Source organism: Castor canadensis, chromosome 6 (assembly GCF_047511655.1).
Source record: "Castor canadensis chromosome 6, mCasCan1.hap1v2, whole genome shotgun sequence".
In the NCBI taxonomy this organism is placed as follows: domain Eukaryota; kingdom Metazoa; phylum Chordata; class Mammalia; order Rodentia; family Castoridae; genus Castor; species Castor canadensis.
Window position 1 is genome coordinate 91,813,139 of NC_133391.1, and position 72,089 is coordinate 91,885,227.

Here is a 72,089-nt window from a genome sequence, read left to right on the forward strand (position 1 = left end):
TAGGTTTGTAAGAAACTGCATTTTGCATTTCCAGCAGCAATAAATGAGAATTACTCTTGTTCTATATAATTATAAGCATTTGGTATTGTCAATTATTTGAGCTTTTGCTATTCTAATAGATGTGCAGTACTCTCAAACTGGTTCTTAGTTTGAAATTTCAAAATGAAAAAACATATTAAAAATTATATACTTATGTACTATCTGCAGACCTTCCTTGAGCATGCATCTGTTTGAGTGTTTTGCCCAATTTTTAATTGAGCTATTTGTTTTCTTATTGTTGAGTCTCAAATGTTTTTGCATATTTTGGATACAGTTCCTAAACAGATATGTGTTTCCAAATATTTTATCCTACTTTGCTCCTTTTTGATTCTCTTAGCAGTCTTTTCCAGAGCAGATTCTAAATTTATGAGAGTACATTTTGCCAATTCTTTCATTGATTATCCTTATCATCATTTTTGTGTTTCTTATGCTATCTTTTTATTCTTCATATTTAGTGCCTCCAAAAAGGTTTGTGTTACATTAAATTTATATATTTCAATTTTTCTGATTGCTAAGTGAAATATTTTCTCAATGATATGCATATTTTGTCTGGAGTACAACTAAGAGTTTGCAAAAATTGTGCAAGTCATAATAAGTTCTATAAGTATTTAAGCCTTCCAACATTATATATTTATATACTACATATGACGACACATAAATTATAAATTAAAATGCATAAATAAACTGTAGGGAGATAAAAACTATGCATAAATATTACATATAATGAGTTTTTATAAATTTAATTTCTATAATGTGACATTTGGAGTGAGATACTTATACTAATAACTAATCAAATTTATTTGCACTACAAATAAATTTAACAATTTTACATTTAAACATTAAAATGTAAATTTAGAACTTAATTTGAGTGGACCAGGCCAGAGAACATGTTGTTTGAAATATCAAGTTAATTTAGTATTTGTTGAACTAAAATTATATTAATAATTTTTTTAGTCACCTATGTGCATTAAAATACCTTATAAATTATTAAGTAAAAAATGTGCATTCAAGTTACATACCCAATAGATTTTTTTATGATGAGAGTTACACTTGCTAGGTAGGCACTCTTAACACTTGTACCATGCTCCCAGCCCTTCTATGCCTGTGGTATTTTTCAGATAAAGACCTATGCTTTTTACTGGGATTAGCTCAGCATTGAATATTAATCCTCCTGCCTATGCCTTTACTCCTGCTTACCTTGGATTGCAGATACATGCCACCACATCCAGCTTGTTTTTGAAGATAGGGTCTCAGTAGTGTTTTTTGTTTTTTTGGTTTTTCTTGCCTACGTAAAAAACTGCAATCTTCCTTGTCTCTGACTCTTGAACAGCTGGGATAACAGGTATACACCATCATGCCTGGTCCATAGTCAATGGATATTTTTTATACCTTTGGGTAATTCTTGGATTGCTGTACAATGTCTGATTTTCTCTCAGAATTATCATTTACCATTTTTATGGACTATAGAAAGAGAAAGCAAATTGGGAAATCAAGACCATTATTATTGGACTTACAATACTTGGTTAAATTGTGATTTTTATCATTGCTTTGAATTGGCATACATCTTAAAATGAACTTTCAGAAGTGTATCTTTTTCAACATTAAATATTTATATTACACAGCCTTGGTACTAAAGTCCTAATACTGTTGTCTATGTAATCATGATTATTGCCATCATTCAGATGCAAGTGGGATTTAATTGAAATTTGTAAAATGTAATTTCACCATTCAGGGGGTGGGAAAAAAAGAGGATGTCAGAGAGCAAACAAATAATTTTCTTTTAACTAATTCATCTGATGTTTCCAAAGATCGTTACTGAAATAAAAAAGAGGAGGTAGTTCCTACAAAAATGTTGAAGTCTGCATTGAAAGAAATGCTATACAGTAATAACTTTAAATTATTGTAATCTCCTTCAGTCCTCAAGGCACTATAAATCATGATGTCAGTGAAACCAGTGCCTCTTTATTCTCTCAGTATAAATAATAATGAATTCTGGATGGGTAGGCAAGTAGATATTTGTAAGACTATTTAAGTGCTTTGATTTAGAGTAGCTCATAAAAACACAGAAGACAAGTGAAGGTAAACAGCATGAAACAGATATGATAATTTAGCTCTGAGTTTTTCTCTAAATGGTTGAAGGATATACATAGTTTATGGGCTAATAATAAACTCTGTCTTTTAAAAAATGAAATGTCTCTGAAAAGAAAACAAGCACAATTCCATGGTGACTGAACAGAAAAAAAAATTGAACTTGAACTTTCTAACTCTTTGAATGCATTAGCATATATAGTTACTGAAAGGTGTTGAATATATCCTTGCTCATTATTCCTTCTTTGGAAAGATTTGCAAATGTTTTCTAGCAGTCTACAGAAAATACGATAAGGACTCACACATCCACAGATTTGTTACATCGTCCGTTTCCACTACCATTTGTTTTACTAGCAAACTTCTGAATGCTTTATATTGGGATAGGATAAGTCTGAAAATGGCCCTGACTTCTAAGAGCTAATTTAGAATTCCTTAAAACTGTTAACTGAGTATTTCTTTATATAAGTGCATGTTGACCTCAGACATGATGCCTGCCTTGAAGTCAGAATATTATAAGAGCAACATCCCATTCTAAGAGCAAAAGATATGGTATATAATATATGGAACTATTTATTTTGTAATCCTTGCACATATATAACCAGGATTAACTTCACTTTACAGATTAATTTTATACATAGCCAAAATGTAATGGAGGCCTATAAAGAAAATAGTTTGCATGGCTAAAGTAAAATAATAATTTCATATATGTGAGTGAAAACTGGAAATTAAAACTTCTCATATTTACAGAACCCAGAAATAAGACTCTTTGGAACCTATAACATTGACCTCTCCTGATAGTGAGGTTCTGTGAACACATATAGTTCACTAATATCATGCAACAATGAACAATCATCCTTCCTTTTTATAAAATTGTCCAAAAGGATTCTAAAGACTGTAAAGTGGGAGGGAGGGAGTAAGGGAGAGTAATGGAAGGGGTAGAACTGACCAAAGTAAAGTATGCTTACAGCAGGGATACACTGAGAAACCCTTTGAACACTGACTTAGGAATTAATAATGAAAAACAGGACTGTCTTTTGGGAGTGCTCACTTGTGACTGAGGTGAAGGTGAATGGAGGAAATGATGGTAAGGGAATATGGTTGATGGGTTTCATATACATATATGAAATAGAACAATGAAAGCTCTTGCAATTGCTTTAAGTGGGGAGGGAGTTCAGAGGGATAGATGGTGGGGACAATCTAACCAATGTACAATGTAAGCCTATTCAGAATTGTCACAATGAATCCTCCCTGTACAACAAATCTGTCCTAATTTTTAAAAAAGAATGTGGAAAACTTATCCCTTATGTATGATAAATAAAATGAAAATTTTGATTAAAAAAGATTAAAAGAGTTCTGAGTACACTGGCACATGCCTGAAATTCCATCACCTGAGAGGGTGAGGCAAGAGGATCATAAGTTAGAGGCCAGCCTGGCCACACAGTGATACCCTGTCTCAAAAACAAAATGAAAACAGAAACAAAAAAAATGTGAAAAGTGAAAAGATAAAGAAAACACGATAAAATAAAAAATCAAGAATATGGAGTTACTTTGAAGTAACTCCATGGTTTTCTTTTGAAAGCTAAGTTTGTAGTCATAACATGGTGCTTACAGGGTGAGATGACATTCACATATTATAAGGAGAAGAAGCAAATAGCTTTGGAGGGCTATTTTTTGGGGAGCATAAGTTTGTAGCAGTCTTTCTTATGGGAAACAAAGAGCTGTCATAGAAAGAAAAGAATTCTCAATCTAAGTTGTGACTCTAATTCCACTGTGATATGGTCTGTAAGTCACTCATGCTCTCTCTGCATTTTTCCTACCTAAAGAAACAGAAGGTTGACATACTTCCATTGATTACTTCTCAGGCAGGAATTAGGGGAGGGGGAATGAAAGAGCAGTGGAGGGGGTGAATTTAAATATGATATGTTTGATACATTGTAAGAACCTTTGTAAATGCTATAATGTAGGTCCACCCACTATAATAATAATAATAACCCAAAGAACATAACCTATGTACATGTATCCTGTAAAGTGTATGTAATTCACAAAAGGTGAGATTTCATTAATAAAACTGAACAAATCAAAGAACTTGCCTAAAAAAATGTAAATACCCCAAATTTCAGAGTCTGTTAAATGTATTGGAGAGAAAGCATGTCAGTAACAACTTTTTCACCAGATTTTTTGCTTGAATTTTGGTTAAGTGATCTCTTAGTACCACTGTACAGCTGTTTCGTGGAAGATTCTAGTGAAAGTACAAATGGAAACCAATAAAAATGTGAAACAAAGGAGGACTGTGTGAGTGCTCATGGCCTGGATCATTGGAATGGGGCTTCAAGATGAGCCCTGTATGCATATTTATTTGAAGATAACCATGTATGCACGTTTAGTCTGAAAACTATTCATTCCATTCTATTAAATAGGAAAACAGAAAGCAAAATGTAGTATTTCATGCATTTAGTAAAATTCTGTGAGATATTTTTGTTTGTCTCTTAGAAGTGATCAACTTGATCCTGGACACCTAAGGATTAATACTCAAAGTAATGTGCTCTGACTGCTGAAAAAAGTCTGAGAAGCATTCAAGGAATCATCAGAGCCTTTGACAAACTTTTGTGCAAGTGTTTTAGAAGATATGCTAGAGTATCAAAGTGTGCTAAGGTGGAGAAGTGGATCGCTTCACTTAAGGCCTTAAACAGTCATCTCATCTCGTCTCGTCTGTTGCCTTTCTGTTTATAATTTAATTGCATCAGTTTTTGAGTATGTTATCTGAAGTGGGACTTTCTTTTGGAGATTTTCCTTAACTAATATTTTCAATTTATAAACTTACTTAAATTACTCTCTCATGCTCTACATTTTTATATTTAGAATTAGGCTGTTTTTGCTGATGTTACCATAGATATTTGGCCTTTTAGGTTCTTTTACCAAAGAAGCCTTTAGGTTTCTTTTCATTAAAATTTGTCTTTGTCTGTAAATATTTTGAGTAATTTGCCAAAAGAGCACAAAATTTATCTCAGGACAGTGGGATTAGAGGAGGGGAAAGGGAGAACAGTAAGAAGAAGAGGCAGAGAGAGATGGGAATATACTTATTTTAAATGCTCTCCATTTTTCTACTGTATATATTAAACATTTTATGTGTTTATTTAAATTAATCAATAAAGGCATTTGTTTACATCTCTCATGTGCAAAAATGTACACAGAATATATGTAAATGTTGAATTTTATACCATCAGGTTCATATATCTTCAAATTTATTAAAAACTGTGCAAGGAAATTGCTTCATAGCCCTTCTTTTTGAAGCCTGGTATAATGGGGAAAAAAAAGTAGTGTGACTCTTCACATCCTATGCTGTATTGGACAAGTCATTTGTTATCCTTGTGCCTCATTTCTTCTTCTGTTATTAGAATGTAAATACACTTTTGAAGGTTGTTGTGAGGATTAAATGAGATTATGTATAATGTGTCAAGTAGATTGGCAGGGGAGGCAATTAATAATGAAACAAATGAGAAAGAAATATGAAAAATATTAACATTTATTAATTATACTTAAAATTTTTGCTTTTTAAGAGTTTTATGTGAAATGGAAATTTATCATTAGGTCAAATTCAAGAAGAAAATGCCAATTAAGAGTCTTTATTGATGATTTCAGGATGCTGACCTCTGTTCTGAGCTGCAGCACTCACAGCTGTACACTTTCCCCTTATTTTCCAATGTAATTCAGTGCTGGAATTGCTAGATGATTACTTAGTCATTCAGACTTAAAGTTTTTTTTTTTTTAACTCATCAGTTAGATAGTACACTTTTATATAATGCATAAGTTAATATTCTTCCAGGAAAAATTATATTACTGCTTTGGTTGAACACATCCTCCAAAAGAAAATTTACTATCTCCAATTGAGATGCTTTGTCTTCAAGTATGTCCAAATAGCAATCATTTATTTTGTATTGAATGGGCATCTGTCTTTCTGTAGTAACCCTGTGGTGTGGTGATATGCACATTTAAATAAATTCTCATGGAATTTCATGGTAGTATCATTTTCCCTAGGCAGTTTGTAGATGAAGAAAGAAGATTTGGTTCACAATAATTATAAGTCTAAATCATTACAAGGGAGATAGGATCCTAATTAATTAATCATTTAAGTACTTTTCTGCTGCAACTGGATTTTTATCTATTTCATTTGCTTGCATAACTGGTTTAATAGCTTTTACTGAATAGGTTCTTTGAACTAATTGACTGGAGAGTCGAATAATCAAACCAATGTTGCATGGAAAGTTGGAGTAAATATCTCATCTTATAGATTTTAACTGGTCATTAGCCTGCTTTATGAAAGTCTTAACTAATTCCTACTGATCTCTTCACTCTACTATTTTCTGGGTCATTCTATTCAGATGAAATCGTATACTCTGGCAAATGAGATCATTGTGCAGATCAGTAACACAATTTATCCTCTAATAGTTGCTTATTTATTTAATAGGTCTAGATTTGATAATTTTATTTCACTTTATTATTGCTCTTGTGTTCACTGATTTTTCAAGGATTCAGAAATTTCTTGTTATTTTTGTGCCAAATAGTATCTTTTAACATATTTTTCTATATAATTTTTGACTTTTGATTTATTGATAACTATAGATTTATGTGCAGTTTTAATAATGCTGTCTACCATTTAACCAGTCCCCCCACCAAATGGTAACATTGTATAACAATAGAACAATATCACAATTAGATATTGGTATTGATACAGTTCACTTAGTAAGTCTTCACCAGTCCTAAATGTCCTCATGTGTGTGGATAATGTATTTGCGTGTTTAGTTCTTTGCAATGTTATCACATGGTAGTGTGACCCCTATCATTATCAAGACATTACTTTTAGAATATTCATACATATCCTCACAAGCATGGTACTACTGTTATGATTATTGTCATCATTGTCTTTTACCTCTTCCTCCTGTGACAAAGATGCCATCAGGGAAAGGAAAATATTTTAAATAAATGTTGGTAGAACAACTGGAGAGCCACATGTTTTGTTTTGATTTATTAAAAAAGGAAATTTCATGCTTACCTCATTCCAAACACAAATTAAGTTGACAACAGTCCATATGCCCAACCCCTTAGCTGGGAGTTTTGTTTTTCACAGTTTCAGTTGACAACAGTTAATTAAAGTTCAAAAAAAAAATACTAAGTAAGAAGTCCCAGAAATAAAGAATTCATGAGTTTTAAATTGTACAATGTCCTCAATAGCATTATGAAATCTCATACCAGCTTGTTCAATCTCACCTGGAAAACCAGTCATTCCTTCATACAGCATATTCATGCTGTATATACTACCTACCCATTTCTCACTTAGTAGCTGCCTGAATTATTAAATCAAGCATTGCAGGACTGTGCTTTGTGTATGAGTAATTATTATTAAAATAAAACTTAAAACTGACTCAAAAGCAGAAGTATAATGGTGTTGGCAATTTGGATATGCCAAACAAAAGCCCTAAAGTGCGTCCTTTAAATAAAAAGATACAATTTGCTGCTTTATAAAAGAAGAAAAAAATCATATGCTGAGGTTGCTAAGATCTATGGTATAGACAGATCTTCTGTCATGAAATTGTGAGGAAAGAAAAAGAAACTCTTGCTAGTTTTTCTGCCACACATGAAACTGTAAAAGTTATGCCCACAGAGTATGATAAGTACTTAAATTGGAAAAGCTATCAAATTTTAGGGCTTGGTACTATGACCAATTTTAGGCATCCACTGGAAATCTTGGGATACATCTCTGAAGATGAAGGGAACAAATCTACTTCATGTACTCCAAATAGATTGTAGATATAAATACTGAATACAAAACTATTAAGTTGCTGAAAGAAATCATAGGAGAAAATTTATAATAATCTTACATTACATAAAATTTTATTAAGATTTAAAATGCACATATGATTAAAAAATTAATAAATTGTAAATTTTCAGAAAGTCATGTTATAGACCAATGGAACAGAATACAGAGCCTAGAAATAAAACCACAGATATTCAGTCAATTAATTCTTTTTTTTTTTTTGGTAGTACTGGAGTTTCAACTTAGGGCCTCACACTTGATAGGAAGACTTTCTACCACTTGAGCCACTTTTTGACAAGGATGCTAACAATGTTCATGGAAGAAAAGCTAGTCTTTTCAATAAACAGTGTGGAAAAAGTGGATATCTACACATAGAGAAACTAGACCTCTATCTCTCATGAGTTAGAGAGATCAACTCAAAATGTATTAAAAATTAAATGTAACACAGGAAACTATGAAACTACTAGAAGAAAACATAGGGAAATGAATGGGTGAGGAATTTTTGGATAAGACCCTAAAAGCACAGGAAATTAAGAAAAAAATGCAAAAATGGCATTACACCACACCAAAAAGCTCCTGAATAGTAAAGGAGAAAATCAATAGTAAAGGGGCAACCTATAGAATGAGGAAAATATTTGCAAGCTGTCTGAAAAGAGGTTGGCATCCAGAACGTATAAGGAACCCACAAAACCTAATAGTTATAAATGAATAAACAACCTGATTAAAAAAGGGGCAATAGACCCAAATAGGCATTTCTTAAGAAAAGGCATAGAAATACTAAGAAGCATATAAAAAATACTCAGTGTCACAAATTATCAGTGAAATTCACATCACAACCACAATGAGATATCATCTTACCTGAGTAAGAATGACATTTATCAAAAAACAAAAACACTAAAGAAGTACTGTCAAGAACATTAAGAAAAGGGAAGCCTTGTACATTGCTGGTGGGAATGTAGTTAGTACAGTCATTACAGAAAGCAGTAAGGATGTTCCAAAACAATTAGAAATAGAACTTTCATGTGACTCAATAATTTCACTTCTGGGTATGTATCTAAAGGAAAGAAATTGGTATGTTGATAAGATATCTATACTTCTATGTTCATTGCAGTGTTATTCACAATATTCAAGACATGGAAATAAACTAAGTGTCTAACAACAGAAAAACGTAAAGAAAACTTGGTACATACACACAATGGAGTACCATTCAACCATAATAAAAAATGAACTTGTCATATGTGACAACATGGATAGAATTGGAGATCATTATGTTAAGTGAAATAACCTAGGGACAGAAAGACAAATGCTGTATAATCTTAATGATTTGTTGAGTCTAAAATTTGATTTCAAAAAAGTTGAGAGTAGAATGGTGATTACCATATCTGGGGAGAGTTAGAGGAAGGTAGGGATTGGGAGAGATTGATATATTGATACCAAGTTACAGTTAGGTGCAAGGAGCTCAGGTTTGCAATTGCATAGAAGGGAGACTATAGGTAACAATGGTTAACAATGATGTACTGTGGATTTCAAAAGCTAGAAGAAATGATTTTGAAAATTGTTGTCATAAATAAATGAATGTTTGAGGACATAGATGTTTAACTTGATATAAGTAGTACACAGTGTGTACCTGTATTAAAACAACACATGGTACTCCATTAGTATGTATAATTTTTATGCTTTCATATATTAGTTAAAAATGAATTTGGTTTTAAAAAACATGTACCCCACATCAATTGTAGCATTTGATTAGGATCTTTCTTATAAAATTAAAAACACTATGCTTATTATATAGACCAGTGATCTGTTGTAGTTTACCCAACAAAAATAAAAAATCAATTGAAAAACCCATATGCTAATGTTATAGATATTTCACCCATACTTGCCCTAAACAAAAAATCATCCAAATGTCTGTCAACTAGAAAATGGGTAAGCAGATGTTGGTGCATCAAGGAAATGCAAAACTATTTGGTAATGGGTAAGTCTCAAATTCATTACAGTCAGTCAAAAAAGTCAGATTCAAAGACTAAGGAACTTTTTTTTTTCCTGGTGGAGCTGCAGTTTGAACTCAGGGCTTTGTACTTGTAAAGTAAGCACACTACCACTTGAGCCATTCCTCCAGTCCATTTTGCTGTGGCTATTTTGGAGATGGGGGGGGTCTCGGTAAATATTTATCTGGGCTAGCCTCAAATCATGATCCTCTCTATCTCAGCTTCCCAAAGTAGCGAAGATTACAGATGTTAGTCACCAACATCTGGCAAAATCTACATAATATTGGTTCTGTTTTGGAAGAAAAAAAGGTTTTTATGGTCAGTGATGGGATTAAGAATGTCCTGAAACTGAATGCTTTCTTCAGAGGGTTGGATTACAAAAGTCATCCTGGGTGTTTTGGGGTAAGATGGAATTGTTCTGTATTTGATTTTTTTTTTATTTAAAATTTTTATTCATTTATTATTTTTATTTTTTTCTTTATTGTTGCCTGTATTTGATTATGGTGGAAGCAATAGGACAGTTGGTGTTTATAACTTGCAAAACTGTAGAGTAAGAAGAGTGAGTTTTTCTGTATATAAATTGGCATCAATAACATATCAGATAAGTTAAAAACGATGTGTTAAAACTTGTGTTTCCATCTTGGAAAAAAAAGCTGCACATCTACATTTAACCACACAATGTAAATTTCAGGCCCTAGATATAACACATAAAACTTATAAAACATTAGAAGAAGATAAATTATGTTCATAACTTTAGGATAAGTTTATTAAGCCACAAGATGAAGACATTATAAAGAAGCAGATGACATAACGGGATATATATTTAAAGATTTGCAGGAAAATAATGAAAAGAGGAAAGTAAAATCAGAAATGTAACCAAATAACTTGAAAAATTTGTGTAAAGGAAAAAAATCACAAAAAATTCACATTATTTGGGAAAATAAAAGCATATATGTTTTTCATCCCAAAAAGAACAAAATGAAAAGGAACAAAAATAGATACACTTGTAAAGTTCAGACTTGACCCAGTTGTGGAAAATCTTCAAAAAGTCTTCAAAGGAATATTAGTTGGTTTATTGTTTTCAGAAAGTAATAACATGTTTATTATGATTAAAATTTGCATTATTAAACAGTTGCTAATTTATATCTACCCCAATGTTGGGCACTCAAATGCATTAAACTTAGACTACTGGACTTAAAAACACAGATAGACCCCAACACAGTGGTAGTGGGAGACTTCAATACTCTTCTATCACCAGGTCATCTAGACAAAAAAATCAACAGAGAAACTCTAGAAATGAATGACACCATAGATCAAGTGGACTTGACACACATCTACAGAGTATTGTAGTCTGCAAAAGCACAGTATACATTCTTCTCAGCAGTCCATGGAATTTTCTTCAAAGTCTTAACAAATATATGAAAACTGAAAAAACTCCCTTGCATGCTGTCTGGCCACAACACAATAAAATTAGAATTCAACAACAAAAGAAACTGTAGAAAATAAACAACTGTAGGCTGAACAACATAGTGCTCCATGATCAGTGGGTCATTGCAGAAATAAGGGAGGAAATCAAAAAGTTCATGGAATTTAATGAGAATGAAAGCACAACCTACCAGAACCTATGGGAAACAAAAAGCCAGTCCTAAGGGGAGAGTTAAGCCATGAGTGCATATATTAAAAACATAGAAAGATCTCAAATAAACTACTTAATGCTGCATCTCAAACTCCTAGAAATACAAGAACAAGCAAAACCCAAAACTAACAGAAGGAAATATTAAAAATAAGGGCCCAAATCAATGAAATAGAGACCAAAAAATCCACACAAAGAATCAATGAAACAAAAAGCTGTTCTTTGAAAAAATAAAGTTTACAAATCCCTGGCAAATCTGACTAAAATGAGGAAGGGAATGACCCAAATTAATAAAAATAGAAAAGAAAAAGGGGAGATAATAATAAATGCCAAGGAAATTCAGGGAATTATCAGGGACTATCTTGAAAAACTATATTGAGTTACTTCCTCTTTAATATTGTCAATTTTTTACCTTAATTAATTTATCTCTCTGTTTGTGGTGGTCTCAGTTTCAGTTTGGCATTTATTTAGGGCTTCTATAATTTCATTTATTTGTTTTTGTGTTTCTCATATTCTTTATTTTGTCCTCTTGGAATTTCTTGAGTGCCTCTTGTACATTTTGGTTGACAATGTCTATTAACATCTCTATGAAATTCTCATTAATTACTTGCAGGATTTCTTCTTTCAGACTTTTCTTGTGGGCTTTGTTGGGTTCCTTGGTATAGTTTATCTTTGTTTTGTTGGAGTCTGGAACTGGGTTTCCATTTTCTTCATTTCGCTCTAAATCCTGCAGTACTTTATTTTTTGGGAGGGAATAGTTTCCTTCCCTTTTTTTTCCTTCTTCCCATATTTCCACTAGATAACGTTTCTATCCCTGAACCATGTGTAATTTAGTATTAGCTGGGTAGCAATATTAATACTAACAAAACCAAGAGAGAAGGATAAAAAAGAGAGAGACATGGAAAGATAAAAGGAAGAGTAGAGAGGAAAAGAGAAAAAAAAATTGGTAGAGATGATGGATGATTAAACAGTAAACCAGGCAGCAAATCCCTTAAAGAATGGAAAAAAAAATTAAAACTTAAAGAAAAAAAAAAGGAAACAGAGATCACCATAAACAGAGAGATAAACGAATTAAGGGCAAAAATTGACAGTATTAAAGAGGAAGTAACCCACTATATGGAAAAACTCAGAAAAAAGAATGAAACAGAAATACAAAACAAAATGGAAGGCCATTCCAGCACAATAGAACAAACAGAAGACAGAATCTCAGAACATGAAGATAAAATGTCAATTAAAGGAAAAACTAAAAAAAAAAAAAAGGAAAAACTGAACAACTATTAGTTAAACAACTCAAGACCTGTGAAAAGAAAATGCAAGAACTCACTGACTCCATCAAAAGAACAAACCTGAGAATCATGGGCATTGAAGAAGGAGAAGAGGTTGAAGAAAAAGGAATGTGTAATATATCCAACAAAATAATAACAGAAAACTTTCCAAATCTAGAGAAAACCATGCCCATTCAGGTACAGTGAGCCTCAAGAACACTGAACAGAGCTGACCAAAATTGAACTAACCCACAACATATTATTATTAAAACAACAAGTACAGAGAGTAGATAAAGAGTATTGAAAGCTATAAGAGAGAAAAAATGAATAACATACAAAGGTAAACCCATAAAAATCACAGCAGATTTCTCAACAGAAACATTAAAAGCAAGAAAAGTATGGAGTGAGGACTTCCAAGCACTGAATGAAAATAACTTCAACCCTAGGATACACTACCCAGCACAACTATCATTCAAAATAGACAGAACAATAAAAGTCTTTCATAATCAGCAGAAACTAAAACAATATATGACCACCAAGCCACCACTAGAAAAGATTCTCCAAGGAATTCTGTACACAGAAAATGAAAGCAAACAAAACCATGAAAGGACAGGCAAAACCAAACCACAGGAGAAGAAAAGGCAAGAAAGCAAAGAGTAACATTGATTCAGCTACACACAATCAAACCCTTAATCAACAAAGACAATTACATGGCAGGGATCATCATGTATTTATCATCATACTAACACTGAATGTTAATGGACTAAATTCCCCCATCAAAAGACACCAATTGGCAAACTGGATTAAAAAGGAAGACCCAACAATCTGCTGCCTACAGGAGACCCACCTCATCGACAGAAATAAGCACTGGCTGAGAGTGAAAGGCTGGAAGATTTACCAAGCCAATGGTCCCCAAAACAGGCAGGGATAGCAATACTTATCTTGGAAAAAGTAGACTTCAAAACTACTTTGATCAAACGAGATAAAGAAGGACACTTCATATGAATAAAAGGGGAAATACACCAAAAGGAAATAACAATTATCAATCTATATGCACCCAATGTCAATGCACCCAATTTTCACTAATCATACTCTGAAGGGCCTAAAAGCATATATGGACTACAACACAGTGGTAGTGGGAGACTTTAATACCCCCCTATCACCAATAGATAGGTCATCCAAACAAAAAATCAATAAAGAAATCCTAGAACTAAACCACACCATAGATCAAATGGACCTAGTTGATGTCTACAGAATATTTCATCAAACTTCTGCACAATATACATTCTTCACAGCAGCCCATGGAACTTTTTCCAAAATTGATCATATCTTAGGCACAAAGCATGCCTCAGCAAATAAAAGAAAATAGAAATAATCTCATGCATTCTGTCTGACCACAATGCATTAAAACTAGAAATCAACAACAAAAACAGGAGTAAAAAACACACAAGCAACTGGAAGCTGAACAACACATTACTCAATGATGAATGGGTCACTAATGAAATGCAAGAGGAAATTAAAATGTTCTTGGAAGTTAATGAAAGTGAAAAAATGACCTATCAGGACCTATGGGACACAGCAAAGGCAGTCCTCAGAGGAAAGTTTATAGCCATGAGTGCATGTATCAAAAAGACAGAAAGATCTCAAATCAATGACCTAACACTACAGCTGAAAATCCTAAAAAAACAAGAACAAACAAACCCCAAAACAAGCAGAAGGAAAGAAAAAATTAAGATAAGGGCTGAAATCAATGAAATAGAAACAAAAAAAAGCATACAAAGAATCAATGAAACAAAAAGCTGGTTCTTTGAAAATATAAATGAGGAGAGAAAAAACCCAAATCAGTAAAATCAGAAATTCAAAAGGAGAGATAACAACAAACACCATGGAAATCCAGGAAATTATTAGAAACTACTTTGAGAGCCTATACTCTAATAAATTTGAAAATCTCAAAGAAATGGACAGATTTCTAGAAACTTAAAACCACCCAAATCTGAACCAAGAGGATATTAATCACTTAAACAAATCTATAACACAAAAAGAAATTGAAGTTGCCATCAAGAGCCTCTTAAAAAAGAAAAGTCCAGGACCTGACGGATTCACTGCTGAGTTCTATCAGACATTTAAAGAAGAACTAATACCAACCCTCCTTAAACTGTTCCACAAAATAGAATGGGAAGGAGCACTGCCTAACTCATTTTATGAAGCCAATATTACTCTCATACCAAAACCAGACAAAGACACCTCCAAAAAGCAGAACTACAAGCCAATTTCCCTAATGAACATCAATGCAAAAATCCTCAATAAAAAATGGCAAACCAAGTCCAAAAGATCATTCACCTTGACCAAGTTGGCTTCATCCCAGGGATGCAGGAGTGGTTCAACATATACAAATCTATAAATGTAATGCAGCACATCAATAGAAGCAAAGACAAAACCACTTGATCATCTCAATAGATGCAGAAAAAGTCTTTGACAATATCCAACACCACTTCATGATAAAAACTCTAAGAAAACTAGGAATAGAAGGAATGTATCTCAACATTGTAAAGGCTATATATGACAAAACTACAGATAACATTGTACTTAACACTGAAAAACTGAAACCATTCCCCCTAAAATCAGGAATGAGACACGGATGCCCACTCTCCCCACTCCTATTCAACATAGTACTGGAATTTCTAGCCAGAGCAATTAGGCAAGAAGAAATAATAGGAATACAAATAGGTAAAGAAACTCTCAAAATATCCTTATTTGCAGATGATATGATCCTATACCTTAAAGACCCAAAAAACTCTATCCAAAAATTCTTAGACACCATAAACAGCTACAGTAAGGTGGCAGGATACAAAATTAACTTTCAAAAATCATTAGCTTTTCTGTACACCAACAATGAACAAACTGAGAAGGAACACATGGAAACAATTCCATTCACAATAGCCTCAAAAAAATTCAAATATCTAGGAGTAAATTTAACAAAGGATGTGAATGACCTCTATAAGGAGAATTACAAACTCCTTAAGAAAGAGATTGAGGAAGACTACAGAAGATGGAAATACCTCCCATGCTCATGAATCGGTAGAATCAACATAGTAAAAATGGCTGTACTACTGAAAGCAATTTACATGTTTAATCCAATTCCCATCAAAATTATAATGACTTTCATCACAGAGATTGAAAAATATACCCTAAAGTTCATTTGGAAACACAAGAGACCACGAATAGCCAAGGCAGTACTCAGCAAAAAGAGCAATGTTCAGGTATAACAATACCTGACTTCAAAATATATTACAAAGCAATAGCAATAAAAACAACATGGTACTGGCAGAAAAACAGACATGAACACCAGTGGAGCAGAATAGAAGACCCAGATATGAACCCACACAACTATACCCACTTCATTTTTTACAAAGTTGCCAAAAATATACAATGGAGAAAAGACAGCTTCTAATGTTGCTGGGAAAAGTGGTTACCCGTCTGCAAGAAAGTGAAACTAGATCCATGTGTATCACCCTGTACTAGTATCAACTCAAAATGGATAAAGTACCTAAATATCAGACCTGAAACTCTGAAGTTACTACAGGAAGGAGAAGGAAACACTCTGGAACAAATGGGTATAGGCAAGGACTTTCTCAATAGAACCCCAGCAGCCCAGTTCACCCCTGTTAGAATAACTATCAACCAAAACACCACCAACAACAAGTGATGGCAAGGATATGGGAAAAAAGGAACCCTAATCCACTGCTGGTGGGAATGCAAGCTGGTGCAACCACTCTGGAAAAAATTTGGAGACTTCTTAAAAATCTAAACACAGATCTGCCATATGATCCAGCAATCCCACTCCTTGGGATATACCCAAAGGAATGCAACACAGGTTACTCCAGAGACACTTGCACACCCATGTTTATTACAGCACTGGTCACAATAGCCAAGTTATGGAAGCAACCAAGATGCCCCACTACTGATGAATGGATTAAGAAGATGTGGTACTTATACACAATGGAATTTTACTCAGCCATGAAGAAAAATGAAATCTTATCATTTGCATGTAAATGAATGGAACTGGAGAACATCATTCTGAGCAAGGTCAGCCAGGCTCAAGACCAAAAATCCTATGGTCTCCCTCATATGCGGACTTTAGGTCTAGAGCAAATGCAGCAGTGTTGTTGGACTTGGATCACAAGAAGAGGGGAAAGCACATATGGGAGATATAAGAATAGGTAGAAAATCCAAAGCATGAAAGTGTTTGGTGTCCCCACTCCAGAGGAACAAATACAGAAACCTTAAAACGACAGGTTATCATGAGCAGGGCATCAGGAACCAATGTAAAGATCAGTTAGAGTTGAATCAACATGGGTCGTAACACATGGGTACATGAGAGCAATAGTAGGAATCTGTCTGTATAGCTATCCTTAACTCAACTAGCCAAAATGCTTTGCCTTTCTTATTATGCTTATGTCTTTTCTTCAACAAAATCAGTCACAAGAGCCAAATGGGACCTGCCTGAAACTAAGGAGGTGGGGAGGAGTGGGGGAGTGGGGGAGGGTGGAGAAATGACTCAAACAGCGGATGCACATGTGAATAAATGAACTAGAAAAAAAAAAGAAAAGCTGTATTGAAATAAATTGTTAAAATCTAGAAGAAATGGATGTATTTCTAGTTACATATGACCATCCAAAACTGAAGCAAGAGGTCATCAATCCCCTAAACAGATCTAAAACATGCAATGAAATCAAAGAAGCAATATAGTCTCCCAAAAAGTAAAAGTCCAGGTCCTGAGGGATTCAATGCTAAATTCTACCAGACCTTTGAAGGACTAATACCAATACTCCTTAAACTTTTCTATGAAATAGAATGCCAAACTCATTCTATGAAACCAGCATTACATTCATCCCAAAGCTAGAATAGGACACTACAAAAAAAGAGAACTGCAGACCAATCCCTTTAATAAACATAGATACAAAAATACTCCACAAAATATTGGCAAACTAAATTCAACAGCATATAAAAAAGATCAAACAACATGATCAAGTCAGTTTCATCCCAGGTATGCAGGGATGGTTCAACATTCACAAATCATTAAATGTAATACAGCATATTAACAGAAACAAAGACAAAAACCACTTGATCCTCTCAATAGACACTGAAAAAGCCTTCAATAAAATTCAACATCCCTTCATGATGAAAGCTCTGATGAAACTAGGAACAGAAAGAATATTACTTATAATAAGAAAGGCTATATATGACAAATCTATAGCCAACATCATACTAAATGGGGAAAAACTGAAACTATTTCCTCTAAAGTCAAGATTGAGACCTGTGTGTCCACACTCTTCGCTCTTATTCAACATAGTCTTGGAATTCCTACCCAGAGCAATAAGACAGGAAGAAAAAAATAATTGAATTCAAATTGGAAAGGAAGTAGTCAAAGTATCCCTATGTGCACACTACATAATCTAAAAGACATAAAAAACTCCAGCAAAAAACTCCTTGACACCATAAACAGTTTCAGCAAAGTAGTAGGATATAAAATCAATTTACAAAAATCAGTAACCTGTCTAGAAACCAACAATGATGGTTGGAGATGGAGAAAGAATGTTGCAAAACAATTCCATTTACTGTACCCCCAAAAACCAAAATACCTAGGAATAAACTTAACAAAGGATGTGAATAAGGAAAACTATAAACCACTGAGGAAAGAAATCAAAGAAGTCTACAGAAGATCAACAGATCTCCCATGCTCATGGATTGGTAGACTCAATATTGTGAAGATGGCTATATTACCAAAAGCAATCTACATATTAAATGAAACTCCCATCAAAATTCCAATGATGTTCATTGCAAAGGTTGAAAAATCAACCCTAAAGTTTATTTGGAAGCACAAAAGACCATGAATAGCCAAGGCAATACTGAGCAAAAAGAGCAACACTGGAGGTATTACAATCCCCGAATTCAAACTACACTACAAAGCCATAGCAATAAAAACAGTATGGTACTGGCACAAAAACAAATATGAAGACCAGTGGAACAAAAGAGAGGACCTGGCTATGAGTCCACGCAGCTATATCCACCTGATTTTGAAAATTTTTGAAGACAGCCTCTTCAAAAATGTTGCTGGGAAAACTGGACGTCTGCATACAGAAAACTGAAACTAGATCCATGTCTGTCACCCTGTACAAGTATCAACTCAAAATGGGTTAAGCTTAATATCAGACCTGAAACTTTGAATCTAGAGTGGGAAAGACCACAGAATACATTGGAATAGATAGTTTTAAATAGAACTCAAATGGCTCGCCAACTAAAAGAAAGGATTGACAAATGGGACTACTTGAAATTAAAACCTTCTATGCAGCAAAAGAAATGGTCACTAAAGTGAAAAGTCTGCCTACAGAATGGGAGAATATCTTTGCCACCTATACATCTGACAAGGGATAGACAATCAGAATATACAGGGAGCTCAAAAAACTAAGCTCCCAAAAAATCAATGACCTAATGAAGAAATGAGCAAAAGAACTGAACAGAGCTTTTTCAACGGAAGAAGTCCAAATGGCAAAAATCACATGAACAAATGCTCAACATTCCTGGTCATAAAGGAAATGCAAATCAAAACCACATTACATTCCACCTTACTCCTGCTGGAATGGCTACCATCAAGAACAACAAATGTTGGTGAGGATGTGGGGAAAAAGGAACCCTCATACACTGCTGTAGGAATGTAAGCTAGTACAACCACTATGGAAAACAATATGAAGGCTCCTCAAAAATCTATAAGTAGAACTTCCATATGACCCAGCAATTCCACTCCTAGGGGTATACCCAAAGGTCTGTAAATCAGATTACAATAAAGGCACCTGCACATCCGTGTTTATTGCAGCATTATTCACAATAGTTAAGCTATGGAAATAGCCAAGATGCCCCACTACTGATAAATGGATTAAGAAAACATGGCATTTATGTATAATGGAATTTTATTCATTCACAAAGAAGAATGAAATTTTGTCATCTGTAAGTAAATAGTTGAAACTGGAGAACATCATCTTAAGTGAAGCTAGCCAGGTTCAGAAGACCAAATCCACATGTTTTCTCTCATATGTGGAATATGAACCTAATACAAATACAGCAATGGTATGAAAAACAGGTCACAATAATGGGAGGTCACATATTGAGAAGGGTAGGGTAAAAGAAGGAAGTTCAGAAGGTGAATATGGTTGATGTACTCTCTATGTAAGAATTAATATAAAAATTTTAAACCTGTATAAACCACCATAAGAAGGGGACTAAGGTAGAAAGAAGAAAGATAGAGGTGATGAACTAAATAGGAATATAATACATATATACATGGTAGTGTGCTGCAAGGAAACTCCCTGTGTAGCTATCTTAAACAAGCAAAAATGTCATTTTTTTCCTTTCTTTTTTTCTTAGACAAAATCAGAGAACAGGAGGGTAGAATAGGTCCTGCCTTGGGGGGATTGGTACCTGTGGGAGGGGGAGGAGGTAAGAAAATGGTGAAGGAGGGTAAATATGGTGCAAATCCTGTGTATGCAGGTATGTAAATGAAAAAATGAGGTCTGTTGAAACTGTTCCAGGAATGGAGGAAGGGGCATGATGGAGAATGGTGGATGGGGTGAATTCAAGTGTGATGTAGGTGAATATTGTAAGAAGTTTGGAAGTACCACAGTACACCCCCACCAAGGACAACAATAAAAAATTTTACATAATTTGAAAGAGTTGTTTCCTAAAAAATCTTGAAAAGTATGTGTGTAAAGAGAACTATGTTGCATTTACAAATAGGTTTTAGAAATTGGGAATAATTTAATGTCCACACCTTTTCATTAAATCATGGTAAGAAGTATCATAGCACTGAAAAATGGAATGTCATGAAGTAGATTCATATATATATGACAAAAACTTTTCTGCATCATATTTTTAAAATACAATCATAGAAAATCCCAAAGGTCTGATTCCAGTTATGAAAAAAAATACTGAACACAAAACTACACATTCTTTGTCAATATTTAAAATACCATTAGAATATATAGCTATATCTATTAAAGTCTGATCACATTTGAATGCAGAAAAAAATCAGGTGTATCTTTGTTTAGATGTAAACAACATTGATCTTTGATGAAGTAAATTGACAATGCCAAAGTGAAAAGAGATTTCCTATAATGTTTACCATTATAAAACTCTTGAATTGATTTTTTAAGGTTATGCAATGAGTCATACAAGAGTAGTTTAATAAAAGATAAAGAACATCATACATTTTGTGTGAATAGTTACTAATTGTACAAATTTAATAATCTATCAACACACTAGCAAAATATTGCAAAAAATACTTAATATAAAATAGGAAAATATGTTTACATTAGGAAAGCAAAAATAACATCACTTAAAATCACTCATTAAAATTTCAAGAAATGAAAATTTAATATCATTTATGGTATTTGTGAATATTGAGAGAGATGGAACATTTTAAAAGATGTTAGGCTTTAATATATAATGAGAATTCAATTTTACTATAAAATTCATGGTATAATATCTCTGCCTAAAGGCTACAAAATTTTGTTATTTTAGTCCTGAATAAAAATGATAAATTCAAGATATTAAAACTTCAAAAGATGAAAAAATACATATTTTATTCTAATCAAAAGGGATATGATATTTTAGTCAGCTTACTAGATAAGTTTGAATTTGAGAAAAGACTCAAGCAGGTTTAATAATGTCACAGAATTCTGTATTACCTCCTCACAGAGGAGACATTGCGCTAAAAGGTCCCTGGAACAGAAATCCAACAGATGCTCAACTCTGTAATTTAAGAAAATGCCTAATTTAAAAGTGTGTTTAACACATTTTCATTTTCATCAGTAAAAGCATAACTTTTGAAAAACTTTTTCTTTCCTATTTCCTTGTCACATACTGCCTTCCAGTTCCCTAGGAAAAGTAAAGCTTAACAAGATATTCTTAAGTTTTCCAAAGAAAATTAGAATGTTAATTCTTGAAGGGATTTACTGACCAATTTGCCCAATCACCTCATATTTTAAGGGAGGCGATCAAAGAAACACTTTTAACAAAGGGAAAGAATTGCTTTTTCCCACATGGCAATTATGCAGGGAGCCTTGGCGGGCTTCCCATAGAGTGGTGTGTTGATAGGCTTTTGTACAGGTTACTCGCTGCTCAGTCATGATGGACACACAGCATCAGCAGGGGTATATTTGGAGAACAGAAATTATACCCAAGGCAGAATATGACTTTCCAGCTCTGTTTATTTCATTTTTACTGTGTGTTATTTTAATTAAGGACAAAGAAAAAGGAAGCATAAGGTATTTAGGATTTATCCAAGTTTAATGCCTTTCCTTGTGTATATATATGGGCTGGGAATGGTTTATACAGAATCAGAGACACCCTCTTCCTTGTGCCTGCATGCATAGATACAGCTAATTGAAGGGAAAATGTAGAAAAGAAAGAATGGTGGAGTATAGTGAGGGTTACCTGTCCACAAATAACTTCAATAATCTCTATTTTATTTACATTGAACAGTAGCCATTGTACTAAATTCTACATGGTTGTGAAATATTATTTTTTTCCTTGAGATAATTAGGTCTTTTTGGTTCCTTACATGATTTTGAGGGTCTATGGTTATGAATATGCATGTCCAAGAATAACACTTAAAAAGCAAAAGTAATTGATACATATTTCAAATTATCCTGTATATTCTGAGTTATTACATAGGAATACATCATTTGTTCATATTTGATTGTTGTTTTAAACAGCTATATTTTAGATTCATGAAAAGTTGACTTTCTCATGACAGAATAATGTTTTGTTTTTGTTTGTTCATTTGTTTGTTTTAAAATAGGGTCTAACCTGTAGCTGGGAGTAAACTGTAGCTGGGAGTAACCTGTAATTTGCTATATAGTCCAGACTAGCCTTGAACTCATAATCCTCCTGCTTCAGTCTCCCAAGTACTGGGGTTACAGACTTGCAGCCACAAAGCAGGTAGAGCAATTTTTGGTATAATTAACATGATGACAAAGACAGTCAAAGATGTTATGGAGGATGCCGGCAACTTGTCAGCTAACCTCCAACATGCTGTGAAACTGCATCTTGAGAAAGCCATTGGCTAGCCACATCAAAAAAAGATGCAGATTACCCTCCTCACAACAAAGTATAAAGGGAAAATCATTTGAAAAATAACACAATGGAACTGTATTTATTGAGCACAATGTCCCTGGTTGGAAAAAATAGAAAAAAATTAGATGCTGAAGTTATACTTTTTATGAATTTAAGATGAAGTTTCCAGAGAGTGGATGTAATCCCTAAATTTAGGCAGAAGGAAAGCATGGAATAATAGCAGAAATGTCTCCAAAGGGTTTAGGAAAATTCAATTACCCCTGGACTCTTTAACTTGCTACAGCTAAGCAAGAACGTGCTACTGTATCAAATTACCTTTCATCATGTTAGGAACAGCATAGTCCACTGTGCTTTTCTATATCAGAAAGTACTTTGGCTTAAATAGAATGTGAATATGGAGTACAATGTATATAGCTGGAATTAAAAGCGAACTTTCCTGCACATAGAAAAATCCACCTTGGAGAAAAGTCCTCATTTATTTCTGATCCCAAAATATCTTTGCCAGGCATTGTGGAAAACTCACATGCAGTGAAGATTTTGGCAACCAAAGTATTTTTTGTGTGTGTTTATTTACACACACACACATATAGATACATACATACACTCACACACAGATATACATACATATGTGTATATATACACATATATATGTAAGTCCTTTCAGAAGCATTCTATTTTCTTTTACAAATCTCCATTGTTACCTAAGAATATTTTATTAAACTTTACATTTCCTAATTAAGAAGAAGGCAGTAGGTAATCCATATAAGTACCAGGTAATATATACACATATGATACATATATATAATATATGCAAATACCAGATATACATGTTTTATATGTATGTATAATCACACATATGTGTATTATGCATTTATTATATAAACATATGCACATACACACATATATTATATAATATATTCCATATATAAATTATATATGTACATATATGTATACATAATCATAGATTTTATGAGCTTTGCTAAAAAAATGCTTCCAGAAAGGAATCTCATTATTACAGCAATGCTTATGTCTATAACTACTGACCTGAGTCATCTCAGTGAGGGAGGTCTTTCTAGGAGTGAAAATTGGCTCATGACTGTTAAGGATTTGGTTAGCTTCTTTCTGCAGGATCCATGTAGTAAAGGAAATAATGAGGTATCTTTGAAAAAGAACCAGAATCTGAGTGCTCTTTTGGTTTTGGTTTTGGTTTTTTTGCATATACTTTTTAAAATTTTGAAGCCAATTCCATCTCTACACATCTCCATTCAAATGATACAAATACTACTATCTTGTAGCAAAAAATAAATGAATTTTTCAAGATTCTTTTTTGTGAGAAAAGAGCTAAAACTTCACTAAAAGGATGATCTAACTTTAAATTAACTTCTCTCTAAGGAAATCCTGATAGCATAACTGTGGAGCATCCACATTTATTAAATTGTCATAGGAGGGAACACATTCACCTTGAGTAACTTGAAGTCATGTAGCTGGAGATCCTCAGCTATCAGATGGAGTACCTAAAAGCCAATTAGACTGTTCACACTCCCCTCCAGTTGAGGTCTTAAATAACAAGAAAATATGATAAATAATACATTCCCGAGGAATGGGACAAATAAGCATGATCTAAGGAATGATTCCCTCTTGTATTGTGTAATTGTCATTCAGGTGCTAATTCATTTCAGGTCATTCATTAGATAAACCATGTGAAAAGAATATTCCAGAGTTGAAAAAAGTGGTTATGAAAGGTACTTACTTGTGTTTGTGATTCAGCAGCTCTTAGATTCTGCTTTTTCTATCCTAACAATTTTAATTTCAATACAACTTCATTAAGAGGTGTCAATATTTTTGTGTTCCTACAGTAAGAAAGTTGATGTGCTCAATGTTTCAGGAAATGATGAGACAAGGCACACACTATATACTCAAAGCTTCCAGCTTATTAGTAACAAATGTTCAAAAACCAATAAATCTCAAGAATAACATACATCTGTGAAAGAAAAAAAAATAAAATATTTTAAGAAAAAGTTTTGTTTATATTTTTGAAACAGGGTCTCACTATTGTAGTTTTGACTGCCTGGAACTCTCTCCATTAACTGATGGGTACCTTCTGAAGACTCTTGTGGAAGACTCCTAGGCTCTTGCCTTTAGTGAGAAAATTCTGGCAAGATGTGAAAATGCAGTGAAAGTGGTAATAAAGTTTATTGAAGGTGAAAGGAACTCACCAAAAGAGAAAGCACTGGTGGGCCCTGGGCAGGTGGGATAGAAGCCTGATCTTTGTTTTAAAGGGCCTTCATAAACTGAAACGGCAAATGGTGGAAGAATCTGGGTAGTCTTTGAAGGATGGGCTAGGGTGATTGACATATTTGATTAACAAGGTCATGTACAACATGAGGCACTCTGTACCTGTACTTATGCTAACTCTAGACATTTTAATTACGTGTATGAGGTATGATCAACATTCATGTTTTAAGCAGAAGGCTTTAGTCTGAGAGGTAATCAAGAATGGAATTCCCCCAAGCTTTCTATCTTTGACAAAACTTGCAACTGAAGAGGATTTAGTTGAAGAAGACTGCTAAGATTTTATAATTGAAAAGAAATTTACAACTGCAAAGGATGGCACTGGGCTGAGACAAGGAGTTTAATATGAAATGCGCTGAGAAAATTCACATGGCACCAGATTCCCAAAATCACTGCTGCTAGCCTATCTTATCCCATGTGCTGAGATTACAGACATGCACCACCATACCTGGTTCAGATTGACATAGTAATCAAATTAAAAAATTCTTAACCCAAATAGTGCCTCTGGGTAAGCTAAAATTATTTCTGCCTCCTCTTTGAAATTCTCTTACTTCTATTTGCTTGGAAATTATCAAATCATAACAAACTCCCTAAACTGTACAACTCTATAAAGTAATTATAAAATTACATGCAAAAGTGCAAAATTTAGAAAAATGTATATAAATGTAGAATATTTAGAATATTTATATAAGTGGTATTTATCAATATTTCCACTGATAAAGTAACAAAAGTCACTGCTTTTTATTTCTTAAACATCATCTTGCTATGTAACCCTGACTGACTCTAAACTTAGGATCCTCTTACCTCAACCTTCTTTTTTATACTTTTATTTTAAAATTTTTATTAGCATATTATTATTGTACCTGGGGTACATTATGGCATTTACAAAAGTGCTTGCAATATATCTTAGTTAAATTCACTCCCTCCATCATTCTTCTTTATTCACCCTCCCCTCTTTCTTAGAATAGTTTCAGCAAGTCCCTTTTTCATTTTCATACATGAGTAAGTAATATTTCCACCATATTCACCTTCCACACCCTTTTATCCTCCCCCTCCCACTGGTACAACCCCCAGACAGGACCTGCTTTACCTTCCTGTTCATTTTTGAAAAAAGACATTTTTGTTTGTTTAAGATACCTATACAAAGAGTTCCAGTATGACATTTCCAGAAATATATATATTATATTCCGAATTAGTTTATTCCCTCCATTTTTCTCCTTTCTACCTTACAGCCCTTCTTATGGTGACTTCAACAGGCTTAAATATTCTATATTCATTTTCTATAGAAAGTACATCAACCATATTTACCTTCTTTACTCAGTCATCTGTGTAATGGAATTACAGACATGGGCCATCATGCCTGGCTAGTATTTTTAGCCTTTTTTTTTTTTTTTTTTTTTTGGTACTAGGAATTCAACCCAGGGCCTTAGGCATGCTAGGCAAGCATTCTACCAGTTAAGCCATGCCCCAGCCTCTGGTTAGTCTTTAAAAATAGCAAAAGTACTTCAATTTCATTTTCAGTTATTTAAAATGTCTTCTCTTCTGACCTAAATTGTATTCTCATTTTCTGCCACTGTTGCTGCACATTTGGCTCAAATTAATGTTCTAGACACTAAAAGGAACCCCTCCCTTTTGAGTCATAACAACTATATAAAGGCAGGTAGCTAGAGAATATTCACAATGGATGGCTTCCAATTAAAATGTGAGCCTCTTGGTTGCCTTTGGGTTTCCAAATCAAGGTGGAAATTATTTGTTCTACACTAAGAACAACAGGTCAGGTCATTGTATAGCACATTTACTCTGTTATTTATGATATTTGGGAGTAGGTCTTTTGAGAATATGGTCAGTGACAAAAATCTTTGTAAGTAGCTTCAGAAACCTGGTAGCAAAATGGACATAAAACACACATTGCTTCTCCACAGTATTTTCTCTTGCTTTTTGCACACAGTTCTCATTCTGCAATCTCCATTAATACTGCACAATTACTGCTCTCCATGTAGTTCAATAAAACAATTATGTGGTACTATGAGACTATGCTGGACAGGAGCTTTTAAAGAATTCCTGAATCTGGGTGTTGACAGAAGATCTGGATGGAAATAGGTACCAGAAGGAGGCCGGGGAAAACTAAGTCAAGTAAGTGCTGTGACTCTGGGAGAGAAAAAGAAAGCACACAGCATGGCAGCATGGCATGCTAAGAAGCCTGTGAAAATGTCACTTCATTAATCCTCACACTCCCTAATTTCCTTACACACACTCTAAAACCTAAAGTAAACAGAAAAACTCTGGTATTCTCACATGCCTTCTCAGTTACAGGGTTACTGAGGGGGAAAAAGCCAAATTTATTATTCATTCGAGTTTATTCATAGCCTAGAAATTCTATGGGGTAAGTATAGATCTGGAATTTCCTTTTGGGCCTATTTACTGGGAAATATAATAAATAATATCTCAAAAAGCTTTAACAGTACAAGTATGAAAATATAAGGTTTCTTTTTTACATTTTGGAAAATAGGTTTGCTAGCATTAAGATTTTTAATAAAGTATTATAACATCCTACATTTACCTCACATTTAAATAAAAATGAATTGATATATTTCTAAGTTTTCTTTAATAAAATTGATACATAGGAAACCCAATGAACTTTTAAGCTAATTAGAATACCTTGTAGTCATATGGCTCTGTGGCTTAGTTGGCTAAAGCGCCTGTCTCGTAGAATACCTTGTAAACATTTTATTGTTGGTCTACAACCTCTGGAGAACTTTCTTATGTGAAAAGCCATTCAGAGCCACAAAGTTATCTGTAACTTAAGTAAGAAGCATTCGGTAAATACTGAGGACACAAAGAAAATATACCACTCCTCTTCAACAATTTTAATTCCTGGGCAGATTCAACTCTGTATGAAAAAAATATCTCTGTCTTTCACAGTATTGTACTTTAAGGTCAGCCCAATGTGGAGGCAGTATAATCAATACTAATTATGTGAATTTCTTAAATTTTTATACATAACATAGCTACTAAAAATGAAACACTGAGAGAAAATTTCATAATGCCCTCAAACTCACCAGATAGATGTTAGGTAATTAGAGTAGGCAAATATATTTTAATGTGTATACTAATAATAGATTCATTATTGTTTTGAAGTACTTTTTGTTAATATATATGATATTTTAAGAAAATAAAAATGTACCTGCACTGTCATTCATACTGAAGGAATATTATTTCACTGTAAATGTAACATAATAGATTTATTAATCACCTACTTTATGATTTCTATATTGTTGATTAATTTGAAGATTTTAAAAACTATTACATTGAGCTACTATGGAAGATATTTTAGTGTGAGATAAGGAAGGCAGCTGTCTATGAATCAGGAGGTGAAACCTCATAAAACATCAAATCTGCTGGCACCCTTATTTTAGACTTACAATTTTTCAGTAATGTGAATAATAAATTTTCATTGTTTATAAGCCACCCAATCAATTGTGTTTTTATTATAGAAGCTCTAACGGACTAAGATATCTAGGATTAGATAATAAGATTTGGCATGATCCACTTGAGGTACTATTTACTCTTTTCCTACAAGTTTCACATACATAATTACTGAAAAATTCCTTAAAATTATGAGAGCAAAATTAACAAAAAGAATAAGTACAAAATAATTATTTAAGATAATTAAGAAATTGTTCAAGGTATTTTAAATATTTAAATGGACTTAGAGAAAATTCCAATGACTTAGAGTTTGGAGTATAGGTGTGTTATAAAATTTGTTTGCAGTTTTAATTTAATTTCTGCTTTGCTAAGCACATGAAAAATAACTGATATTGTACAGTTAGTTCCTACCATTGTTTTACACTTCTTATATTTCTTCCTTTTTTTATGTAAGAAGGAAATCAAGAGTTAAGGGAGCCATATATTATGTAGGGCTAGCTTATTCTGGAAAAAAAGATAGCTCTTGAAGTCAAAGAAGAGCAAAGCATTAATTCCTTAGTGTCCCCATGGCAGCATTTCTATTATTCCATATGCTATTGACACAATTGTTCTCAGGTTTGTGACTCTAAGTGGCTCTCTGTGGTGTTTATTTCTAGGTTTTCCGTATGAGTGGAATTTGAGATGATATCTTTTTTACAGTTATTTCATGAAAATTTTAAGCATTTCTGAGAGCACTTATTAGTTGCACTTGACAGTTAGTAATGAGAGTAAATATATGATTAACACAGGAGCTATTTCTCAGAAGCATTATTTTATGCTATGAAGTTTAAACCATACACCAAATTCTTAAGATAGTGAATCAAGGGTGTGCTGATGTGGGTTTAATTGTCCTTCCCAAAGGTATGCGGAAGTCCTAACACCTAATACCTTCAGACTGTGACCTGATTTGGAAATAGGATTGTTGCAGATTTAATTAATTAAGCTAAAATAAGGTCATAAAAACAGGAAGCTCCACTAATACAATATGACTGGTATCTTCATAGCAAAATCGTCACACAGAGACTCACAAAGACAACACCATATGACAACCAAAGCAGAGACTGGAATTATATATCTACAAACCAAGGAAACCTGAAAAACTGCCATCAAGTCACCAGAAACTGAGGCAATTTAAATTGGGTAAAGATTGGGACTCATAACAAAAAAAGTTTACATCTGAGACTAACCGTGCTTTGGCTCAGGAACCACCCTCACTTGGCTGGGAACTGCCTATGCCCTTTCCCGATCAACAATTATTGTTTGGGAATCTCTTTGTTCTCCCCTTCCCATAGATTATCTTAGGTTTTAAAACCGCCTGAAGAGCTGAACGGCTCCTTCAGCTTCCAGCTTCCACCTGACCCTCACCATGCCTCCCTTTGTATTTCCCTTCCTTAACTTTTAATAAACTCCCTTTACACCCATGTATCCTGCCATGGATTCTTCCTGGTGGCATACAAAGAATTTGGAAGTCTTCTGATCAGAGACTGCAACAGTGGCATTAACAAAGCTAGACAAGGCAAGCAAAGATCAGATCCTACTTGTTTCAGAGTGATCATGGTCCTGGTAACACTTTGATTTTGGACTTAGAGCTTTCAAAACTATGAGACAATAAATTCCTTTTGTTTTAAGACATCTAGTTTTTGAATTATATTGCAACAGCCCCAAGAAACTAGTACACATGGTAAGGCCAAAAATATTTAAAAATCAATACGCTAAAATCTGATAAATACTGACATAACACCGCCTTGTATAAACATGACCCTACGTAATCTGAGGACATTAGAAACCAAGGAGTGAAGATTGTATTCTATATCTTTGTTAAATATGTGAGTATAGATTTTTTTGATATTTGAGGCTTGTAATCATTATATTAGCTGCTATAGTCTATTTACTGTTGCTACAATGGAGTGTTTGAGATTGGGTAATTTACAAGGAAAACAAATGTATTTCTTATGGTTCTTAAGGTTTTTGGGGTCCAGCAACATGGCACTGGCAGCTGTTGAGGGCTTTCTGGCTGCATCATAACATGGTGGAGGGTATCAGCTGGTGAGACAGGGCAAGATTTCAGAGAGAGCTTGCTTTTATAGCAAAGCTACTTCCTGTAAAGTCCATTAATCCATGAATGGGTCAATCCACTTATGAGGGCTCAGCCCTTATGATCCAATTATATCTCAAAGGCTGACCTCCAAACCCAATTAATATATAACTTTGAGGATTAAGTTTCCAACAAATGAAATTTGGGAGACAAATTCAAGCCATAACAATGAGTAAAATACTGCATCTTGAATTTTTTCAAAGTACACTCAGCAAAATAAAGACCATTTCTTGTCGCTGTGCTTACATGAAGTTCTTTTTTGCTTAAGGACTTATGTCCTTAAGAAAGCTTGCAATTATGCCAGCTCGATTATAGCTAAAATAACTAAATTTCATAACTAAGTTACAGAATGCTGAAAATTTTAGGTTTTTGAACAAGCTAAAAGACATATAGGCATGAAAAGGATGTCTCAGTAAAATATAGAAGAGAATCATGGGATCATTAACATTTAAGGGGGGATTAAGCTTTAGGCTAATAAAATATAATGAGGACAAAGCCTGCCAGAGTTAACAGACATATCTATCTAAAGGACAATTCTAAAGTAAGTGCAAGTGGAAGTTGCTGATCTTTAGAAAGCTTTCAACATAGCAGCCATAACATCACTTCAAGGTGAAGAAATCATTTGATGAAAGCAAGCATGGCAATAACCTTCAACTTTTTTTAAAAAAAAGACTACAGGAAAGCCCAAAATCCAAAACCAAACCACTCTAAACTTGAGACTTTTAAACTATAAGTCAAGGCACCTGGGGAAATTTTCATAAAGCCATTGAGTACTCTGAGGTATTTATATTTTCAAGGGAAAAACAACTACCTCCCATGCACATGACATTAATTACTTTTATGAGATAGTAAATTACTTTTGATAATGACAATGTATTTGTAAATCTGCATTAAAATGCAGATAAGGACTCATGTATCTTGTGAAAAATTTTATACAGGGTTGGTTGAAAATGAGGTTGTGATGTTCAATGTAATTCCAAGATTTGAAAAGTCACACAGTGGCCAATGTGTACTTATTAAGTTGCCTGGATCTGAATATTTTTTATTTTATTTTATCATTTTTACATTTACTTACATGTGTATATATTATTTGGGCCACTTCTCCCCATCTCCACCTCCAGGAAGAATGATCTATTTTTAAAAGGAGTCATTTGAGTTTCTATTGGCTTAAGGATGCTATGAAAAAATTGAGATGCAAGCGCACCTTGAAGTGAGAAAACATGGAAGTTTTCATAGTAAACATTGAAACTATTTACACAAGAGTGATGGGTTGTTATTATCCTGCTATTGTGGAACGTTAAAGGCTTATTTGCTGAATATAAACCTAATAAATCATCCAGGAATCATATTTAGGAAATGGAACTTCTCTCAATGAATGTTTGTTTTTTTTTTTAATTAGATGGAAAAAAACCAAAATGAAATAAAACAAGATAAACCCCAAATATCCCAAACTTATGAAATATTTTAAATCTTACATCTTTAAGTCATAGTTATAAAATATCACAGGTTTTCCTTGCAGAAGATGAATCAGTCATTATTTTAGTCCTTTGAAATATTGCAGATTACAAACAACTATATTATATCATTCAGTATTGGCAAGCACATGTACTACATTGGAAATATTTCAGAATCTGAGGCAGAATATATGACTGCATGCATAAACTAACATAAATTCTTGTCTAATTATTCTTATCATTTCTTGAATTTATTCTAAGGCAATGATCAGATAAGTACTCATATTTAAATATATTAATTTGAAATTCATTATAGAAGAAGAATTTCAGGTAAAACATTATCCATTTATAAAGAATTTCTTGAACAAATATTGTCATATATATGACTTACTTATATTAATTTATGGCATTTATATATGTTATATATGTCATATACATGTATATTAGTTTCTATGTAGAGAAATAAAAGTAATTTATGTGTTTTAATAGACAAAACATATATTCTCCAAAAAAGAAACAGTGGCTGAAGGTCCAGAGAGGAATTAGTGACATTTGCAAGCTGCTACCACTCTGTATGCTTGGAGAAACAAAATGTAGTCTAGATTTACCCAGAGGTCAAAAAGCATATCGGCAATGGGCAACGATCACAAGCCCCTCTTTGAGAGACAACTGATTCCAGATACATTGTCACTAGTTACCATGGTGGCAGTGAGTCACAGTAAGCCATGCTCACCTGCTGCTGCTACAAAAGAGAAGTTCAGAGAGAACACTAGATCATGGATGTTACTGCTGATGTTGGAATCATGCTGTCTTAATAGAAACCTTGGAATCTACACTGGCTTTTTATTGTAGAGCTGTTTCCTAGACAAAAAAGAAATGGCTCATCTTCTCCTACCTCGCATACAGCATCCTGCCAATGGCACTCATTGGAAGACGAACTTGAAGCCAATTTTCAAATGAGTCCATATAATATAGTTTGCCTTTTGCTCCCTTCCACCTTTCCTACAGAACAAATGAGAACACAGAAGGACAATGATAAAACTGAGAGCTAGAATTCAGCCTTGCACACAATGAAATAGTATGCAAATTTATAAGAAAATTAATTTTATCTCTGTGTATTCACATGAACTTATGTTCATATTTTCCTATTTGAAATTCACAGTTGTAAAGATAATATACATAATATTTATTGTGTCATCTGATTCCTAAGAAAAATTAAGTATGAGGAAGGGAAGATACATAAAGATACTTGTTTTTAATAATTTTCTTTACATGGTTGAATATTTATAGTAAGTAACATTTTATTTACATTTCACATAGACACAGGTGTTTCTATTTCAATGCAATAAGATCTGATTAATTCTTCCCACCAGCATTATAATCTGGTGTTTATGAATTGCTTTTATCATGCAATATTTATTTAAAGAGAAAATTCACATTCGATTCACTAAATTTAGTGATACTAGAAAACATTTACATTTCTGATTATATGATCTAAGCTAGTATTATGTGTAGATGTGCGTAAGTGCCAGATAAAACATATTTTTGTATAAGTGTTAATCATCTTCTTCAACAACATCATCTCTGTTTCTAAAGAATCCAAAAATTGCCTGCTCAATTTCTTCCCATGCTCCTGAGTGAATATGTCTTTCAGAGTGGTTTGGAGTCTTTGTAATACAGAACCTGGAGAAAGGAAGAGAGATTAAATGAAAGCTGTGTGAGGCAAATGATGGACGTATAAGAGAAGAGAATAAAGGGTAGAAAGAGAGAAGTTTGGCCAGAAAGGTGGAATTTCCTTATTCTGGAAACACTTCATGATATCTAGGCAGATAAGAGCATGAATTCAAAGTTTGCATGATGGATGTGCTTCGGAATATAAATAGGTAGATGTGATTTATAGGAGTATTCTTCAACGTAGCTGCTGCAGGGGCAAAACCAACCAAACAAAATATCAATACCAGAAAGGAAAAGGAAAAGAAAAAAAAAAAGCAGAGCTAATATTTAATATTATCACTCAAGAAAATAGTCAATAAATTGAACAATGCCAGGATCTATACCTTGAAAGACACTGATAGCTACCTAAAGAAATTAATTTACAACAATCATCTTTGAAACATATTCTAGGAAGGCTATTTAATTTTATAGGTGAAGATACAATCCTCAAGGTTTCCAGGAAAAAGATCAAATAACTTACAGTGATAAAACTATTAGACTAGCAACAAAATTAACACAGAAAACAAAACAGTAAGAGAATAATATTTTTACAAAACTTGGTGACCAAATTATGAGTGAAAGATTTTATAAGCAGACAAGGTGTCCTTCAACTATCAAGATGATAGAAGAACTCACGATACAAGATTTAGAGAATGGTAATACTGATAAGTGCTTCTTGGAAACCTTTCTTATTTTATTCTGGAGGAAATATGAGCAGCTGTAGCTCTTCAAAGGGGTAGTCAGAAAGGTATCAGTTTTCCTCTTATAAATAAACTATGTAAGGTAGCATCTTCGCAGGTACCTAGTATTAAGACAGGGTCATCTTGGGAAAGGCATTATTTACCCTATCAAAATTGGTTTCATATTAGTTTACAAGATCCTCCCATTAAGTCTGAGACTTAATTGGTTAGTTAGATAGATAAGAAAAATAACTGAAAATCATATACCTTGTCATATGATTTTAATTTCTACTATTAATATGTCATAATTTCCTTTTATTTTTATTAATCCAGAATCAATAGTGCTGTTCAATGATAATTGTGCAGATGATAATATGGTATGGAAAATAAGTAAAACAACAAAACATGCTATGGACTGAGAGTCAGGAAATTTAGATTATAGTCCCACTTCTGCCAATGTTAGTGACCTTATACACTTAGATCTTGAAATCTATTAAAGTCTGAGGTCTCTATTTCTTCTTGAATTACATAAAATATTAATTATATTAATAAATTATCTGTGACTTTGAGGTCTTATTGTTGTGATATGTAGGGGTGCATTGTGGCATTTACACAGGTTCTTACAATGTATCAAATATGTCATGCATGAGTTCACCGCTTCAACCATTCTCCTTCTTCCCCCATCCCCTGATTCCTGGAGTAGTTTGACCAAGTATCATTTTTGCATTTACATACACATGTACACATTTTATTGCACATCATTCATCCTCCCACCCCTTTTCCCTGCCACCTCCCTCCTCCCACTGGTGCCAGCGAGTATTTTATATGCATGCATGAAAATAGAATAATGAAATTCATTAAAATTGTTAAAAGTGGGCAGGGAGGGTAGGAAACAGTAATAGAGGGGCTGAACTTGGTCAAATCACATTATATGCATGTATGGACATACCACAATGCAACCCCTTTTACAATTAACATACACTAATGGCAAAAAAATTGCTAAGCTGAAAATATAAATAACAGAAGAATTTCGAGTACATGAAAATGTTATTTGGATATATCACAATGCATAAAGTTACATGAGGAAATGTGCAAAGATAGGTATAGGGAACCCCATTAGAACTTTTTGAAATGCTTTTTATAACAAAATGTGTGTCCTTCTAAGATCTAAGATTCACTTAGCCAAAACCCCATGCATCAGTTTGAAATGTTGTGATTCTCAGAAACCAGATTGTATTTTCTGTTGGGACCCTCTAGTGGGCAGATTCAGATTGACTGATAGGGAATGAAGGTGGATGCTTAGTTAAGAGATTAAAGCTGGAATTTTATGTCTCAATGTAGAGATAATAAATTTCAGTCTCCTCAGCACCAAGAGAAAGGGGGGAAGGGGCAAATATGAGAAGGAGAAAGAGGGAGCAAAGGAGGAGGAGGGAAGCAGAAGGAGATACTTGTAGACAGCAATGTGCTCACTAAAGTCCTCTGCTAGAAGCACTAACTGCCAGTGCCTTAGAATCTGACTGCATTTGGGAATAGGATCTTTAAAAGATGATTCAATTAAATGAGGCCATTAGGGTGGGCTCTGATTTAACTTGACTGCTGTCCTTAAAAGAGAAAGTTAGGCACATGGACAATAACAGGGGAGAGCACATGTGCACTGAAAGATGACTTGGGGAAGAAGAAACAAGAGGGTAACTATCAATAAGTCAAAAAGAAAGGACTCAGAGGAAACCATCCCTCTTCTTTGATCTTGGACTTTCAGCTTCCAGAACTGGGAGAAACTAAATTTCTGTCACTTAAGTCACCCACTCTGTGGTACTTTCCTATGCAGCTTTAGTAAGTTAATACAGTGTCTAACGTAATATGCTCTGTATTTGGGTGCAGGGCATGAATCTGCTGAATCTTGTCTATATATCCTAATTTGGGTAATAAAATGGTCCCTAAAATGGTCCAGGAATTTTAGAGGATTACAGACTAATAATGTCTGCATACCAAGAACAAGGGAACCATGGTGTTTAGATTATTTAATGATTCTGTACTTTCCTATGTCTCCTTTTATATTTATTAAGTAATTCTGTTCTATTATTTAGCCTAATGATATGTCATAAACCTGTTTTAAAATCCTTCACTCTGTTTTACTGTTGAAAAAGAACTTTAAAAAGTCATTCTCCTAAATTTGTACAATTCTATGGAAAAAGTGGAATGGTTCTTTGGTAGATAGTAAAGTTATAAAAGTATAGTAGAAAAATATTAATAAGAATTTATATGTGATAATTAACTCTACTGTTTTTAGATATCTGGAAGAAATTTAAAAACATTTACCATGGAATAATTTGCATTTGTATAATTGAGTAAACCAAAATGAAGATTAATATTTTTATAATGAATGGAGAATTTTATTTTTGTAGAATATGGCATGATTATTTTCCTGATAAATAATTGCATGACATTTCATAAAAATCAACTACACTATTAAGTAAAACTTCAAACAACAGGAAATCAATTTGTTGCTATCCTTATTAATAAGAAATATTTTAGGAACCAAGGTTTTGCATGTTTACTTTTACTTCTGTAAGTTTTTTGTTTTGTGATTCCTCTAGCAGGATTTATGTTCTGTGAGGGTAGATTTATCTGCTTTGTTCATTGCATTTTTCCCAGAGCCTAGAATAATATATACTACATGGTGGGCTTCTAAAAATATTTATGAGATGTATGTAAATGCAAAAATGATACCTGTTGAAACTATTCCAGGAATGGGGTGGGGAGAATAAAAGAGAGCAGTGGGGGGTGGTGAATTCAAGTATATTTGATATATTGTAAGAACGTTTGTAAATGCCACAATGTATCCCACCCAGCACAACAATAAAACAAAAGGCAAAAAAAGTGTTTGTGTGGAATTAATAAAGGAATCACAATTGAAACAGATCCTCTTGGTTAAAAGTGCAAATAGTCAGGGGTGATGGTAGTGGTTCATGTTTATAGTCCTTGGTACTCAGAGACTGACACAGGAAGTCACTTGATCCAAGGAGTGTAATAACAGCCTGGGTTCCATAGTATATAAATCATGTTTCCAAAATATTGCAAATGATCTCTAAGCATATAAAGGAAAAAGAGTTTTGTGCTGATCCCTTTCCATTTCTCATTTTCCAGAATGAAACCAGTTAGCAATTTAGCATGTATTTTTTCTCAATTAGCATATATTAATTGTATAAAGTAGTTTCATTGTGATCTGTCTATACATGCATACAATGTGCTTTGACTAAATTCACCCCACTATTACTCTTTTTACACACATGTGTTTTGTGCGCTAAGTTGCCATCCTTAGCAGAGAAAACAACAGGCAAATAAGTGAACCAATGCTGGGGTGGAACCAAGACTGTAAAGTTTTCCACTTGAGAAGTACCTTAATCATAATTCTCAGTTGGCTATTAAAGATGTATTGTGGTTTTTCATTTAGGATTTGTATTTCAAACAAATACGTTTGTTTGAATGTTTGTTTCCTCTTCATAAATCATATTTATTTTAAAAATTAGGAGCCTAATATCTCAACATATCTGTTATGTTTCTTTGGAATTGCTTTAACAAAGGTCTGCTAAAGTAGTTCCTAATTCTCTGAGGCTCCCCACCTTTTTATTCCTCCCTGAGTCCCAAAAGTTAAATTTGACTACCTAAAATAATTTAATGACTTAAGTCTGAATATCAAAGACGCAGACTCTGGAGTTAAAGAAAACCATTCTATGAGGAACAGTGGAGGGGAGAAATGCAGCAATAGAAAATCCAATAATTAGTTGAATTTTGGTGATGATGTTTCAATTTTTCCTCCAATGTTTTACAGAGGCCTCAAAGGAACATTTAATTCATGGAAAGCATAGACACCCAAGGACAAGGTCAGAGCATGTCACGCATAGATTGTAAACTCATATTAATAAGTATTACTCTTAACATAAGCACTAATCCTTCTAACAGAAAAAATTGCTCCTATTTATAAATTGATTCATATATTATCGAGAAAATAATATATTACTTCTTTTGAGGATAAAATGCTACCACTGGCACAGACATGAAAGGGGTTTATGAAAGGAGTTTCTTCCTTCTCCAAAAATTACATCAGCTTAAACTTAGCTTTCATTTTGTTCAGAATATTTGTCAGTGTTGTCATAGTGCCTACCTTAAAGAAGGCAATCACCAGCTTTTGGGATCTCATTTGTCATTTAAACTGCATGATTGCAAATAGGCTTCAGACAATTAGGTAATCTTTTTATTTTACAGTAGAGGAAAGAAGTCCATGCTTTTCATAAGAGCTATTTAATTGATCAGTCCTTTCTGAATACATTTCTTCAAGAAGCTATGAGTTCTCCTTGAGTTAGATGTGAAAGCTGGACCTAAATAACCTTGAACATTCTGCTCTAAGCTGGCTTCTTCCTTTCCCTTGCAGGGAAGGCCAGGGACCTCTTGTGATGTCTTAGGTTTCTGTTTGGGACCCATATAAAACAGATCAACAGGAGAAAATCACTAAATTTTAATTTAGTAATATTTACACGTACATGGCAGCCCTCATAAGGAAAAATGAACCATAGAAGTGGCTAGGCTGGAACGTTTATACACTAGGTTGAACAGAGTAGCAACTGTTGAAAACTAACTAAAATTTATATGGAAACCAAAGGAATATATGGGTTGTTTAAAAAATATATTTGTATAGATTTCTTTTAGCCTCTATTTTCCATTTCTGGGGAAAAAGTTTTTTTTCTGATATAGGGAGAATATTCTATAAATAAAAATGTATTTATAATTATTTATAAGAGCTTACTAAGATAATAAATTATAATCTACATTTTATATCAAATAACTATTTCTCTGTTCCTTCTCCATAATTGGAAAATGATTGTTTAATAGGACATTAGCCCAATTCATATATTTGCTTTAGTTGAGTTTAGGGTTTTGCTTAAGATCTCTCTATGTCTTACTGAAAAGATAAAAATAACATGAGTGATGTTTATTTTCTAGTCTTATTTAATCATACTTGATTTGGTCTGTATAATCACAGGGTTAAAAAAATATAGTGTTCCTTTTCCATGAATAATTTGAACTTCAATTGCAGACTTGCAAACTTTCTTCTAAAGTATGAAAGTATTGAAATAGAACCTTATTGTCCTTCAAATCTTATTATATAAATATGCTAATGTTATTGAATTTTCATAGAAAATTATTCTTTTTATTTGAAATGTGAGTCCAGAATATATTAATAAGAGACACTTAGATTATTAAATTGTTGTAAAACTGAAAAATATTTTTGGCTATGTTTATAGATACAGTACATAAAATATAGCATTTGTTTACTGAGTAAATCTCTATTAAGAGGTCATTAAAAACACTGATATTTGGATTCAAATAGCTCATTATTATATATCTCAGGGGCTGATATAAAATTGGCTAACAGTTGATTCATTCAGTGGTGAATAAAACCAAGATTCACATTTTGAGTGCCTTGCAGTATTATAGCATTGTTATTTCCTATAAACAGATGTTTCTAAATGGATTAAAGGGTAAATATAATTATTTTCACACCACTAGCTAATTAATTATGTAAATGAGCCTTTGCTTGCATTACTTTTCTCTTCTGTGCATAAATAATTAAAACTTAGAAAAAGGAGAGTTACTAATTCATGGGTTTTCAGACTGTCCTTAAGAAAACTAATAATTGGTATTTTGCTTTGCTGCTTGCTTCAGGCTTAGTGTATTCTTCGTGTTCTAATTTCTTATTTATGTTATCAGACTGTTCTTCTTTTCTAATGTAAGCATTCAATGCATTAACTTCTACTTAAACACTGTTTTATTTCCATAAATTTAGAATTTTGTATTTTCATTTTTGTTTAGTTGAAAAAAAATTTTTTATTTCCCTCAAATTTCTCCTTTACTTGTTTGACTAATATAGGGTTGACTTAATTCTATGTATTTAGGAATTTTCCAGGTTTAAAAAAAAAAAAACATGAAAAATTAAATTATTTTCTGATCTAAGTGAGTATGGTATGTTTTTGGTTGTTGTTTCAATTTCATTGAGGTATGATTATGACTCAGAACAAGGTCTACTTTGGTGACTATGTGTATTTGAAGAAGAAATGCTATATTCTGCTGTTTTGGTTATAAAAGTGTTAATAAGGTCTACCTGGATAATAGTGTTGATAAAATTATGTATTAATTCTAGTGTCAACTGCAGCACAGAAAGAGTTTGGAAATACATTCTATAGCAAGAAAAAGTAGGACAAGTTGTAACTTGACCACTTTTCTTCAGCTGTTGAAAGAAAAAAATTGCACCAAACCAACTTAGTCAAGAAAGATTTTAAGACTGTTGGAAAAGGCGAGACTGAATTTTACCTACAAAAAGGAAGGGCTGAAAAATCCAAAGACTGTGTTAGGATACATGTGACTGTTAGTCAGTCTTATTCAAAGAAAAAGTTTTCTGCTACCTTCAGGACAAAAAGGTAGTTTTGCTACTTGGAGCTAGTTGCCTAAGATAGTCTCCTGTTCCCAGATGTGAAGGAGATAAGGGGCTCTCTCTTCTTCCTGAATACATTTCTGAGATGGCTCCAGGTGCCTGACAAAGGCATTCCTGGGTTGAATGAAAAACTGGTCAGAGTATTTTTTATATTTACATTATTTTTTGATTCAAAAGATTATTTCTCTTTTGAGTAACATTTTGAGGAAAGCTTACTTATTTACTTATTTTCAACTTTGTTAAAGTATTATTGCAAAAAATGTTCTTTGTATTCAAGGTGTACAAGGTGATGTTTGACATACATATAATGTGAAATGATTACCACAATTAACTTAACATATCCATTACCTCATGTGGTTGTCTTAAGATCTGCTCTCTTAGCAAGTTTCTTTCTTTTTTTTCCACTGTGTAACTGTGTAACCAAGGCTAGCCTCCAGCTCAAGATGCAGTCTCTGCTTCCATAGTGCTGAGATTACAGATGTGTTCCACCAAGCCCAGCTTCTCTTAGCAAGTTTTAAGTACACATTTTCATTAATTGTAGAATCACCTTCTACCTTTAGGCTTCCGGAATTTTCTTATCTTATAACTCCTCCTTTGCACCATTTGGAACACATCCTACTTCCCCCATCTTTGATCCCTGGCATGGCATCACTTGTGTGTGGAATCCCAAAGGTTCAGTTATAAAAACAGAGTAGTAGGGTATTCATGGCCAGAAGCTTTAGAAAAATTTGCCTCTCAAAGGGCAGAGAAAGAATTTGAGTGTTTTCTAAAGTAAGCCTTCTGAGAAAAGAAAGGGTAGAACCTTGCCTAGAGGCAAGAAAAAAAAAAAAAGGAAAATTTAGTGAAGTTTAAAGAACAGTTAAGGTTTTTCAGGTCAAAACCCTCAGAAATCCAGTATAACGAGCCAGGAGCCATGCATGATCCAAGGCTTTAATGAAACCAGAGCTACAGGGCACAGGCCCAAACTCCTGGGATTCCATATGTCTCATGCGGCCACTGGCCCCTGTACAGCAGATAAAGAGACATGGTGATGGGCAGAGAAAGGAGATTTGTTACATGGCACAAGCAGCTGTGGGAAGAGGTAAAGTAAGCACTCCAGCAGTCTTTACAATGCAGATAGGAGCTTAAGCTTTAAACAGACAAAGAATTAGGACAGGGCACAAAAGGTGTGCATACTTTCAGCTATAGGTGCGGCTTGGTTGGTCATTATCTCTGTCCTTATTTTCTGAGTGTTCCAGAAAAGTTGTTATTGCTATCGTCACTTGAGGGGAGCCTCAGGTAACCTCAGTGTGCAGCCTAATTATTAAAGGTAATTGTCCCTATTTGATGATTGGATAGGGTCTGTCCTGAAATGTTCTGCTGTTCCTTAGGGGTAGTATCAGTTGCTTGTCATAAAGATGCTATCCGTCAGTCTTTTTCTTCCTGGAAGCTAGATGATGGAAAAGTGATTTCAGAGGGAGTGGCTTAGAACAAAGACGCACACAAAATGGAGGCAGGGATACCTCACTCTTCTGCTTTTGGTTATTTGTGGGCCCAAGTAAGGAGTCATCGCTTTTCAACAAAATAGGTTTAAGTACTGTTACTCTAATATCTCCCCACCCAAATACACCTGAGACCTATTTATTTATAGGATTCTAGAAACTGTGTGGGAGATTTTTATCCCTTTCTGACGAATATAAGCAAATTTGAGCTAAGAGTGTGCAACACAACCTATTCTATTCTAATTCCTTTATGATCAGTGAATTACTTCACACAAAGATTTATTTAGCTGACAATTCAGATTTAGAGAAAACTAACAAAAAAAAAGCAAGCCGCATGTGACACGGTTCCAGTGCCAGCTAACTGTGCTGTTTAGTTACGCCTGGTTCTGTGTGCCACACAGAGAAGAGGCTCCGCATTGGCTTCATCTTGTCTCATTATCAGCTTCCAAACAGCACGAACAGTGGGCAATGCAACAGTCTTCTGCCACTGTCACTCATAAGAAAACTGGAGTTTTTATGTTCTCACTTTCATGACACAACCAAACATCTCTTTCTATTGATAAATTGATCTCTTCCCTCTCTGGCTTTCTGTTTTATTCTTTACTTATACACTGTACCAAAGACGCAGAAAGGAATCAATGTGGGCATTTGAACTGGACATTTGTGCTGTGATTCAATTTACTAAATTGTCTTTCTCTAGATGCTATTCAATTTTATGGTTAGTATATTATGTTCCCTACCCATCGTTAGCAATGGTAATGATGGAGGAAATAAGAAACACAGCCTCTTTTACACCACATAATCCACCAACCAACAGAAACTGCTCATGAAGATTAGGAAACACTAAACCTTCTACAAATGTCTTATTAATGATTTTCTTATAGGGTTTTATGAGAATCTGTTCTCAAATACTATCCTATGGCTACACGTAGTTATATTTAACCATTTCTCTTGATACTCCATTTTCAATAAACACATAAAGAGAAGAATTTTAATGCTATGTTATGATTAAAAATGAGATAAAACTTCATGTTTTCAGGATTACCAAACTTTACTCATTGGATTACTGTAGAACATACGAAGCTAAAAAGTCCAAGTAAATGCCATGCAGTATCCAGGTCATTCTCTTCTGTAATGTTTTATATTACACTGACTTATTATGTGTCAAAAATGATTCATGAGTCCCCAGATGAGTCTCCTCTGAGTAGTTTTCCACCCCCAAAACAAACTAAAGTCATGGAGCTAATCCCTGCTCCATGACACAGACCATTCAGGCCCTCTGAGGTCCTAGCCTAATGGTCATCAAGGTCATTTCTCTCATTCTGATCTCCACACAGAGTGATGCTGGCTCCTAATAATATCCTTTCCTTTCCACTCTGGTGATTCACAACATATTTTAAGTCACACTCAACAAATGCCCTGTCTCTCAATCAAAACTTTCTGGCAGTTCTAGTCTTAGAAGCCTCTTCCCATTACTCATTCTCTAAATTCATTTTGCACTTACTGTTGGTATCAAATGTATTTATGTTTCTACAAATACGGGAACCATAATCTTATTTCCTACTAAACACAGACCTGACTACACAGTATGATGCACACAATCAAAACTTAGCAAATGTCTGTTTGTTTGAGAATTATAAAATTGATAAAAACTGAATTAGTACAAAATCAGTAGCTCCATTATTTAACACTTAAATGGAATAAAAAATATTCTTTTAAAAATTCAAGTTTACAATTGGGGTTGTAATACATATATGCGTAGAGCATATATGCATGGAAACATCACAAGGAAACTCCCTGTGTAGTTACCTTTATCTTAAACCAACAAAAATGTCATGTCTTTCTTTTTATCTTTTATCTTTTTTCTTCTACAAAATCAGAGAACAGGAGGGCAGAACAGGTCCTGCAGGGGGTTGGTACCAGTGGGAGGGGGGAGATGATGGGGAAAGGGTGGGTAGGAGGATGAATACGTTGAAAATAATGTATACAATGTATGTAAGTAAAAAATAATACCTGTTGAAACTCTTCCAGGAATATGAGGAGGGGGGATAAAGGAGAGTGGTGGAGGAGGTGAATTCAAGCATGATATATTTGGTACATTGTAAGAACCTTCATAATGCCACAATGTACCCCCATCCAGCACAATAATAAAGAAAAAAAATTAAAAATTCAAGTTTAATTTTTAAATAGAATATCCTATATCTAGACCCACATGAGAAAGACCCTGTCATATATGTATATTCTGTTTTGTAAATAATCTTGTGAGATCAGCAGTTTCCAAAGTAGAGGGACCAGAATATCTAAGTGAGCTTGAATATGTGGCAACTGTTTTAATTATAGACATATTTAATCCAAACAGTTTTGTTACTGTTTTACCTAGGCCACATTTAGATTTTGTTACATGTTAATTTTTAAAAATCACTCTTTGCCCTTTTTATCCTTGAACTGGATAAAACACTTTCTTATTATGGCTTAGTAGAAAATTCCTTGTTTTCTTTTTTTTTGAAAATTAAATAGATTGTTTTGTTAATTGCATTAATCTTCTTGGGGTACGATAACAAAATGCATACCACCAACTGACATGATTTAAAATTATGTCTCACAGTTCTGGAGACTGAGATATCCAAGAATAAAATGTTAACAAGGTGCATTTGATTCTGAGCCACTTTCTCTCATCGTGTAGGTATGTTTTCATGACCTTACTTTTGTACATGCCTGAAGATTGAGTAAGAGTGTGCGATACTGAGAGCAATTTTTGGTTTCATTTCTCACAGATGAACAAATCTTATTGTGGATTCATCTATGTAGTCTGCTAAATGGTAGTTTCAAGGCTGCATCTCTAATAAAAATATAATCACATTGAGGGGTTAAGGCTTCAACATATGGATTTTTGGGGAAGACTGAATAATTCAGTTTGTATCACTGGTTATACACTTTTATGTTGATTATTATATTATTTCATGACATTGTTTTCTGGGTTCAATTGAAAATTTTCCCAGCTAGAAGTCTGTTGAATGTATCACATCATTCTTCTCTTTGTATTGTTTGACTATTACCTATTTGTTTTTAAACTGAAGTTTTATAAATCAAAGGCAACATAAGAAAGGTTTTCATCATTGTTGTTGGTCTGCTTCTGCATTTTGCTTTGTTTTCTTTCATGGAACCTGTACCAATGAGCTGGCAGATTGTCATCCCAAGACATGTTTCTGGTCTATGATAAGTCAAGAGAAACAGCTGGATAGACTTTCCCTTTTTTACATGAAGCAAGCTTTTTTTTCTTTTTTCTATTCCAGTAGGAAATGTCAGCATACAAAGTCTTTCAAGAGTCTAACTATCCAGTCATCAGTTTTTGGACATATAGGTTGATTCCATAACTTGTCTGTTATAAAAAATGCTGCTATAAATGTGAGGGTGCAGGTATCTCTTGTATGTTGACCAACATTCTTTCAGATATGTGCCCAGAATGGTGTAGCAGGATCATTTGGCAGTTCTCTTTTTAGTTTTTTGAGGAAATTCCATACTGATTTCCATAATGAATTGACTGGTTTACATTCCTAACAACAGTGTATACATGTTCTTTTTTGCTGTACATCCTTGCTAGCTTTTGTTGTTTGATTTCTTGATGATAGCCATTCTGACAGGGGTGAGATGGAATCTCTGTGTCATTTTGATATGATCTGAAGTATTATAGATATATCTGAAAACAGTACAATGAAATCTACTAAAAACTGTTGAAAAGGAGGGAGAAGATGGGAGAAGTGTCAAGAAAGAGTACAAATAGCATGCTGGCATGTACAATTTTTCTCTGAGAGAATAAACCAGCAATTTTGGCTCAAGTCACCCTGAAATCTACTGACTTTTCTGACTGCATTGAACCAAAGCTAGTGGATATTGTGCTTCATAGTCCCTCAGTGTTTGCCAGCGGGTTTCCTGTTTGTTCTCCCTGTGATACTTGGGAATTTCAAGTCTGCGACTTGTCTCCCAAGATCAAACAATTCATTAATCCTTTCTATGCTGTCAAAACAGAGTAGATGCGATGGGATCATTTATAAAGAACAGGGATTTATTTCTTACCATTCTGAAGACTGGAAAGTTCAAGATCAACGGCCCTGTATCCTGCAATGGCCTTTGTGCTGTATCATCTCATTACAGGAGGTGAAAAGACAAGAGAAACAAGAAAGCAGGAAATCCAGTTTGAAGCCAGAGCCCCTTTTATAATCGGCATTAATCAGTTCATGCGGGTCCCTGCATTATTGCACTGGAGATTCAGTTTCCAATATATGTTTCCTTGGGGACACAGTTAAACCATAGCAACTCCCGTGAGCCACACGGACTCCAGAGAGAGACAGGAAAGCAAGAAATCTAGAAACAGACATAGAACATCTCATCTATTCCATTATGTTTCCATTTCTGATAAATGAATTTTAATTTTGTATCAATAGATTTAGAATTCATAGCTTATATTTGAACTTACATGTAAAGTATTTAAATGAAGTGACTTAGGCCTATTCCAGAATTATTGTAAGTATTATTCTATTGTGCTTAAAAGCAAATGAGGAGTGGCCCATGTGATCCCTGACAACTCGTGAATGCAATGTTATCTGTCTCACAGGTGATGAAAATCTCAAAGCATGTTATTTCTAACATTTCCTGGATGGTGAAAATCTTCCTAAATCTAGATATTGGTAATGAAATCTTAGAAGAAATACATTTTTATAAATACTAGCTATTGTCACAGTGAAAGTCATTAATTTGCACAATTAACATGATTAAATATTATATTAAAATATTATTTATAAATCTAGACTGAACCTACACAATTTTATATTTGTGGTAGATTTATAAAATTTCTACAAAAGTGGTGCAATAGAAATCTTTTTGCTTACTGAATGTGATTAGATATCCACTTTTAGTATTATTAGCTTTGTTCTCAAACAAAATACTTATAAAACTTAGTGAAGTTATACTTTCTTAATAGTTATATACCTGTTGTGTATGAGGAAGTTTCAGAATTTATCAACTGAAGTAACTACTTATTTTACACATAGAGTAATTATACTTTGAATAAGACCCCAAAGCAGTACACTATTAATTAATCACCTTATTTTTTGGAATATTTCTCTTTGTTTGTTTGTTTTGGTAAGTTCATCTTTAAGGTGGAGCTAAAATAAAATGAAATAATTTTCAGTTTATTACATTTTTTTCCAAAATAGTATGTAATGTGTACGAATCAATTTGTCAAATAGATACCCAATGTACCAGAGTAGTCATGTTATTTTAAGACAGGAAAGATATAGTTCTACTTCCTACATTTCACATGTTTGTAAGAAAATACTGTTTTTTACATGAAAATTTATGTTTCTGAGTGTTCTGCTGTCATATTATTAGGCACTTCTCAAGAAAAAATTTAAAATTAGGCTTATGTCACTGTATCTATTTTATTGAGTTATTTAAAATATATTTCTTCATGACTTCACTGAATTCAAGAAAAATATTGGCTTGACAATGATGTATATGGCAGTGATTGAGTTGACCAAACTGACTGAGATGAGACAAATGTACATCTCTGGTCTTATCTGCACAACTGACTGGTTATGGGAGTCTTGAGGACAATGGCATTGCCACACCAAGCTGTATTTCATAAGGTATATAGTATGGAAATAAGATTGCAGAAGTAATGACTTGACCTTGCATGTACTGGCCTAATATGCTTTTACCTGCTAAATAGATATTCCTGTGTAAAAAAAGAAAACGATCAAACAAATTGAAGATTTACAATCCATTTTCTCTTATAAGTACAGTATTCAAAACTTATGGGATATTGTGAAAATTATCCTCAAAGGAAAGTTACAGCTTTAAGTGGCATAATTTTTTATTGTGATATTATTGTTGTGCTGGGGTTACATTGTGACATTTACAAAAGTGCTTATACTATATGTTAGTTAAATTCACCCCCTTCATCATTCTTTTTTTTTTATTATTCATATGTGCATTCAATGCTTGGGTCATTTCTCCTCCCCTCCCCCCACCCCCTCCCTTACCACCCACCCTGCCTCCTCCTTCTCCCCCCCACCCCCTCAATACCCAGCAGAAACTATTTTGCCCTTATCTCTAATTTTGTTGTAGAGAGAATATAAGCAATAATAGGAAGGAACAAGGGTTTTTGCTAGTTGAGATAAGGATAGCTATACAGGGAGTTGACTCACATTAATTTCCTGTGCGTGTGTGTTACCTTCTAGGTTAATTCTTCTTGATCTAACCTTTTCTCTAGTTCCTGGTCCCCTTCTCCTATTGGCCTCAGTTGCTTTTAAGGTATCTGCTTTAGTTTCTCTGCTTTGAGGGCAACAAATGCTAGCTAGTTTTTTAGGTGTCTTACCTATCCTCTTATCTCCCTTGTGTGCTCTGGTTTTTATCTTGTGATCAAAGTCCAATCTCATTGTTGTGTTTGCCCTTGATCTAATGTCCGCATATGAGGGAGATTTTTGGTCTTTTGGGCCAGGCTAACCTCACTCAGAATGATGTTCTCCAATTCCATCCATTTACCAGCTAATGTTCATCATTCTTTTTTATCCCTCTTCGCTCCATTGTTTGAATAGTTTCAACAGATCTCATTTTTCCATTTTCATACATGAGTACATAATATTTTCATCATATGCTCCCTCCTATATCCTTTCCTTATATTCTCTGCCCTCTCCCTGGTACCAAGCCCTAGAAAGGACCTGTTTTACCATCCTGTCCTTCATTTTTGAAAAAAGACATTTCTGTTTAAGAGATCTATACAGAGAGTTTCATTATTACATTTCCATGTATATATGGATTATATCTCAAATTGGTTCAGCCCCTCCATTTTTCTCTTTTCTACCTTAGTGCTCTTCTTATGGTGATTTCACCAGGTATAAAAATTCTTTATTCATTCTTGTATGGAAAGTACATCAACTATATTTACCTTTTTTACTTCCTTCTGTTAGCCTGTCCTTCCTGTTAGTGTCCTCCCCTTAGCATGACCTGCTTTTCATTCTTGTCCTTTATTGTTAAGGTGTATGTTCGTTAGTTAGTGGGGTTTTTGCCTTGGTTTTACATCTGTACATGCACTGTGCTTAAGTAAATGTAACCCCATCACTGCACTTCCTCACCCTTTCTCCCCATTCTGTGTTGTATAACAGTTTTCAGCGTGTTTCCTTGTGTCTTGTTCCTACACAGATGTGATATATTTCATTATTATTAGCTATTATTCTTTCCTTCTTTTCCTCCTCCTTTGGTCTCCTCTATGAGTCCCACTTTTGGATATGTGCTCTGTATCTTTCTCTCTCTCTCTCTTTCTTTCTATAATATTGCTTGTGTTTGTATTGGGGCTATATTCCATATATGAGAGAAAACATGTGGCTTTTGGCCTTCTGAACCTGGCTAACTTCACTTAAGATGATGTTCTCCAGTTTCATCCATTTCCCTGTGAATGACAAAATTTCAGTCTTCTTTGTGGCTGAATAAAAGTCCATTGTGTATAAATACCATATTTTCTTAATCCATTAATCAGTAGTGGGGCATCTTGACTGTCTCCATAGCTTAGCATTGTTGGGTCTAGAGACCTAAGGCAGATGAGTGAGAATACCATCCCCCATGGAGAGCAATATCATTCCTGAATCCTAAGGAGTCAGAGGCCTGCATTCCTGCATCCTAAAGGAGAGATACAGAGTCTGATAGATCTGCCATAGGGCTGATGAGCAAAATGCTCTCAAGATTTACATCCCCCAATAAAGGTGCAAACCAAACCAGTTCACCTGAGAAAGCCCACGAATCCATGGTCAATGAGAAAATCCCACCTATCCCAGATTAGAACGTCCATAAAAATTCCAGCCTTTACCTGAGCAGCGAGCTACTGGCTTCTGGGCTCTGCTGGGCTTCTCTAGCTGTAGCCTTTCCTGTCTCTCTAATAAATCCTACTTTATATACTGGCTTTGGCTCATCATTCAGCTGCCTCATGAGCCAATTCTCTGGACTGTGAAGGCAAGGACCCTCAACACCGGCATGTAATAGCATTATAAATAATGCTGTAAAAAATATGGGTGTGCAGGGTCTTTATTGTAACTTGACTTAGTATTCCTTTAGGTATATCTCTAAGACTGTTATTGCTGGATCATATAGCAGTTCTATGTTTAGTTTTTGAGGAGCACCCATACTATTTTCCATGCTGATTGTGCTAACTTACATTCCCACTAGCAGTGTATGGTGGTTCCATTTTCCCCACATCCTCACCAACAATTTGTTATTTATGTTCTTGATGGTAGCCATTCTAACAGGAGTGAGGTGGAATCTTAATGTAATTTTGATTTGGATTTCCTTTATGGCCAGGAACACTGAGCATTTCTTCATGTATTTTTTGACCATTTTAACTTCTTTCTTTGAAAAAGTTCTGTTCAGTTATTTGCCTATTTTTTCATTGGGTCATTGAGTTTTTGGGAGTTTTGTATTTTGAGCTCCCTGTATATTAATCCCTTGTCAGAAATATAGTTGTAAAGATTTTTCTCTGATTCTGTGTGCTGCTTCTTCAGTCTGGTGACCATTTCTTTTGTTGTGCAGAAGTTTTTTAATTTTATGTAGTCCAGTTTGTCAATACTTTCTCTTAGTTGCTGAGTCATTTAAATTCTATTTAGAAACTCATTGCCTAGGCTTATAAATTCCAGTGTATTCCCTATACTTTCCCATACTTGCTTCAAAGTTGACATCACATTTACTATTGTTTGATAGAATTGGGCATGAGTAAAACAGTGATTCAGTGACTTCTGGTTAAGTGAAGGGTCCTGAAAGTGACTGCTCTTTGAAGCCCAGTAGGCACACATATTCCCCCATTCTGCTTAGCCAATTGCTCATGAACCGTCCTCATGAACAATACTATTATAACTTTTACAATCTGCTGATACATAAAACTAAGGTATCCATGAATTGTTTTTGTCATTAACTTATCTAGTAGCACCATGGCATAGAGGAAGACCAAATGTTCTGAGTGGGGCCAGGGAGACTTGCTGTTGAACCTAGCTTCTCTCCTTTATTAGTCAAGCTTATTTGCATTTCTCCTTTTCATATGAGATCTGATAACAATATACACATATAATAATTTTTAGTTTTAAAGACACTGCATATTCAGCATCTAGCTACATGCCTGGCATTTAACTGCTTAGTTCAGGGATGACAATCTATGTTTTTTTATTTAATTGTTGTTCATTATTTATGTAAACATCTATCTGGCTATTATGGCTCATTAATAGAGTTTGTGTTTGTGTCTTTTAAAAAAATCTCAAAGGTCTGAAACATGAAGCTGGGTAGAAGAAAGGAGACAGCTACTGGTTAAGAATCACTAGTCAAATATCACATGAACTCCTTTGATACTGTAACCCTAAATACTTTGAAACTGACAACTTTAAAATGTTGAACACCTTACATCCTCAATGCAAAGGAACTAATGCAGAAACATTAAAGCAACAGAGGCCAATAGGAGAAGAGGATCAGGAACTAGAGAAAATGTCAGTTCACGAAGAATCAGCTTAGAATGTAACAAATATGTACATGGAAGCAATGCTAGGAATCTCCCTGTATAGTTATCCTTATCTCAACTAGCAAAAATGCTTTGTCTTAGTATTGTTTATACTCTCTCTTCAACAAAATTAGAGATAAGGGCAGAACCATTTCTGCCTGGAAGTGGGGGGTGGGGGAGAAGGAGGGGATGGGAAGGAAAGGGAATGGGCAGGGGGGAAGGGGGGAGAAATGACTCAAACATTGTATGCACATAGGAATAAATGTAAAAAATGTTGAACATGTTAAAATTAAATTATAAATACAATGAAGACAATGACTATTTAAAAATCATTAGCTAAAGCTGCTTTTTGGAGCAATAAAAATAAAAAATAAAGATTTTATTTAATGTATTTCAAAGGCTAAAAGCTTTCAAATCTTCTAACCACAGATCTCTGAGCAGGTGAACATATCAGCAGTTCAAATTCAACACGTCAGTAAATATGAAATTAAATTTCATATTCTACACACATATTTTATTAGAAATGTGTTTGCTCAAATTATGGAATAGTGTTAAAAGATTTAACTTAAATATAGACAGCAATTTCTACCTTTCTACTTGCAATAAATGTAGTTTGCTTACATTTTAGTGGCTAAACTGCTTTTTTTCCTGAGCACCAGGTAACCTAAAAGCAACCTAAAATCTGAAATGTCAATGTGTGCAACAATGTTTCAGATTAGCAAGATATCACAATTTTGAATCTCATGCTCAATTAATATTTCAGTTTTTAATGCCATGAATGTAATCGGTCAGGCAACTATTGAATGTGTAACTTAAAGTTGTGTTTTATAATTATAGGGATTGTTCTATGGGTCTTTTGAAGACCAATTTTTACCTGTTTATTTTTTGAGAGAGGACTGTAGGAGTGGCTCAAATGCCTAGCAAGCATGAAGCCCTGAGTTAAAAACCCAGTGTCACCAAAAAAAAAAAAAAAAAAAAAAGGAAGAGAGAGAGAGAGAGAGAGGGAGAGAGGCTTGTGATCCTCTGCCTCAAAGTGCCAGAGTGCTTGACATGTACCACACGTGCAGCTTTGAAGAACAAATTTCACATAATTTCTCAAATTTTATGTTGGCTTTAACTTTTTTTATTTTTGTATACCCTGAATGTTTACCCTATGGGATTAATGGTCTCATTTAACACTGAAAAAACTATTTCAGGTGAACTGGAATTTGAGGAATTTTAATCAAGAAAAAATGCTATTTGGTAAAGTGATCAGATTAATGAATCATGTCTTTTCATTCAACTTTTTTCCCAACTCCAACTTGATACAGCACCTTCAGCCTCACTTGGAAACTGAAGAGCTCTTTCTGGTTTCCAGAACTATGCACTTGCCATTTAGATCTATTTCTCAAATTCTCTTCCTAGAGACATTCACACAGATAACTTTCTTTCATATTCAAGATTCCTGCTCAAATATCTTTTCAAAGAGGCAACACCTACCTCTCTAAAGTGCACACCTGCTTAACTTTCAGTACTCACGCCTAACCTTAGACTTATCATTGCTCTATCACATCTGCATTCTGATAGCACTTAAAAAAATGTTAAAAAAAAAAAAAAGTCTTTTTATATTTTACCGTTCATTGCCTGATTTCCTCTGTTGGATTTTCACTTCAATGAGGACAAGTACTCTATTATACTTCTTGTGTCTGTATCTCAGGGCCTATAGGAAAGGGTGAAGAGCTCAAGTAATGATAATTGATAAAAAAGTAAATGCATTAAGTGTCATAGCAATTTTTTTTTTTCTGATTGTGTTTTCTTTAGAAAATAGTTGCTTTTAGCTGGGCACAGTGGTACATGCTTGCAATACCAGCTACCTGGTAGGCTAAGGGAAGAGGATCATGAGTTTGAAGTCAGCCTGGGTAACATAGTGAGACCTTGTCTCAAACATAAAAAAGAAAGCAATACAAAATAAAACAATGACTTAGAGTATTGTCTTATATCATCAACTAAATCACAATCTTTCAAATTTTCATCACTGTGTTCTACATAAGTTCTATTTAAGTACTACAACTATGTGGAAGTTTACTTATTTTGTTTTCCTACTTATTTTTCCAATAGTTTGTAGAAGTTGTTTTAATGACAGCTTGGAAAATACAAGTTAGATTAAGAAATAGGAAGGATATACTATACAGTTTATTATAATCATAGTAATTTGAGATGTCAGTCTGGGTTAAGATGATCATCTGTCATAGAAAGTATTTTGTGTCTAATGGCTCAAAGCTTGAACTTCCTAGTTTCTTTATGTTGTCGTCCTTGTCACTATTGGAACATATCTAGCTATCTTAAATTTATATAAGCAGTCACTCCACAAGGAAGTCAAATTATTAAGTATTATAATACACATGTGAATTATATGTGTTACCAACTGTTGAGACATGTATGAGTACACACAATGCACACAAACAAAACTACATTAATTGGAATTTACAATTTTATGAGTTTTGTCAGATATGCACCCATGAAATCACTACTACAAATAAGATACAGAGCAGCCTTTCTCTACAAAATTTTCTTATGCTCATTTGTAGCCCATGGTTCTCATTGCTCCAGTCCCAGTACCTCCTAGTTGGCTTTTTGTCATCACAGACTCATTTGCATTCTTAGTTTCATATAAAAAGAATCATAATGTAAATTTTTATGTAAGTCTGGCACCCTTCCCTCAAATATTTATTTTACATCTGTCTATGTTGCTGTGTTGCAGATATTAGTGTTTTTGTTTGTTTCTATCTTTTTTCTGTTTGTTCCTAGGTTTTGTTTTGTTTTCTTTTTTAATGATTGAATCATACCCTATAATGTGGTCATACTGCCTTATATTTGACAGATTTCTGGTTTGTTTGTTATTTTCAATACTGCAGATAAAGAACCATAAGCATTTATGCACAAATCTTAGTTCTTCTCGTAAATAAATTCCTAAGAGTGGAGTGTTTGGGTTGAATGGCAAATGTTTAATTTTTTTTTTAGAAGTTGTCCAACTTCTAAAGGTTTGGTATTTAGCACAGAACTAGCAGTGTATGGTAGTGCAGTTACTTATATCCTTACCAACACTTAGTGATTCCAGACTTTTTACTTCCCACATGTCATAATGAAGCCCATTGTTTTCTATAATTGATATATACTAATAATAAATATGTGAAAAAATATCTTTCCACAAAATAAAGTCCAAGTTTAGACAACTTCAGTGGTGAATTGTGTCTGATTTTAAAAACAAAGTAGTACCAGCTCTAGAAAACTGTTTCCAAAACTAATGGGCAAGGACCCGGTTCACATTTTTTTTCTGACTCCAGTATTGCACTGATACAAAAATCAGAAGAAAGAAAACATTCTCAAGAAAGATAACTTCAGACCAATGTATCACATGTACCTAAATATATTAGTCTCACATAAAAATAATTGTAATTCATGACCAAGTCATACTTAACCCAGGATGCCAAGGTTAGTTTAGCATCTGAAAACCAATTAACTAAATATGTTAACTAATATTTATTTTTTCTGTTGATAAAAGATAAAAATCACATGCTTATCTTTATAAATACATAGAAGCCTTTGATTCAATATAAACACATATTCATGATAAATACCTTTCATTTTTCATTATAATGCTATTATTAAGTGATTATATAAGGTTTAAAATAAAAAGATAGGATTATATTTCCTAAATAGTGCTCTATGCCCATAGATTGTTTCCATTTTATTTTATTTATAGGTAGCAAAATTATAATTTTCAGTTGTTTCTAATAAGACCTAAGAAATGCAGAAAAATAGTCCCTATTTTATATTTTCTTTTTCTTTTTCTTTCAGAATTTATTTTGGCAGCACTTAGGTTTGAACTCAGGTCTTCATGCTTGCTAGCCAGGCACTCATACTACTTGAGCCACTCTGCCAGTCTATTTTTCTTTTTCTTTTAAAATAATTTAATTTTTTTCTCTATTGGTTTTATTGCCATTATTTAAAGTAAGTACACAATGTTCATGAAATCTAATAGTATTACAATGCATAATGAACACTTCTTCAGTCTGACAAAGTGCATAAGACCTATAGTTAACATCCTACTTACTGCTGAAATAATGAGCATATGTCCAAGAGAAGGAATAGAGAAAGTAACTCACTCACTGCATTTAATCAACATAGTATTGGACGTCCTAGCCACTGTAGGGCGGCAGACAAAAGAAATTAGAAAAGGGGGAAGGCTATATGGAAAGGATGTATGAGGGTAAACAGGATGGAAATATTACATATACATGTATGCAAATGGAAAAATGAGACCTGTTGAAACTATTCCAGGGATGAGAGAAGGTATAAAGGAAAATGATGCTGGGGTGAATTTAACTATGATATATTATAAGTACTTTTGTAAATGCCACAAAGTACCCCCAGTACAATAATAATAAAAAATAATTAGGAAGTAAAACTTTTTATTCAGAGATAACAAGATATTTTTATGTAAAAAATTGTAAGGAAACTTTGAAAGTTACTATGCATTAGAAATGATTACACTAGCATTTTAGGATTACAGATCAATAAGAAGATCAATATGCAATAATCAATTGTATTTCTACAGATGAGCAAAAAAAAGAACACAAAATTAAGAATGAAGTTCTTTTCACAAAAATATCAAAAGAAGTAAAATAATTACAAATAAACTTAAAATTATAGCTTCCAGAGTGAAATGTACAAAATAATGTTCAAAAAAATAAAAGATTTAAATAGAGAAACATACCTTATAATGTATTAGGAAACAGATATTGTTAAGATGGAAATAATTACCTAACAGAGATTTAATGAAATATCCATCAAAATTATAATAGGCATAACAGCTGATCATAAATGTATATGGTAGTGCAAAAAAACACATGGCATAGTCAAACAGTACTGAAAAAGATCAGAATTAGCAGGCTTTCACTTCTTTTCAAACTTAGACTAGAACTACAGTAATCAAGAGAGCTTGCAATTGCATGAGGGCTTTCATTCAGACCCGTAAAGAATCTAGACATAGTTCTTACCTATTCAGCCAATTTATTTTAACAAAAGAGATAAGGTGTTTGAATGAAATAAGAAAATGGTGTTTATAATGAACCAATGGAAACACTGGATATCAACATAAAATAATTAACCCAATCTCTCACATCATGCCTTATAAAAATGAACTAGAAATGCCCTACTGATCTAACTAGAAAAATTACAGTAAATTATAAAAGAATACACAGAAGTAACTTCTGGAGACCTTCAATTAGGCAAAGTTCTCTAAAATATGATAAAAAAAGGCGCACAATCCAAACAAGGAAAATAACTTTATGGGACTTCATGAGATTCAAAATTCAAAGTGGTTTCTCTTCAAACACACTATGAAGAAGATGGTGAAAATATTTTTAAAGTCTATCTGAGAAAGGCCTTTCATCTATAAAATGTAAAGCACACTGTAACTCAAAAATAAGTTGACTACCCTTGACATTAGAACAAAATTTACAAAATATTTGAACAGGTGTGTTACTATAGAAGACATACAAATGACTTATTTTCAGTAATCATCACAGAAATGCATATTAATGCTACAACAATATATCATTAGGAAAATGTAAATTAAATCCAAAAGCAACTGCTATAATGGATAAAATTTTAGAAAGAGTAAATGCAAATCTTGTCAAGATTACAGAGAAACTGAAACACTCATACATTACTGGTAGAACTGTAACAGTCATTTTAGTATAGTTTGGATATTTCTTAAAAATTTAAACATGCAGTTACTTGTATGACACTCTTTTTATGTTTTTGTTTCATGAGAAATGAAAATATATAATCAAATTATTCATGATAGGTAGATCTTGGAAATAATCTAAATGTTTGTCAACTGCTGAGTGGACAAACAAAACATGGTAAATCCATATAGGAGAATACATTCACCAACTAGATCCATGATTTCTATATAGTCTGTATAGTTTTTCTGTATATTCTTTTAAAAGTCTACTCTATAACCTTTTTCTACATTCTGAGTGATTTCTTGGGGCCAATGCTGAAAAAGGGATGTAAGCAAAAAAGAGATAAGGAAATTTTTGAGATAACGGAAAGGTCCTAAAATTAGATTGTAGTGATGGTGCAGAACTGCATATAATTTCTAACAATCTTTACATTGTGTACATAAAACTACATAATATGTACTACAGATACAAAAATACTCTTTTATACTTAATTCTAGCAGGGCAGGTAGTTTGAAAATCCATTGGCCTTAAAAACCAGATCAAAGAAATTACTACATCCTGTAGATTGTGCATGATAATTTCAACACTTTATATTGGAAAAGTTTGTAAATTAATATGAAGATTAATCATTCCAGTATATTAGGAGTAGTTGGTTCTCACACATAAGTCATATTGATTATTTAGGAAGATTTCGCAGTGAATTTTATTGAAATCAGATGTTCTATTTGATTGACTTGTCAAACTATCTACAGTTGTCTTGCATAACAAAATTGTTATAACCATAACTTACAGTTATACTATGTATACTTTACCCTTTAAGTGTTTTTATTAGATAAAATTATAATGCAAATTTATCAAGAACTAAGATATAAAACAAATAAAAAGAATTCATTTTAAAGCTGCTTTAAATATCTCTTCATTTTTGTGAGGCATGAATTTACATGACAAAATCATATATAATGCACATATTACTGGTCTAGATGCCTTTCCTGTGTATTCTGGAAAGGTCTACTGCATGACCTTTATCTACATTCTGAGTACAAGAAAACAAAGAGAATAATAAAATTTTAACTTCTTTCCTAGAATAAAACATCAACAGAAGCCATAACATACAAGCAGAAGTAGATAAAAGCAGTGAACCATTGAAACTACATTGTGCAATTTGCAAAGAGCTGTCAAGTGAACTTGCTCAGGAGTGAACGGAAGGGAAAAATGCTTTAATTTCAGGGGTCAAAACCAAAATAAATAAAAAAGAATTCGTAAAAGTGGTAACTAGGGCAAATGATAAGGGGCAAAAATAAAGTTGACAATAATTGACTAGCAATCACAATATTGTTATCATATTTTCAATATCTATAAAACCAAGATTGGTCTCCTACAGTCAATTTCCACATCATGTACAGTGGATGCAAAACCTGAAAAATTAATTATATAGAAACAATGATAAATGAAGTTAGAGATAGGAACTGGTTTAACTTTGTAAAGGAGGTGAAATGTCACCCTTGGACTCCCAAGGCAAATGAATATCTATAAAACTATTACCAGGTGTAGTTAGGTGATAACTCTCTGATTTTGTTTTCACATGGCATTGATTTTAATAATTTCATCTATCAAATGTTAAACATCCAATAGCTTAAATCATAGTTTGTTACCACTACTGTCAGTGTTTCACATTGATCTGGAAGTAAAGGTTATTGTAGAAACAAGATGAGGGTTATTTTTCCACTTGAGTACCTTCTTTAAAAGTGGAGTCTGTCAACTGTGTTAGGGGCCTGGTTTATTGGTCTTATTGTTAAGACCTATTTAGGAAAACATTAGGGAAAAGAATGTACAAGCTTAACTGTTAGACCCTCACAACAGTAGTCAGAAAGAGATATCATTTTATGTGGTGCTCCTTCAACTGTGCCTTGTCCCTCTCCCTCCCTTCTCTTAGTCTCCTGATCATTCCTTTATGACGGAATATGCACTATATAATATTCACACAAACACAATATTCTTAGAATTAGTGTTTTTCTAAATTTTTCCAGAAAACAGAAAATATAATCTTAGAATATAGTACTGGAAAGAAACTTATTGAATTAAGAATAATAAAATAAAGATAAAAATCATGAAGAAAAAAAGGCCTACAGATGTTTTATGCCAACTTTCTATCTTCTTATGATAGAAATGTGAAATTTTGCATTCACAGGTGTTATATGACTTATGGAAATCTCATTTTTCTTTTGTGACAGAGGTAGAAGAAGAATGCTCTAACTCACAGTCCAAAGTATTAGTTTCTTTTTTCTGCATGTTTGAATTTTTCATATATATGATGCTGTTAGAAGTTCCTTTCTCTCAAGCAAAATAATAAAGCTACATAGCTGAGCTCTAGACTAATAATAGTAGTGATTGCCTTTATCATATATTTGAGTAGTTGTTTGATTCAGTTCAAATGCTGTTACAATCCCTTTCTTATCTTGAATTAAAAAATATCCACAAATATTACAAGTGTTTACCTCATGTACTTATTAGTTACTTATTTTTATACTTTGCAACACTTATATTTATTAAATAGTAATTTTGTGGGTATGTGACACTGTAACAGTACATGATAGTGCATGTTGATAGTATAATTTCTGCTTGGGATATAATTTTAGGCTCAGAATTTCATCTAAAGAGATTCAAATTCTAGGGATTGGTAGTGTATCTCGGTGATAGAACAAGTGCTTAGCATATGTGAATCCCTGTATTTCATCCCTACCAACAAAATAAAAAGATATTCAAATGCTAGAATCACAAAATTTTGACATTATATAATTCAAAAGTACAAAAAGGCTCATCAATTTGTTAGAACTTCAGGATATAGAATTCTTCATGATTATTAATTACTGCATATTTATTTGATCCGTTTAATAGGCAGTCCCGAATATTCATGGAAAACTGCTTTTTTCCAAATCACCTTTGCCAGGGAACAATAACAATTATGTTTTGAATCTGTCTCTTCAAAAACAGGTAGATGACCATGTAACAAGAAGGAGTAAAGTGTTTTAATATAGTGTTCCTGTTTATTGGACAGTATAATGGAACTCCTGACAGAAGTTAAGAAGATTTTTTTGCTATGGGATAACTGCAACAATAGAGTATAATTGCTTAGGTGGGGTATAAACTTATTTGTCTGTGTTTGTGTGGCTCTATGCGTTTCAAAATCATTTTTAAACTATGCCTATTTGTTTGCCATCAATAATTAGCCCTCTGAAAATAAATTATTAAGATATGTGTATGTGTGATTGTATATGAATTATCTTTGAAAAAATAGTCCAGGAACAAATACATAGGTTATTTACAGGTATATGTTACCACTTAAATATGTGTATGAGATATAATTATCATGACTGATATAATGTATTTCATGATACTAGAAACAGTCTACACTCTGGTCTAATAGAACTGGACTATCACACATAATTCCAGAAAGCAAGCATATCTATTACAAGCATTTTGCTTTAAAAATATTCTTAAATATTATCTTCTTTAAACACCCTTTGAATAAGCATTGTATGAAATTGTATCATACAGCCATTATTCAGAAAAGGCCTAGAATGGTTGCTCAATCCAATTTCAAAGGGTAACCAAATACCTTGTCTGTAAACTTCACAGAAACAAATTTAAATTCCCTTTAATTGAGAAAAGCATTTTTAGAGAACACGGAATACAAAAGCAGGTAAGTAAATGGGCACTGCAGAGTTCCAAAATAAATGACCTGAGGAGCAGAGCCCCAGACAGTTACTGACAGGAGGAATCCTCAGGACCCAGATGCAGGGCTGTGCTTGTTACAGAATACCAATGCCACCATGTACTGTACTCAGTTTTCTCCCAAGCTGGTAGAAAGCCTGAAAACTAGAATTACTGCTTTAGGGAAGGGTTAATCCCACAGAAAATCCCAAATAATGAAAAGCCATTTCTTGATGTTAGGGTTTCATAACAGAGGTCACAGCAGAGAAAAGAGCTTGAAAAATAAGTTTTGTTTTTATTCTGGTTGGAGTGCTTCTGTTTTGTTTTGTTTTTTTTTGAATCTCAGAATAGCTTTTGAGTATATAAAGAAATTTCCTGAAAGTGTTATACATAAAGTAAAAATAATGGAAAAAGGCAAAAATCATTATTTTGTATTGGAGTAATTAACAGTGTTTGAGTAGAAAAGAAAAATAATTAATAGAAAGTAAATTACTTAATTGAGCAACCCTTAGGAAAAAAAATCCCTGAACCTTGCCCTCCATTATGTTCTCCTCTCAGATCCAGTAGTTTGAACATGATATCTATTAAAAAAGAAAAGAAAGTCATACTGAACACTTAGAAGTTAGAACACTTTCTTTCACTCTTGTTCAGTAATCAATTACACATGAATTTGGCAATATGATTGCTTATATACCTATAAAAATTTTAATTACCTTCCTAGTAATAAAGTGTTTAGAAATATATGCTAATCTAAGGAGTTATCTAGTCTACAATGAGCAAAATATTTAACCTGTCTCAGGGTAACTTATACACAAGCTTCTTAACTGGCCTTTCTGTAATTAATCTCTTTTCTTTCCTACCATTATTCTGGTAGGGATCAAAGTTATGTTTTTGGCCTGAGAATGAAGTGACTTTTTTTTTTTTTTTTTTTTTTGTGGTGCTGGGGGTTGAACTCAGGGCCTCATGCTAGCTAGACAGGCACTTTAACACTTGAGCTGCTCTACCAGCCCTTTTTTGTTTTGGGTATTTTTGAGATAGGGTCTCATGAACTGTTTGCCCAGGGCTGGCCTCGAACCTCCATCCTCCTGATGTCTGCTGACCAAGTAGCTGGGATTACAGACGTGACCACGGGTACCAGGTGGAATTACTTCTTGCTTAAAAGTTCTTTACAAAGTTCTATGACATCAAGATACTCTTCAAAGAGTTTGGCATACACAACTTTATCATCTGGCCTAATCTGTTTTATTGGCTCCACTTTGTGACTCTATTCTGTTTACAAATGCCCTGATCATAAGGCAATAAATATCTCCTTATGTAGTGAACATACCATGTTTTTTAATGCTTCTCTTGTATTAGATTTCTTCCTTCATCCAGCGTTTACCCTGAGTTTCTATTCTTTGAAGTAGTTTAAATATGCCTTTTTCTGAGTTATTTTCCCCCTAATTTCCCAGAAAGTACTAAATGTTTCTTTCTTTGTTTCATCACAGAATTTTGTATATTTCTCTATTAATAAAAAAATGTGAAATTAAAAATCGATTCTGTGCTACTTCTCAGAGAACTTCTTCCTTGTTTATGTTTTGGTATGCATATTTCAATGTTGCTACAATATGTCACTCATACAGGAAAAAGAGCAAACTCTACAGTTTGTTTCCTAGCATTTTTCTATGCATAATTTCATGCTACTTGAGATGATATATACTGAATTCTGATCTTATGTCACAATTTATACATTTTATGTCTATAGTACTGAATTTATCTCTACTTTTCATAACTACTACTGCCACCCTCTTTCAGATTCTTGTTATGCTTTTATTCTAATTTATTCCCACATATTACAAACTCATTGCCTGAATTAACAACTTGAAGTTTATCTCTCTGAACTAATCTTTTGCTACTCAATCATTACTTATCCCAACCAAGATTAAGCACATATTCTATAAAAAAAAAATCTACTGTTATTGGTTTTGCCTTATCTTTCTCCTGCAAAACTTCCTACCATCCTGAGCCACTCATGCTTCTGTGACTCTGGTTTTCTCATCTGTTTCTCCTAATTAATGGACACTTGTTTGAGACGCTCACCTGTGGAAACACTGCCTATGTTCTAGAGTCACAATTATCATGACATTGTCAAGGTAACGCGCTGGCTTCCTCTTTTTATTTTTGATGGTATTGGTGTTTGAACTCAGGGCTTGGCACTTGCTAGGCAGGTACTCTACCACTTGAGCCTGCATCTAGCCCTTTTTGTTTCAGTAATTTTTTAGGTAGGATCTCACATATTTGCCTGGGGCCAGTTTCAGGCCAAGAGACTCCCAATTAAAGCCTCTCATGTGGCTGGCATTGTCACTGAGGACAGATGGAGGGCTCCCACAAATCACAGGTCCTTGAGATCCACAAACATTAAAAAGCATTTCAAGGGGTCTCATAACAAGGAGTCTTACAAAGTGGAAGTTTTAGCAAGGATTTTTTTTAATGCTTCTTTATTTTACTCTATTTTATTGTTTTTTGCATTTATTTCATGTGTTTAGTATAAAGGGATAAAGTATAGACAAGGGGGGAGGGGAAGAGAGAGATTTTAACATTTCCTGTTTCCCATGTAGGAAATAGGAGTAAAGACTCAAAATTGTGCCCCACTCCCCCCATCTCCTATTCTTACACTAGAGAGCTGGGGGAATACACGTGGTCAAAGATAATGGTCTGGGTGGCTGAGATGGCTGTTAAAACAGCAAAGGGTCAATCCTGGCTCACGAAAAACACAGAGACAATAGGTAGGCTCTAGAACTTCCCTTTGTCAGACATAATTATTCTCCACCCATCCAAGGATCCTTGCAGTTTGTTAACATCTCAAAGAGGAAAAGAGAAGCGGGTAGTAACTCTATGTCACCTTGTCCCTGTAACTTAGCATCTAAAAGGAGGTGGGAGGGAGCTAGTGGCTTAGGTTCTCTAGCCTTTACTTTCTATTCTAATATAAGTCTGGTCCTTTAAATATTTATTAAAATAATATAATTTCCCTGTCTCCTCATCCATATATCCTGCCTCAGGATGACAGGCATGCGCCATCAATGTGGGTTGAGGTGGGATCTTACTAACTTTTTTGGCCAAGGTGGCTTTGAACCACAGTCTTCCCAGTCTCAACCTCTAGAGTAGCTGGAATTAGGCATCAGGCCCTGCACCACTCCTTTGATTTTCCATGGATTTATATACAAATGTTTATCATAGTCTGCATCACATTATCCTTAATTAACATTAATTTACTTCTTATTACTTGTAATATTATTTACACATTAATTCTGTTCCTCCTATATATGAGTGCATCAAAATAAGGAAATCAGTCATTTCCTGATGTTTATATTTATAGCTGTCAGTGTTTTGTATATAATGCTATATTATACTTCTGTCATTGAATTTGTAAAAAATAAAAATCAGATATCTGATTAAATGCTATAATTCAGACTACCTTTTCTACACTTGAAAATTCAGAATAAATCTAACGTGAAAACAAATTACAAACGCAGGTTGATAGAGTAATAATGTCACCATTTTGTGAATCGGTGGCCATTTTATTCTCAGGACTCACTTCTTTGCCTTGTTGATTGCTGACCTGAGCCACCATGATTGGAGACACCCGCGCACGCACTAACTTCCTCAAGCTCCCTCTTCTATAAAAGCCATGCCTGGCCCAGACTCAGTGCTGCACCATCTTTCTCTGGCCAGCCTGGCAGTTCGAGCCTGCTGTTAAAATTTGCTCTTGGATGTGAGACTTTTCTCATGAGCTTTCTTTGCAAGCTGCATTTTTCCTAACATTTTGGTGCTGTGACTCTTATCGGCCCCTCCCCATCCCTCTCTCTCTCAACTCCCATTCCCTTCCTCCAGGATCTCAGCTGCTTTGCCAGAACCCCTGATCCTAGAAGATGCCCTCATTGCTTACAGGGAATTCCTCCACCCTAGCGTGCCTCCAATTACCACCTACCACCAGCCAATCCTCCCTCGAGGTCCTCTCTTGGTGAGTCCTCCTTGCACGCAGAGCCGTGATCTCACTTTCTAAATACCTCAAAATCCTAGTGCTGGGTCTCAGCTCTCTCTCATCCCTGGAGACCAGGTCCCCTAGGACTGTGGGCCCCCAGTGACTGAGACATGCCTCCCAGGAATCCCACCTCTACTCTCTCAGACTCCCCATCAGGATGTCTCCTGGCCAACCTTGGGCCCTTCACCTAATGCCTGATCTTAAGCCCCAAAAGCTCATTTTCCTTTGTAATCAGGCCTGGTCCCAATATCTGTTAAATAATGCCTCCAAATGGCCACTTAGTGCTACTTTCAATCCCAATATTTAAAGGGATTTATACAATTTCTGTGAACAATCCTTTTCCTATCTCTGCACCAAACCCTCCCTCTGTACTTCTTGTTCCCTTGTGTGTGCAGGTTCTAGTAGCTTTTAAACCAGTCTCTAAACCAACCAAATCCTCTCTCAAACCTCCTCCTTCTCATGTAAGCAGACTTCCTTTGACTGCTTGCCCTGCCTGTCTCTTCCTATCTTCCTGAGGGACTTTTCCATCATGGTGTCAAGCCAGCTGCTCCTTGCCAACTCTGGCCTTAAGGTGATTCTGGCTCTGGGGGAGTTCATGCTCCCTCACTGCGGGCTGAGACCAAGCCTGGGGTTTATTCAGGTACACCTCATGCTACACTGGGCGAGTCCTGATTGTTATGGCACCTGATGACTGTTTCTTCTTTCCCCCGTCTAATGCCCCTTCTGCCTGAGACAGTGTCCTGAGAGTGGAGGTTTCATGCTTCTGAAAGTGTTCCAGTACCAGTCAATGGGAGTGACCTACAGGCACAGGTGATCGCTAATCCCTCAGGTGTGTGTCATGCTTCCAGGCTCTGCCTTCCCTTCCCTTACCTAAGATGTCAGGACACCTTTTCTGCTCCCTCCATGGTCTCACTGCATGTCCTTTATCTCTGTCTGCCTTCCCCTCCCTGGGCTTACTGGGACCCTGGCCTCCCATAAAAAACTTATAGCTTGGTACCTTATGACTTAAATTATTCTCACAAGTTTGTCAGCCCCCTCAGTCTAAAGCAACTTTAAATCAACTGTTAGGCACCTGTGGAGGCAGAGGCACTTAAAAAAAAAAAAAACTGCAGCTGCCACCCTCATGCCCTAACTCCGCCCCTACAGGGGAGAAAGGAAAACAAACAGGTGCACTCACTCACAGGGATGCTGGCCCTTGGGCACATCAGGAATGCCTGCCATAGCTAAGAGAATACATAGAGAGGACCCAGCACACATCCTAGGCCGCCAACCACACATGGTGGTGGCTGCAGTCCACCGTCATTTCCCCTAGAATAAACACGCACAGGTGCAAGTACACAGGAAGGGTGGAGGGGTGACAGGCCACAGGATCAGGCCTAGGCAGACAGGGTTGTTTGTCCTGGTGTATGTGTGTGGGGGGGGGTGGGGTGCCTTGTGCAGTCCTTGCTCCCAGTCCCACCTCACACCTTGGGCCACCAGACCCACCTCTTGTAAGCCAATTGTTAGCTCAAGGTTATAGTCCCACCAACAGCAAAATGGGAGTTACTGTGGTCTCTAAACTTCTCATTTAAAATTTTCCCTCCAATTATTAGCACTAGTCATCCCTTGTGGTACTGTTATTTCCCTGGGACTCCCTCTGAATGCCCTTCTCTAACTTTACAGACAATTTATTCCTTTGTTAAAAAGGTAGCCTTTATTAAAGAAGCTGTTAGCTAAAAGGCAGGATCCTAGAGTTTTGTTCTTTCTAGATGGGACCTGCCCCTTCCAGTCTTCTGGCTTGTAAATGTTGGAAGCTTTGTACTGTGGCCTGGCCTCAGTATGCCTTGGGTGACCAAGAGAAGTGGCCTTCACATGGGGTTTTTAAATTACAATACCATACCCCAATTAGACATTTTCTGTAAAAGGTAGAAAAAGTAAACTTAGGTCCCTTATACAAATTTTCTTGCATCTCCAAGACCACCCCGATTGGCTCCATAATTACTATCTAGGTGCTCAAATGCTGGCCATACTTTGTAAGCCACAGGATAAATATGGGAAAGGAGGACCAGAAAAGCCCCTTATCAATGACAAGGCCTACCCCTACTGCTCCACCCTGTGCCCTACCTTCTAAGCCACCCTAACCTCCTAATGGGTGCTTCATCCTTCAACAGGTAATGGTAGGAAGAGGGCAAGTCTATGTCCCCTTCCAGCTGTAGGATCTAAGGAAAATTAAAAAACAACTGGACAGCTATATTGATGCCCAGAAAAATACATTCAAGTCTTTATCTCTGTCATCCAAACCTTTGAATTGACATTATGCTTCTATTAGACCAGACTCTTTCCTCGTTAGAAAAGCATTGGGCTCTGTCCCAGGCCACTCAGGTTGGAAATGATTACCATTTACAATGAACCCCAATACTAGTGGCACCTAAAAATGAGGGAATAAATGTGCCTACCTACAGGAACACAGGGAGTCCCCTTGACAGAGCCACACTAAGAGGGGCTGGTGATATGGCTCAAGCAGTAGAGTGCTGCTTTGCAGACATAAAGTCCTGAGTTCAAGTCCCAGTACAGCCAAAGGAAAAAGAAAAAAATATTTGGGGATGAGGACGTAGCTCAGTGGGACAGTGTCTGCCGAACATGTGGAAGGCCCTGGGTTCAATTACCCAGCATTGCTAAATTAAAAAAATGGAAGGAAGATAAATGGTGTTAATGTCACTTCAACCATCTCATAGTGGAAAAGCTAAAAAGGGCCAAAGTCAAACCTCTAAACTATTCCCAGGTAACTGTAGTACAACAATGTCCTGAAGAAAACCCCCTTACCTTTGTGTAGCATCTTGAGGACACTATCAGAAAGCATACCATGGTGGACCCAGAGTCACAGGTGAGAGTGGTTCTCCTCAAAGATAAATTTCTAACAGTCAGCCCCAGATATTCATAAAAACTCAGTCTGTGGCTGAAAGGAAAAAAGTCATTGAACCAAGTAATACAGCTATGTCTGTATGTCCAAGACCTCAGAGAAGGCCTGTATCTTGAACTTGCTACTGTGGAGGACAGGAGGGGCACTTCTGCAGAGAATGCTCAGAAGGGGGACAGCCTGGGAGACAGCCCCACCCCCAACCAGGACCCTGCCCTCTGCAAAGGTAACCACTGGAGCACTGGAGGTCTAAGTGCCCTCGTCTCCAGATGGAAGGCAAGGTGCCACTTCTTGGCATCAATGTTGAGGGAGCCTTGGTGTAGCCATAGTGGCAGAAAAACAAAAGGTCATTTTCTTGCTAGACAGTGGAGCTCGTTTCTCTGTCTTACCTTTCTTTCTGGGTCCCCAGTCCAATGACAAAAGTTATCATTCAGGGCAAATCTGGACAGTCCCTAGAGTGCTAGTTTACCCAGCCTCTGGCCTGCTCTTGGGGAGAACTCTTCTTCTGTCATTCTTTCCTCATAGTTCCTGAACTCCAGTGTCCCTGCTGGGATGGGATTTACTATCTCAACTAAAAGCTCAAATTCTCCTCCTCCCAAGGCATCTATCTCTGCTGCCCCCTCCTTCAGGAACAAATAGATTCCACAGTGTGGACTGATGAGATAAGTATAGGGCGAGCATGGACGGCCCTCTGTATTCAAATAAAGCTCAAAAATCCCTCACAGTTTCCACACCTAAAAACAATATCCCCTCAAACCTGAGGGACAAGAGGCCTTATGCCTATCATAAATGCCTTAAAAAAAAAAAGGGCTACTAATTTGTTGCTCCAGTCCCTATAATAGATTTTAAACTCTTATAAAAGTTAATTTTAAAATATAAGTTATAAAATAAACAACTGGAAAGGATATTGATAGGTATTGAATGTATTTTTTGAGATGTTAAAGGAAAAAGGAATGGTTCTTTTTTGAATGAGAAAGGATTTTGTAAAGAAGGGTTTGTCTAAAGATTGTTTCAAATAGAAGGGATAAGGACAAGCCATCAAAGGGTTTAGTATGTTATATGATGGTCTGAGCAAGTTTTAAAAGTGTATAATAAAAAGCTTCAATGTGTGATAAAGCTAAAATTGACTAAGAGTTGCTTAAAAGATTTTTAGGGTCATGTCAAACTAAAATCAAATTGTCTATGTCTATAAAATAGCAAGGTTATCTTAATATTGTTCTGCTCTGAGTAATATCTACAAAAAATTTTTACAGAGAAAGATTTTATTAAAGAAATTATTTGTGTTTTCTGCTGATCTTGTCAAGCCTGAAGTACTACTGAATCAGAGTTCATTTACATATTTGCTCATGTGTCTTAAATGACCATCTTGTAACAGTGTTGTGTCTAAATATGGTACAAACACTTACAAAGTTTTATAAAAAATGAGCTAGAGCTCTCTTTTATAAAAGAGTGTTACATTTAACCTAAATCCTGACAGTCAGCCCCTGCCTCCCACAGGTCACCTAACTAGGTGTGGTCTAAAAGGGACAGACTCACTCCCTGAGTCATGAAGGAATCGACCCAGTCCTCTGTTTCCCACAGCCCTATACCATAAAGCAGCTTAGAACTTTCTTAGGAGTTACAGGATTTTACAGAATCTGGATCCATAGATATGCAGCCCTTAGCAGACACCTTTTTATGCTCCTTCTAATATTTCTATTTTGGTGTTACATAATAAATGTTCTCAAGACTGTTTCCCTTCCCCAATGAAGGTGCAAACCAAACCAGTTCACCTGAGAAAGCCCACGAATCCACAGCTGATGAGGGAAAACCCCACACACTGGACCACCCCCCGAAGCCCTTCCTTCTTGAGCCCTTTTGAAAAAAATGTATGGCCACCCATTCCTCTTAGGAAACTTGCCTCCAACAGACCCTGCTCCTCTGGCTGACTACCTACCTTATCTTAAACTTCTCAGGGAGCATGCAGACCAGATCCTGCCCCATCCTATAACAATTTCTGTTAAACCAGGGGATCTTGTTCTGCTAAAGGATCCTCACAATGCCCACTGCTGTCAAGCTCAATGGGAATCCCCCAGTGGCAGCACCTTTCAAGGATAAAACATTGCCCATCAACTTCAGACTCTGCCACTACAGCAAAAGATGAGTACTCTTGTGTACTTCTGGGCCCCATGTGGTTATGCCTCTCCAGCAAACTCTCTCCCTCTTCCACTCCTGCATAAGTTCTTAGTCCTCATCTGGCTCTCGATTTTCCACCATAGGTGGATTTAAAACACTGGTGTGGCAGTGGGCCTAATTCTGGGAACATACATAATACGTCCCTGCTTCCTTCCCTATGTTATATGATCTATTAGGTCCATTACAAAGACTACTATAGAAAGAGAAACAGCTGCACATGTGTTGATGCTACTCCAAAACCAATGAGGCCTTGACCTGCTACTGCAGAGAAGGGTGGTCTCTGCCTGTTTTTGCAAGAAGAATGCTGCTTCTATGTTAATCAGTCAGGGATAGTAAAAAATAAAATTAGACAACTCCAGGAACAGTTAGAAAAATGGAGAAGGGAGTTGGAGGACTCTTGGAATCTTCTAGGGAACAACATTTCACAGTGGTTCTCCTGGCTAATGCCCATCCTAATGCCTATGTTTCTTGCTCTCCTGTTCTTAAGCTTCCTCCCTTGTATCATAAAAACAGTGCAAAGAATTCTCTTAGACCACATGTCTGCTATTGCTAATCAAAAGTTTTACCAGTTGTACCTCCAGGGATATCAACCTCTCCAAAACCATCTGGAAGACTGCTGTGAGGGCCCCTACCAAGATGCCACATGAGTCTGAGGATCTTGTCCCATACAACAGCCCCTGCCAGCAGGAAGCAGCTAAGAGGCTGATGCTTCACCCCAATTCCTGATCCTCAGCCCCTACCCTCATCATTATTAAAGAAAAAATGGGGGAATGATAGAGTAATAATGTTGTTGTTTTGTGAATCGATGGCCATTTTATCCTCAGGCCTCACTTCTTTGCCTTGTTGATTGCTGGCTTGTGCCACCACAATTGAAGACTCCCTTGCATGTGCTAACTTCCTATTCTATAAAAGCCACATCTAGCCCAGAGTCAGTGCTGCACCATCTTTCCCCAGCCAGTCTGGCAGTTTGAGCCTGCCATTAAAACTTGCTCTTGGACGTGAAACTTTTCTTGTGAGCTTTCTTTGTGAGCGGCATTTTTCCTAACATAGGTGATCATTTTAACTTTAAATAGACTGACAGGACTAGCCCATAATCTCCAAACTGTTAACTGAAGACATGTATAGTTTTACTTACAAGATAATTTGATCCAGCTGGAATGTATATTTAATTCATGCTATGATAATTTGGACATCATCAAAAAGGAAAATCTCCTGGTAAAAACAATTTAACTCCTACTTTTATAAGCCGAGTACTGTAACTATTATTATTAGCCACAGGTACCTAAGTCAAACTTGTAGAAATGTGGTCTTAGCATAGGGAAAAGACTGAAGGTATCTGACTCCAAGAAGATGCACCATTTTGGACATGCTGCCTAGGTGACAATTCCAGTAGAAGAGC